General features: G+C 43.9%; 1 protein-coding gene across 5 annotated transcripts; it reads left to right on the top strand.

The window, feature by feature from the left end:
- The first annotated feature begins 698 nt into the window (after positions 1-698).
- On the top strand, positions 699-56145 carry MUSK (muscle associated receptor tyrosine kinase). Of its 5 annotated transcripts, XM_056324897.1 has the most exons (17): positions 699-777; positions 4989-5115; positions 8251-8402; positions 9789-9916; positions 10453-10594; positions 27620-27744; positions 31667-31826; positions 33303-33309; positions 36088-36354; positions 40980-41155; positions 41567-41590; positions 43987-44075; positions 44413-44572; positions 45816-46005; positions 46344-46535; positions 51924-52072; positions 54149-56145. In XM_056324897.1, exons 1-17 carry the CDS (start codon positions 699-701, stop codon positions 54823-54825), a joined length of 2844 nt encoding a protein of 947 aa, XP_056180872.1. In that variant the 3' UTR covers positions 54826-56145. The 5 variants fall into 5 exon arrangements, with proteins under 5 accessions (XP_056180872.1, XP_056180873.1, XP_056180874.1 ...); XM_056324898.1 differs by lacking the exons at positions 41567-41590; positions 43987-44075; positions 44413-44572 and adding an exon at positions 18590-18594 and having other exon boundaries at positions 10453-10598; positions 27599-27744; XM_056324899.1 differs by lacking the exons at positions 43987-44075; positions 44413-44572.
- The last annotated feature ends 15554 nt before the right edge of the window (positions 56146-71699 follow it).

The raw sequence follows: 71699 nt of genomic DNA on the forward strand, positions 1-71699 counted from the left end.
AATGTTGGTCCCACTGTGGATAATAATTTTTCTGGGGGTCTGTTTCCAGGACAAGACTCTGCTTTTTCATTGTGCTGCAGCAGTTCTCAAACACTGACAACCTCCTTGGCAAAGAAGGGCACTTCCAGCCACCAATGCCAACCGTTCTTGCTCCAGCAAATACATCTGTTAAGAAAAGAAATGCTATCAGCAGGGTAACAGGTGGCATATTGCAGCCAATCATGAAAGGTTATAATAAGACAGAGGGAATGCATGTGAGAGAGAGAGAGAGGAGAAAAAATTAAAAAGAGGGGGATTAAGCTGTCAGAAAATTCAATGGCAAGCACTTTTCCCACTACTGCACTTACACAGTGCTGAAATAAAGACCTGGTGACTTTGGAGTACTGGGGTAGGGTACTGCCTTGGAAATATATTTTCCCATTGTACTCCTCTCTGTTTGCTTAGAAGGAATTCAGAAGGGATTTGCTTTCTCTTGTTTCATGAGCCCCACGCTTTCACAGTGACCAAAGTGGATACGCACCAGCTGGCCATGTCCATCACCACAGCCGGGTGGTAGAATTCCTGATTATACTTAGATCCTGCAGACTCTGCTCTGTCATTAGCGGAGAAGCTCTGCTTGCACACCACCAGCCAAAATGCAGCCAGCCGGGAGCTCTGAACACTTCACCTGAAGGAGCCGGATGCCTTCCGGATCAAACATGAATGACCTGCTGAAGGTGCCCCTGGTGCATGTCCTCACCCTGGCAGCCCTGAGCTTGGCCGAGACACTTCTGAAAGGTTTGTTTGGAGGGGGTTTTGCCCTGCTCTGCTTCTGCCACTTGCTGAAGGAGGTTTTGCAAAGTGGAAGGCATCTCTAGTAATGGGGTGGGTGGTCTGGTGGTGTTGCCGAAAAGGACAAAAATACGCTGCTTGCAGTCATCGCTTCACTGCTTTTAGAAGGATAAAAGTGAAAATAATCTCATGCTTGTGTCTGGGCTTGAAAGTTCATTGCCTAGGAAAAGCACCTAGTCCTGTGGTAAAGGGCAGGGGAGACCTTTGGGTTCAGCCTAGGTAGGATGGACATTTCTTATGTCAAAGGGGGCCTGGAGGTTTCAATGGCTGTTAGCACCCACTGCTGCAGAGTCCAAGATTTATGGTGTTCTGCATGTCTATGTATGCTTAAAAATATGTAAAGCTCAAAGAAGAACAGCTAGAAAGTCATTACAGAGCATGTGTATATAAATACAAATATGCATGTTTTGTATTGCATATAACAAAAGTTATTATACTTTCTTCCTCTCTTGTATGCTTACACGCACACATACTTCTAGCCAATGCAAGAACTGAAAAAAATGCGTCTAGGAAAGTCTTTGAGGTACAAAGTGCAACAGTGGTCTTCTGGGCATACTGTCTGGTAAGCCTGAGGACAAAAGGTTTTTCTGTGTGGTGATTGTCAGGAGTCATTCAAAGTATACCAGAAACTTTGCAGCTTCAGGAAAATATAAAAAAAAAAACAAGGAGGATGCCAGTATTCTCCTGTTAGGCCAACATTGCTGTTTTTTCAGGGCTGTGCTCTTACGATTGTTAGTCAGGTTGGCCTCAAAATGGAAAAAGAAAGGTCTTTATAGAAACCTTTTGAAATAAAAATGTTAATTTTTACTAAAGCGAACTCCAGTCTTTTTGAAAGCTGTAGTAAGACAGGATTGGAGAAACAAGGGAAAGAAAGAGGAAGGGGATGGATTTTTTGGGATGGCACAGTGCAATGAAGAGATACGCATCCTTTCCTAAAACGTCACAGGTGGCTGAATTGCCTTGCTCCCTGAGAGAAGCTGAAACGTGACTACTAGCCAGTGGTGCCCTATAGGGGTTTTGCAGCATCAGCTGGAAACAAGATTGAGCAGCTTTTGACCAGAGGAGCTGCACTGTCTCCGGGCATCTGCAACGCTGCAGAGGACAACGCCTCTGTTTTCAGCTTTGATTTGTTTGCCTGGCTTGTCTTGTTTGAAAAGTGTGGATCTAAAACCAAAGCCAAGCAATTTTGGACTTTCTGGTGGGCCGGGGATTGAAGGGGATTTGGCTTTCGCATGGGCCCCGTGACTGGCCTTGGGTCATTTTGCTATCTCGGGAAACTACAGCTGACATCCAGTAAAATGGCACCTATGTGGCTTTAGAGATATACAAATTAATTGATTTTCAATTTATTTAAAGCCACAGGGCTACCTAAAAAAATGTCAGAGAGCCCCAGTAATGTGCACAGAAAGGCTCGGGGCCATTTCTATATGCTGGTATATGTATGTCAGTACGTTGTTTGGATTTTATTTCCTCATGTTAAAATCTGGTAATGAAGGCCTCATAAGTTTCGATTGCTTTCCTGAGAAAACGTGGACTGACACCAACATCTGAGCCTTTCAGACAGCTTTTAGAAGCAAGCACCATCTCAGCCATTTTGGGTCTCCCTCACTGCCTTATGACAAAATGGCGGCATGCTCGCCTGCTCGCTGCCCCCTGCAGACACGCAGTGTGTTCTCCGGCCTTCTGCCCTCTGCTCCCTCACCCTGGCCTCACACTGCCTTCACCTCCCCACTGGCCCAGTGCTCACTTTTAATATTAGAAAGGTAAAAAAGAGCACTCCAGAAAATGACACATCGCTGTTGTTGTCACGGTTGCTTTTCGAGGATATAGAACTTAGGGAAGCAGCTGTAAAAAACAAAGTTCCCTTTCTGCTTTTACCACAGGTGAAGTGCGGTTGGTTTGGATGGTATTTTCTGTGAGTATAGGGCTTGATTCTGCCCTAAGAGCTGTGTGTTGGCTTTCAGGAGGTGCCAGATCAGACCCAGTGTAGGCAATACTGCTAAAGATAATTCTGTCATCTGTTGAATCTAAGAGATGCTATAAAAGCACATAACTGTTGCTAGAGAATGTATTTAATATATGAAACTGGCAGCCCTTGTCTTCCCAAAGAATAAAATACTGTTGTTCTGTATACTGGCTCCTGGTACAAATCTAACTCTACTCTTCGTGAGAATGGCCACAGATCGTAACAGCTCAGTTATAAAATTGGTTGCTTTGAATTTTGCTTACTGGAAATTAATCTATATTTCTCAGGGTTAAAAAACCAACCTTCTAGAGATCAAGCCATGCAGACAACAGCAATAAAAACATACTATAGAAAATTAGATTGTAAAACTCCATTTCAGCCAGGCTTAATGCCACAAAAATATACTGAACTCTGTCACGAAATAGCAATGTCCCCTTTGAAGTAGACAGGATAGCCATCAGTGGAGGTTATTCTCCTAAGACAACCTTCAGTAGCAGGGAAATTTAGGCTATATGAAAATCTTCCATTTGGTTTCACTGGCAGGGGATTCACCTTGGGTGCAATTTGGATGATTAATTCTATCTAGTGTGACTCAAAATGACCCAGTAAATTGAGGCTTGATACAATTTGAAGCAGTGATCTTAAACAACAAGTCTGACATAGGTGTGTTTTAATTAATGTTCAGTTAATATAATTTTTAGTGCTGCCTTAGCTGTAGTTTTAAGATCTTTTTAGGTACGTATAGTCGTTACCAATTATGCAATCTAAAGTCATATAATTCATAAATATTATTGAGGCAGACTCTTTCTAATGACATTCAAAAAGCTTTAAGACTTCTACGTAAACCTGACAGTGGAAGCAAATCCTTTATTCCTCTAGCTTCATTCCAGCTGAACTCTGATGACATTAATTTTTACTCCCAAATAAAAAAAGCATTAAGTTAAAGCTTCCTATTATTCTCAGTTACGGGAATTGGAGCATCTTGTATTTTGCCTTTTTTTTTAGGAGGGAGGGGTAAAATTGGTGTAGTTTATTCTTTGCCTGTATTTAAATCTTATTGTACTGAGGACGGCCAGCAGATACAGTGTCGGCAGGATTTTCCTGTGATAAGACACAGTGTGCTGGATAGTGCTGCAGTCATCAGGGAACAGGAAGATTCCTGCATCCACTGTACATTTTCAAGGTGGTGTTTCAGGAACATGGTATGAAACTAGTTCATCTCAGCACAGCTGTTCATGAAATCCAGTCCAACAAATACTGGATGTGTGTCCCTCACAGCCATAGATTAAAACTCACTCAAGCATCTTTGGAGGCAATGGCTGCAATGCATAGCATGCACAGGGAAAGCAATTTACTAGGCATATCCTTTGATCCCTTCCAGCCATGCTTCAAGTCTTCTACAAGGGAGACGGAAAATGTTTCTAAAGATACATTCAAATAATGTATGATGACAGGTCTGCAATAATAAGCATCAAGCAGAGTTATTAGACTTCTAACCCTGGGGCTGCTTGGTTAGAAATGGTGAGAAAAAGAGAATGTGTTCTAGAATGCCACAAATCTGGAGGACCTGAAGGGCCTTTGTGAGCCTGGCTTTGAAAAATACAGTGCTATGTAGCAGTTGTTTTGTTTTTGTCTTTTTTAATAGAAGTAGTTGAGTGGAACAATTTGCTTATTAATGATGAAGAAGCCCAAATCTCATGCATTGTGCATTAATAAGGAGGCCCTGTGCCCACTCCTGGGGGAGGTCAGTTTGGCTTCAATGTGTGTACTGTTCCTTGCTCTTCCAGCTGATGCAATGCCACCCCAGTAGCAGGGAGCAGCCTCAACTGTGTCCTCACAGTTTGCCACCCAGTGTTGTGCACCCTGGGGGAGTGGAGGGTTTGAAACAAGGGACACACTGGGCTTGTTGGAGCTGCTCTATGCTGGGTCCCTCTGTTTTGCACCCTACAGAGAGAGAACAAGGGAAAATGCATAACCTGCAGCAAAACACAGAAGGCTGCAACTATGAATGCAGAGGCATCTGTGTTACAGTGAAGGTGTGGAGGGCGTGCAAAGCACCTCTGTGCTGGGGAAGAAGCCATGGAGTGACACTGCAGGAACATGGCTGCATCCTTCAAAGGGATCTGGCAGGCTTTGTGCCTCTTTCCAGGAGGCGCTGGGAAGTTTTCTCATTTTCTTTTCCTTCACACAGCTCCCTTGATCAGCACTCCTCTGGAAACTGTGGATGCACTGGTAGAAGATGTTGCCAAGTTTGTCTGTGTAGTGGAGTCGTACCCTGAGCCAGAGATTACATGGACGCGCAACAGCATTCCCATCAGGTAGGGATCAGCCCCAACCCTTTCTAGCACCTCCTGCCAAAACTGTCAGTGCTTTCCTTCATGATGAAAGAGGTATCTGGAAACATCAGAATTAGTCTGTGGCAGGGAAGAGGGTGGGTGGCTGTAATTATACAGGAATCTCTGTTCCCTAGGGAGTGATAGAATCACCAGGGGGGTTCTCTTGCAACTTCATGTGCTTGAGCATGGAGACAGTTGGTTTCTGCTGCAAGCAATGCAAGGAGTTTGCTCTCCACCTTCAGATGATGCAATCTGCTCTGTTCCTCAGTTTATGCATTTATGGAGGAGGAAGATGCTGTGTAATATTTAAAAGGATCATTGCCAGACTTGTTGCTCAAGTGTCTGCATTGTGATTGGAAACTTTGTGTGGAAGGGGTTGTGCACCATTCTTGTTTGCTTCTAGTTCTGGATCTGTCTGTAGGAAACTGGCTTCTTGTAATGTACTATCAGACATTAACCACCAGGAATCATAGTGCTGCTGAAGAAGGCAGCCTTGGAAGCACACTACGGAAGTTGCTACCATTGCTTTAGCTCTGTTGCTGTAGACAGGATCTTGCAAAGTAAACTGTATGTGATCTTCCAACTCTGAGAGCACATGGCTTCACATTAGTTTCTTATGCTAGATCACTGTTAGTGACTTCTTCTGTAAGGGAAAATCACAGAACAACTCTGTGTAACACAGTTAAGGCCCATTCTCCACAAAAGTTTTCCCTGTTAGGCAGACAGTCACCTGAAACATGGTTCCTGCTGTCGGGGTCAAGCATAAAAAAAGCCCTTGAACCGTTGGCTCAGGAGACTCCAATTAAGTAAGCAGCAGAAGAAGGTCTTACTGCTAAGAACACCGTTTTTGAAAAGGAGAAAAGCAGAATGTTGAATGTGCATACTGGCCTTCAGAAATCTTTTTTCATTACCTGCAACAGAACCTCAGAAAAACCCTGGTCCTAACCCTCTGACCCCAGCTTTGTCGTAGGGTGGAGGTCTGAACTTCCACAGATGTTATTTTCAAATCAGGTCACCTTTCTTTTAATTCCGTCTCTATCAGTGATGAAATTACTGTGCCTGAAAATCAAGGTTGGCAGAGGAGACATTTATGCAGGACCACAGAGATTAAATGCCTTTTTCTTCCCATGGTCTTTAAAATTTCACTTTTTCTATGTCCTAAGATCATAGGAAAACCAGATTGTTTCTTGCCTCAATCCCCACTTTCAGAAGCCCAGTACACCTTTCTAAAAGCCATCCCACCCTTTCTGAGACACAGTGCCTTTTTCACAACGTTGACCAAAAAGGAGAATACCAGTCAAAAAAGCTCTGCTGGTGAGGCCAGAGAGCTCAGGTGCTTTGTTCCTTTACTGGGGCTTCTGGAGCAACATTAATAGCAGCAACTATTTAACTTCCCCAAAGCTGTTTTAGCATTAATAGTCAGTGCTGCTGGATACGAAAGCTCAGACCAAAGACAGGGATATTGATAAGCTGAAATTATTTCTGTTACTTTCCAAGAACATGGACGAGAGTATTTGTACAATTGGAAAGGATTAGACCAGTGGACTTTTTCTTCTTAAAAAATCATAAATATATTTGTGTGTCTGTATCAAACATCAAAGGGGCAAGTTACTGAAAACAATAAATATCAGTTATTTTGTTTACAAAAGTTTCTTCTCTTGCCAAAGTCCCAACAGCCTGAACAGACGACTAAGCTACCCTTCAAAACATACCCATATGTAAACATTCAGCTTCAATGGGAACAGTGCCAGGACAGAGGCTTTTGTTAGCGCTAGTCTTTTGGAGTTTCCTCTCCTGGTGTCAAAACTTGTGCAAGTACTCTGGCAGGTGCCCTGTGCCAGGTGAAATGGTTACCTGCCCCATCTCCTAGGACAGGGCTGCCCGTGGTGAGCCTTCCTCAGGGAAAGAAAGGAATGCCTTTTACACAATGGATGAGTTCATTGTGCTTTTTCTTCCCAGGGTAAAAAGAGGAGGGAGATACAAGAATAAAAGGTGAAAGTCTGTTGAAAGTCTGTAACACCATAAATGGCACATTCAAATTACTTGGTGACTGCTGTGAGATTTTTAACATAAAAGACAAAATAGAACATACTTAGTTGTTAGGTATTTGTGATAGCTTGGGAGACAATCCTCAAGTCAGATCCTTTTGTTACTGTTCATCAGAATCAAAGGCCAATTGCATGAAAGTTCTTCCAAAAGACATCAATGAATGTGCAAAAATAAAACATAATTTGTGAAACATTTTGCAAATCTTGTTCCACTGAAGTTTTACTATACTTTTCCAGTTTTGCAATAAAAATCAGAGATCAGCCCTCAGTTTTCTCACCACCTTTCTTTCTGTCTCTCCCTTGCTCTTGCACATGTACAGACACACACACACACACACACACACATGCATGCATACCCCATGCTCACATATAGAATTGCTCTTCTCTCTGCAGACTTTCTTCCAATATCCCACACTTCTGTTTGCTCCAGTTTCAGGGCTTTTCTTAAGTTCTCTGAAGTCTCCAGATCTAAACCTGCTGTCATTAGACTATAGCTATCTTTGCATCCTCTAATCTTTAGATGGCTTCTTTCCTTCAGCACGTTTCTTTGTTTGTTTATTGGTTTGGTTTTTTTTTTTTCTTCTAAAAAACAGACAAAACCATTCCAGGATGCAGACACAAAAATACTTGAATTTTGGTTTGTGTCTTATTGTTCACAACAGTAAAAATCTTCCCATAACATCATGTGTTTATTGAAAACAGCATTATTGTTGTTTTTCTGAATCTGAAGAAGGCGACCAAGCTGAATAAGATTACTTGTGCTCCTGCCTGTCCTTGGCCAGACAGAAATCTAACCATGATACCTACTTTACCAACACCTGACTGGAAGAAGAATTGCCACTACACTGCTGCCAGTCAGGAGCTGCATGGTCTAGTGAGGACCAACCTGAATTTTAAGGCCCATCTCAACATTTTCAGTACCTTCCTTTCTCTTTGCAGGTTGAAAATAAAAAAAATAAAACACATTACCATTTGTAGTGCCATCAGCAGTCTGCAGATACAAATGCAATTCCCGCTCTCTGTCCCCAGCTATCCCCCTGCCCCTGACAATCTGTGCTGTGCCCTGCAGGCTGTTTGATACCCGGTACAGCATACAGAGGAACGGGCAGCTCCTGACCATTTTGAGCGTGGAGGACAGTGATGATGGGGTGTACTGCTGCACAGCGGATAACGGGGTTGGAGCAGCTGCGCAGAGCTGTGGGGCTCTCCAAGTGAAAATGCGTAAGTGGGAATGTAATTTCTTCCTGACATGGTGTAAGCGTGTCATTGAGAGCCTGAGCAGACCCCCAGGTATGGCCCCTGGGGGTCTGTGTTTGGGCAGACCCATATTCCTGTGGGGCTGGGTACAGACCCTTGAGACAGAGACATGGAATATCAGATCATATCTTAATTATAAGCAGTTGTGATTATTCACTTTGAATAATGCACAGTTGTGCTAGGATCAGAGGAACTGTTTGCATAGCAGAGGATAAAAAATGATGCTTTGTACAAAACTTGGTAAAAGCAGCACAATTTGATAGATTAGACCTCTGTAGCAATACTGCATAAATCCCTAGTGAATTTTAAACATAAGATTTCACTAATCAGGTTTATGCCTGAGGATGGCAAAAGCAAGTAAATGCTGTTCAGATGTTTTTAAATAGCAATCTTGAAAGGTCTGGACCACCACAGTGTAAATCTCATCATCCCGCATGGAGGGCAGAGGACTGGTTCTTGCAAAGGGCTATATGCGTGCTGAGCTCTGTGAAGACGAGCTCACATGGCTGCAGTTACTTCACAAACACTTAAAGGGCAGCTGAGATATATCCTGGCTAAAGCATCTGTTTGTAGGAAAGGCTTTGTTTGCACTAATGAGCATGACCTTCCAGGTCTGGTAATTCTAGGGCTCTCCAGCACTCCAGTTGCCTGCAGGTGGGGGCCTGCTTTCTGAATATCGATTTTTTGCTGCTTTGGCATTGTACAAGGGAGGCAAAGCTCCCTATCTCTCACAACACTGAGATGAAGGTATTTTTACTCCCAGCTCACAGTAAGCTAAGCCATATTTTTCTTTGCTTAAAATTAACTTAAATTTGTCACATATTAACTTTGCAGGATTTTGCTTGTTTTTTCTTTAAGGACCCTTTCTCCTTTTTGTAACAGTGATAAATCCTTCAATTAGGGACATTAATTGAATTTACATGCCCTTTTTAATGAGCTAGAGTCAGGCCTGTGTTAAAACTATTTCAAAACTGATTCACTCCTGCTCTGAGCTTTCACACAAGACACTGTTTATGCAGTGAGGAATGTCAAAACCTGGAATGCAAACATTCTTCAATATTGGAAATACTCTTATCTGGATTTGGATTTTAGCCCAGGCCCTAATTCAAATGACTGTCAAACTCCACTCTTGAAAACAAATAACCCATGCAAGCTAGCTGATTTTGTGTTCATAAACTGAAACTCTGAATGCTGTGCTTAATTTTTTTTTCTTTCCAAGGCAGCCCATGAGCTACTAAGACCCTTCTATCTTTCAGCAATATACAGAAAAAGCAGCAAAGATTTTGTTGTCATTTCTGAACTTGTTCTTATCTTCAGTTCAACTTTAATTTTTGACTTCTAAAATTTTAGGACCCAAAATAACCCGACCGCCTATAAATGTGGAAATAATAGAAGGGTTAAAGGCTGTTCTTCCATGCACTACAATGGGGAATCCAAAACCTTCTGTTTCATGGATCAAAGGAGAAACAGTCTTAAAGGTGAGCTGAGAACGAAATCTAAGTAATTCTAACTTCGCTAAAGGTAATATGTTAAAATGCTAGCAATAATTACAGCATTTGCAAGTTCTAATTTCTAGGAAGTAAGCATCTGGAAAATCCAGGGCTCATCTCATAAATGTCTGCATCTGCAATAATTCTGCCTATAAACCAGACATTCTCTGTGTATCTAGATGTTACATTTTATATATATATATATATATATACACACATATATATAATTATGAAGCATGGTCAAATGCTGCTGAATGCATGTGTGAGTATTCTTATAAATAAGAGCTTCTGAACTAAGATCCAGAGCTCTTTTGAACTTATATTCACTGATCTACAAAAGGAGGGATGGGTGAGTGTGTCATAACGATGCTGAGCAGGAATAGTTGGCCCCAAATCCTTCAGCTGTAGGACAACACAAATAATGTTGATGCATGTAAGCCCAGTCTTTTCAAGTGGATATTTGATGCTCCTTGTGTGCCCCCTGCATGTAAAACCCTCATCTTTGTTGCTCCTTCCTCCGGCAGGAGAATGCTCGCATTGCTATCCTTGATTCAGGGAATTTAAGGATCCACAACGTTCAGAGAGAGGATGCAGGACAGTATCGATGTGTAGCCAAGAACAGCTTGGGCACAGCCTATTCAAAACCTGCAACGGTGGTAGTGGAAGGTGAGTAACCCTTGCACTGGGCTTCAGCTTCATGTGCCAGCTTCTTGTGCATACCTGGTTAACTTGAATTAAATGGAAGTATCACTTTGATGTCAACAAAAACATCCTAGAGGGTGACCCAAAAGGCACAATAAGGTAAAGGAAAGGAAAGCAGAACGATAAACAGAAAGTTTGTCCACAGGTGCTCCCATTGCTGGCTGATGGTGAAGGGGACTATCTGTGGAGGGTCCTTGTTCATGGCTGCTATGGCTTTGGTGGGATATTGTCTGAGTAAGGACTCCCAAATATGTTTTTCCTTCTGAATGATGTTTTCCAAGATGCCAGCTTGTTTCTTGTTTGAAAAGTTCCACCAGACCAGTGGATTTCATTATGGCTTGTGGAGATGGACTAGAAAGCTGATGGCCCTGTAAACTTGCTGTAAAGAGCCAGCTCAGAGAGAGCTGCAGCTGCAAACAGTGAAGCATTTTGCAGCATTATGTGTATGTCCCTCCCCATTTCCTCTGATTTTCCAACTGAATTGGTTGATTCAGATTGGTAAATAGAGCTTTTCTCTTTGAGGACTTAAACATTTTCTGCCCACTAAACTGAACACTGGATTGATTTTTCAGTCTCTGCTCCTTATATGCTCAGTGTTTTCCTCCTGTTTGCAGAGGTGTTTGCTTTGGGGTATAAATCATAACCAGTTTCAGAGTGCTGAGACCAGTGGACTGCAGGGGAAACTAAATGTAGGCAATGAGACATTCAATGTTCCTGAAACCTATAAGAGAAATAAGGTTATGCAAGGTTTTGCGGAGTGGTAGGAGGGATGACTGACTCGGTAGATAAATTTTTATTTCTTATTCAAAATGACTGTACTATAGAAAGTGGAGAACAGTCTCCATTTGCCTAGTAAGCTTCACAAGATTGTTGTAGGTTACATTTGGCTCGGGACTATCATAAGTTACTTAAGGTGCAATCCTATTTCTAAGAGGACCATTGACTTTCTCATGGGAGCAAAATCAGGTATATTAGATCCAACTACCAATTACTGTAGGTCTGCTGTTTCCCTAAAAAATGCATTAATTTTTTAGGTGTTTGGTGGTGTTTCTGTGGGTTTTTTTTTGTTTTTTGTTTTTTGTTTTTTTTTTTAATATTTACATGTACAGACTTCAAGTATGTTAGAAATTCCTCAAATACCTTTAACACAGGAACACAGCTATTCCTAATGTAGATCCAGAGCCGTACTCCTCCTGAGCTAAAAGCAGTGGGGCAGACTGAAGACACTTGCATCTGATTGTGGGCAGCTTGGGTCCTGGGTTTTGGCTTGGCCCCTTCATTGAGACAGTGGACAAAGACTCATCCAGAATTAACTATGAATGACAAACACCTGGTGCCATGCATACAAACCCCTACTCCATGCTGAAGGGCCTCAGACACTGGGATTTTACTGCTCCAGATCTACCAGAGCCATTTAGGGAATCTAAAAGCAGGCTGGAACTGCACCAAAATCTGGGCTGCTAACATTCATACCAGGTTTTGTCCCTGTCTCCAGAATTATGCTGTTGCCTGTTAATTCAAGGAATGGCAAAATAATCCACAAATATCCTACTTGCAAAGGAAAGCTTGTGTGTGCGCATGTTGAAATGAGGGAGATTAGGTCTTAATTAATCAATGGGAGCTCAGTGCTCCCACACAAACTGTCCCCTCATGTTCCATTCATGTGCTGGGTGAACAAAGCAATGCTGTTCTCCAGGCTTGCATTGGTTTCTCTGGTAGGACACCCATATAATATACCTCATTTCATGCTGCCACCCAAACTAAACTGGTGCATGTTTGTTTTACTTTTTTGGCTTCCAAAATCCAAAGGTAACAATCCTGACTACAGCTTGCTGTGTATACAGGTTCCTTTTCCTCCAGTATTTTAGATTAGTTCTCATGGATATTTAGCATACATACATACGCACATACCTGCATATTCATGCAGGTATGCATGCAGGTATGCACACACACATGCATCCCCCCCATGCACTTCTTTTACTGTTATTTTTAGTATCCTTCCTCTCTTACCTCTCCTACACCCTTAGCAGCAGCTTTTTAAAGTAACTCCAAGTAAATAATAATCTAAAATTACTCAATGAAGGAAAAATCACACTTCAGTCAGCCTTCTTTGAGCATTCACTATGTTCAGAAAACTTATGAAAATATACTCTTTATTGCTTCCCTGTAATAACACTACAATGTTTTTCCTTAAACCTTGGTGCTACCATTCACTGGAGTTACCACCCTACATAGTGTGGCTTAATATTAAAATAAAATGAGTAACCGTGGCTGGTTAACTATGAATATTTAACCCTGAAGCAAATGCCCATTCAAAGAGCAGTGCAAATATTTATGCCTAGCTAAATCTAGACCGTGCAGGTCCTGGTTTCTGAAAGAGGTTTCTAATTTTCTGTTGTGAGCTTCCATTTTGACAAGTTCAGTGCTAGTGTTGCCATTAGTTTCAGGCATTGCTCAAAGTGCAGAGGTGTCTAACTTCTTGAAAGATTGAACCTCTGACTCATGCATGCAGTCAGGCTCCTTAATGCATGTATGGTCAGGCACATGGTTAAATGACTTGTTGAACCTGGGCCTAGAAACTACAGCATCTCAAATACATAAAGTTATGTATGTTGGTTCCACTTGTTTAAACTGATGATAATCTTGACTCAAGAATTTGCACCACTGAGGTGCCTTATAGTCCTACATCTTGTCTGGTTTCAGAAGTTCAGGGTAAATAAGTTTAAAAAATGCTGCTATTTTGTTTTTCCAAATATTTTTTCTACATTCCTTGTTGGCTTTACTGAACCTTTATAATACTGGTTTCTATTTATTACTTTTAAAGCACAGCGTTAGTATTTTAAAAGTTTATTATTTTTAAAGCCAAGTGAAAATAATTTGAGAAAAGATTTTAGATGAAAATTCAGGTGCTGTTCTTGTCAGGAAAAAGAAAACAATGGAGGAACTGATCAGTTCTCTTAGTGGAACGGGTTTTTCAGTTGTTCCTGATTTTTGTCAGTGAATGGAGGCAAGGAGATAAGGATCATCTGCGTGCTGTCCCCTGCACAAACCAGTCCCTAGGCAGAGAAGCCTTCTTCTTCTCCCAGGGCTTGTTTCAGGCACCAGAGTTTGGATGATGAACTCTAATCTGTTCATGAGCTGGATCAGGAATTTAATTAAAAGGGCTGAAAAAACCCTGTCCTTTTGGACTGTGTTTTTCTCCAAGTTTGGGGTGAACCCACATGAATTTCAACAAGTGATTGGTGAAACCATCACTTTCCTTTCCTTAAAAGGCAGGAAGGGTGGAAACATAATCATAACAGACCTGACTGCTGGGTCTGTGGGAAGAGCCAGGATCTTCACTGGGAGCTGTGCTGAGCTCACAGACAGCATTGACATCACTGAAGGCCTGCTTGGTGTGCCTGGAGGGCATTAGAAGGAGAAGCAGAGCATGGCAGAAGCATGACCAGGGATTGAGCACCAGAGGCAAGGGACGGGGAAGGAACACAAGAGGCAAGCATTGGCTAAGAAAGCCAAGCGAGCAACCATGCAAGGTAGGGCAGGCTTCCTGATGGAGGAGGGTTGTACACTATTTTTACGATCTTAGGGTATCCTGTAGCAATTAAATGACACACAGGGATACATTGGAGGAGCAGGATTGGTTCTTTCCAACATGTGCTGGGGTCACTGTAAAGTGGTCCTCCACCAGTGCTCTGGTTTCCAGCTGTGTGGAAGCTGCAGGGGTGTATTGAGTCAGCTTTCCCCTGTTCAGCTCCTTTGTAAAATCGGTTACAGCCCACACAACTTATGGAAAAAAGGACTAGTAGAACTACTGGTGTGAGACAGATTGCAATAAGCAGAAACAAGTCTTCATCACGCTGCTCTGCAAAGCAAAACAAATGATCAGCAATAATCAGCTTGTTGGTTCTGTTAAATTTAGCATGTGGGAATGACTTCCTGTTGCTCATGTATGTCCAGAGATGGCTACAGGAATTAATAATTGCATTGAGATAAAGGAACAATACTATAATCTTGGCTGTTTGCCAAGAAACGTGTTTTTAATTTCCTGGAGGCAACATTTCTGACCTACAGTTTTGTATTCTTTTTCTATGATCTTAAAAGTATTGCTAACTAGCTGTTTAATTGCTACATGATCAGTTTTGATAATGAACACTTCTGCTAGTCCTAGAAGAACATTTATACACTCAGTGAAGCAATACCTTGCCAAAGGATTTATACAATTTTCCTGTTAATTGCTGTACTGATACCCAAAGTGAATCTGGGGCTGAAAGGTTGCAAGATTCGGGACTACGTTAGAATAGAAGAATTTGTTTGCTTTACCTGGTCTCTATAGTTCACACAGATGTCTGAAGGCTGAAGATTGTTGACAAGATGTTGGCTGAGATGGCTAAGATGTTCCCTCTAATTTTACCTGAAGATCATTCCTTTGGAAATAAATAGAGCATCTATTGCCTTCAGCAATGTTGAGAGTTGTCCTCAAGTCCAGAAATTCCCATTGATGTCAGTGAAAATTGAGGGCAGGGTATAGAATTTTAGGCTGTGTCAAGATTGTATTTCTTGGCCCTTCTAAGCATTTGAAATCTGTAGGGCATGATAAATAGCATTAGTGAGACATTAACCTGGTTCTTCCTTCATGCACTGGACAGCTGTTTACGTAATGTAGGCTGTAGAACAGGAGGAATTTTGGTTTTCATTACTATTTGCAGTGACATTGATCTAGTCCATTAGTAGGACCAGTTTAGCAAAAGCTATGCAAGAGCTCATCAGGTTCAACTTCTTGGCCTGCTGCCTAAAACTGTACATCCCCTGTGGTCTCCATGGCTTGGTATGTGTAACAATGATCTTCTCCATACCCATTATGTACACATTGTATAACATTCAAAGAATAATTTTATAGCCCCAAGCTCTTGCCTGGTAAGAGGCATGGGAATATTCCTGTTATGAGTGCTTGTCACTCAGACACAGAGGGAAGCTGCTTGGTAGGTTTTTTTGATGTGTGCAATAAATTCTGCTGGATGGGTTTGCTTAAACTCTCACTGTCTTTTTCAGATGTGGTGCTAATAACCAATAGTCAAAGTATATACAATTCCTGCACCAAATAAGAAGTGTCTGTTGCAAAACAGCAGTAAAAGTATGTTTTGTGATGACTTTCAGACTTAATTGCCTGACTTGGGCTCTGTATTCTGGCAGACTCCTTTTCTCTGTTTTGGAGAATGTTTCTTTCTCTCCCTGGGGGAAGGAAAGTGCCACTTGGTAAACTGATAGAATGGGCTCCTGTTCTCTTATGTTCTTCATTCTTCAAAACAAAAAGGTTACAAAAGAAATTGAAAAGCTGACTGTGAATTGCTTACAGGTTAGAAGTAACAGCTGTTTATACATGAGACATAAAGCTATAAACTGTATGTTTCTTTATCAACTTAATTTTTAGCTTCAACTATGGAAAGAATGTTTTCTAGAAATGAAAAGAGTTATTAAAATGTACAAAGGGTTGTGGTGGATTAGGCACTGACACAACTGGAGGTAGACTGTTCTTCTGAGAGGTATCCTTCCATTCCAATAGCAGCACATGCATGGAAGTCATCTGCTGCAGAAAGACAGTCTGAATTGTCTGTTGTGCTTTTTACCCTTGCATACTGAGACTTTGTGTGCAGGACTTTGTCCTGAAAAAAAGATTTTTCTTCCCATGAGGATGAAGAACAACCTTCGTGTTGTGTCTTTCTAGGTGTTGCACCCAGCCAGTGAAATCTCTGATGTTCCCCAATCATACATTTTTAATGTTGAAGAAGAAAGAAAAAGGCAACTAAATACATGGACTCTAATATGAAAGAAAAGAGTATTCAGACAGTACTGTTTGTTGTGTACTGAGTTAGATGCACCTCCATCTTGTGATTTACATGAAGCAGAGCTCAGTCTCCAGCCTGTGGCACCAGAGGGTTGTGGAATTCAGGAATTCAGGAGTTTTGGCGTATACTGTGAGATAAGAGTTAGTTTTGAAGTCATTGATGTACAAATGCAGGTCTAGAAATCAGAAATCATATATCTATCAGTAAACAAACATACAAACAAATTAGCTAGGACAAGTGTCGAAAGATCCAGTGTGCTCATCAAGAAACTAGTGGGATTCTCCATGGATTTAATAAACTTTTTGGATCAAATCTCTGTAGTTTCCAGTTGGCTGAATGGGGTAATTGTTGAGGGCTACTAATCCTTTCTTTATCCAGGCAGTTTCATTTGTCAAAGTGTTGCTGCTCCACTTTCTCCTGTGCTACTGTGTGAGAGCACACAAAGCAAACAAAGCAAAACAAGGGTAGGAGCAATGCTCCTCAGGCTCCCCTGACTTAGACATTGTTTGCTTTTGCAGCCCGGGTAGACAGAAGTCTTTTCCTGCCCACAGTTTATTGCTTATTACTAGCTACTAAAATAATACCCTGCCACAGGCCACAAAAATACTTCCCTATAAGTCTCTTGTGAGAACTATCTTAGCCTTAAAAATAGGAAGGTTTTCCTTGGAGTATCATCCCTTCAGAGGGAAGGATCTGCCACGACATGGGTAGATTTGGTCTGGATTTTTAATTTTTTTTTTTTTTTTTAATTTTTTAATCATTCTGTCTAACTCTTAGAGGCAGTGAGGGACACTAGACTAGATGATAATAGAAAGCCCACAAAGTGTAAAGCACTAGCTTCTTTCAGCTGTTTTGTGGACTAACCTCTTAAGTAACCTTGGGACAAATCTGCATCACAGATAAATCAAAAGACAAGACAGCCACACCACAATTCACATAACAAGAATGAAAGTATGTATTTAGTCCAGCTGATCTATCAATTTAGATGGACCGTATTCCAGAGGTGGGTCCTATTTCAAATGAAAACTGACTCCAGATTGCCATCCAAAAATTTTTCTACATTTTTTTGTCAACACATCTGTACTTAGTGTAGACAAAAGAGGAAAGGGACATACCAAGAGACCACCAAAGCAGTCAGTCAGCACTGTTATGCTGATTCTTGCTGCCTTTCCCATAGATCAGCTATGGATATGAAATCTGAATTTTAATCTGTGCCATCCTCAGAGGTAGGATGTTTTGGGTGAGATGGATCGATAAACAGCAGACTGACAAAGAAGTCTGCAGTTTTGCATTTAAGAGCTGGGTGAAAGTTGCTCAGGGAAATTCTGATATTAATTCTGAGTTTTGGGCTTTGCCATGAGCAGAGGCAGAAACCTTGGGAAAGGATTGCCTTCCCTACACACAGTGATGGTGGTGTATGTACCTGCAGATAGTGTCCTATGGCAGTAAATGGTGATTACTGCAATTTGCTGTTAAAAATTGCAAAGGCTTTGTGGGGAGGGAGCATTACAGGGAAAGAAAATAGTACTGAGCTTGTCTGTAATTACACCAAAGTAGTTTACTGGACTCAGCAGGGTGGCATGGGCATAACTGAAAGCCCAGAATAACTCATTAAATCTCCTCCTACCCAATGTTAACATCTACCATCATCACCCTGAGGTTCTTAGATGCTGCAGATATGACCATAGCTCTAATTACAGCATAAGAGGGCAAGCTGCAGGAGAAAGAAAACAGTCCCAGACCTTCAGCAAATGAACAAAAAAAGTGTGAACTATAAATTTATTCCTGAGGCTTGCTCTGCTGTGACATAGGCATGAGGTGTGTGCTGCCTTTGAGTAATTTGCATAGGGTGGCCTCTTGCACCGAAGAGCTGCAAAGCATGTCTCCTTGGAGCATGAGGCTTCTGACAAGACATGTACCTGAAATTGTTCTTTAATGAGAATTTGAGTCCTTCTATTTTCTCTTGCAAAAACCTCTTTCCCCTAACAAAGAGTTTGGAAAGACACTTATATATGAATTTCTTACATCATTGCATGAATTGTGGTTTTAAGGAAAAAAACAGATATTGCAGACAAAAATCCCTCTGGCTTGTAAACTGTGTTGGGTAGCTAGGAAGCAGGTGTTTCCTGTCAACAGCAGAGTAGAGGATAGAGAATATCCATAGCTATCGGATACAGGGGGGCAGAGCAAACTGAGACAACCATCCTGAAATAACGGCCTTTTCACATCGAAAAACCAATATGGAGCTGGGGCTGAAGACACAGAAAGACACGATTTTGAAGGCAACCTGGAAATCTAACAGAGTCTCTTTATCAGTCCAGTTTTGGTAAGTTGTGGATCAATACCATTTTTCTAAGGCTGATGCCTTCTGTCTTCCATGGACCTCTTCCAACTTTCTCAGTCAGGTTAGCCTCAGTGGAGGTGAAAGCCCTCTCTTTCCACTGTAACTGACTCTTCCAAACTGTACATCTCAAGATTTTACTTCTAGCACTAATGCCCGTTTTAGTGTCACACAGTATTTCTAGAGTGTGTGTGCCTATACTATGGAACAGAAAGTGTCTACTGTTGTTGTGCTGCTGTGTGGAGGAATGGTCCCCTCACACCTCTGAAATTGAATGTAGCCCCAGGCAGACTGTCACAAAAAGGGAACCTCAAACTGTGAGTTGAGAACAGGGAATGAGGGTGAATCTCTTTGTTAGGAGGGACTAGCAGAGTTTTCAGTGCTGAAGACCAAGGACACATGGTGAGGTGAGCAAGGAACAGGCTACTTGTTATCACCCCAGAACAAGAAACATCCTAGCAGCTACTGCTAGCACCGCTTTAAAAGAGATGAAAGGAAGTACTTTTCACATGGCATGTAATTAAATTTATGGCACTGCTGTTACCCATTGGTGGAGACCAGATGTCAGGATGCTGCAGGGCTTATCTCAGTTTTGGGTATCCCAGTGCCTCATGTACTTGCCTGCTCCATTCCTGAGAGTGGGAGGGCAAGACTTGGTGCAGCTGTGGAGGTTTCAGTACATGCAGGCACACTGGTAGCCTCGGCAGTGGTCATAATGGGTAGTGATCATAACTGGAACAAGAAAGAGTTGCTTTTTGACTCAGGAGATGGAAGTTCTTATTCAGTTTCACATGTGATAACGGGTAATGGCAGAGTTAAGCGATGTGTCTCCATACTGCAGAAAAGCCATAGCATGGGAGGTTTAGAAGGGTCTTTCCTTCAAAGAAACCAAACACATATGTAAGACCAGTACTGACATGAAAAGAATTTCCTTGGGAAGTAATTTGAACATGTTATCCTCACTTGTCCTTGAATCTGGTGTTTGCTCTGTATATAGAAATGAACACTTGTACAGAACAGGTTTTATATAGTTACACAGGATATAAGCTATCTATTTACATTTTAGTCCTGGTTATTATAGCTTTGCATATTTGCAAGGTCTGCTTTTAGGATTCCAGAGACATGTATATGTGATGCAAATTCTTTCACAGCTGAGAAGTTACTGTGCTGGCTGGTGCATTTAACATTATATAAGTCCTTCTGCTGATGCAAATTGTCCTACCATCCATAAACCTTGGAGCTCACCCTAGAATAAGGTTACCTTGAAAAGCTATTGCCTTGCTAAGAAAAACTGGCTTTGATATTGATACCAGAGCATAGAATCTGAAGGCATATGGTTCAGGATGGAGATGATGTGGTTTCCTCCAGCACCCTTCCACACATATCTTTAGTTGTTCCTGCCATCTATCTCACAGCCTCAGGCTCTAGGTTGAGTGTCAATGTATTGCTATGCTGTCTGGCCTGTGCTGGATGAGGTGTTAGGACTACTGAAGCCCCAGATCTCACAAATCGCCTATCAGGAGACAGAAGAGCTTTGAGATTTTGAGATTTTGTACAAAATACTCATGTTTCAAATGCATTGGGGAGGTTGTCCCTGAGGATTACCATGATAACCAGGTGAGGGGCAAGGGGATGATGAAGTACTGCTTACTTACAGTGCCCCTGCAGCTTGCTTTTCCAGGGCCCACACCTAACAGTGCTGTTCCTTAATAATACAGTGGTTGTATGCATTTCCTACTGCATTTTTACCATTTTTTCTTTTGATAATCTATATACACATGGTTCTCTGGCAATAAGCATCTTTGCATAGCGATTAAATAAAAACGGATAAGCAATTTCATAGAGATAAGTGGAAGTGTCTCGTATCAGCTTTTCCTGTGGCATTTTGCTCTTCTTTGTGATTACTTGGCAGGCTTGCAAAAAGATAAATATTGCAGTTTTGGTAAGAAATACTTAAAGATCAAAGTGAAACTGACCTTGCAGTTATCATGGGATTTAATTATTAACCCAGTGGTTTTGGAAGTGTGTGGGAGGGTGGCAGCATGCCTTGAGCAGTGGCAAAGGTACAATGTGAGCCATTCCCATGTGGAGGCGTGAGGTGAGCCATGCACAGTGCTGGTTGCTGTCACTGTGAGAGGAGTTACTGTCCATGCTTATGGAATAATTCGTTTGTTCTCTGAGCTGGGATTCAGTCCCGTTGTGTCAGCTGTGGAGACTATTCCTCCTTTGCTCAGCCCTGGCTCTTGGCATGCAATTAGCTGCTGCACACAGCTTGGCGTGGCTGTCTCTGTGACTGCTGATCCAAGAGCAAGATGTGTGGCCTGGTCTTAGCCCTGGTATTTCAAAAATTGTTGGGATTTTACACGGATTAATTTGAAATGTCAGAAAACACAAATGCTGTGGCTTTCTGTGTGTTCATAAATGTATTTGTCAGACCTCCCCTTATCTCTCACCAGTGGGAAGGAAATATAGCCCCTCTGCTTCTTACCTCTCCTGTCTGCCTGGTTTAGACTGGCAAGGAAGAGTGAATGGATATGAGATGAATGAATCTGAATGGGGATTTAAACGACTGGACTTCTCACTGGCAAAGGACTGCGAACACGTTGGCAGAAGTTTGTGGTTCTTCAGAGCATATAGGTGGCAAGTGTAAGTGATTTTTTACGGATTAGTTAGCAAAGTCCAAGTCCAGAGAACTCCTCTCTAGAGAAGGAGTCATTTCAATCTGTTGTGCTTCAGATATGAAAGAGCTACGGGAACACTGGTGAACATAAACAAAAAAAAGGCAACATGTAACTTATCAATTCCCCCAGCAATGTAGACACATTGGTTCTCCACATGTCACCAGCTGTACCAGAGGAAGACGTCTTTTGCAGAAAGGTTTTGTCTTTACCAACCGTGTTTTGTAGCTTAACTGGAAAAACTTTTGGTGTAAGACCTGGCTGTAATCACCCAAAAGGCCATTTTTCATAATAAAATCAAAACAATTTAGGAAAGTGGAGCAGGCTGGGGTATCAGATCTGGCAGTGTGGACAGGCCAGGTCTAGTTCATGTGTTAGGCCAGGCTCAGACTGCTGTGGGAAGAGAGCGTGAACTCATCCTTGCCGGGCGGTTGCTAACACAAGATTAGCCTTTTCTCAGTCCGGACTCTTAGGTATGCTTTATGGTATGCCAGGGCTAGCAAGAAAGTCTGGGATGTGCATACACACAGATGTTGACAGGCTGGTTTAATTCAAGTACATTGGCAAGTGTTGCTCATGTGCTCGAAAGTCAGGGTTCACCAAAGGTAGTGGAGGCTCTGGATAAAAAAACCCACCCCACACCCGAAAACCAGTGCTTGACTGGGCCCAGCGTGTCAAAGCTAGTGTTAGGGCTCATGAAACCCTGGCTAAAAGGGGCATCTTCCTGCACTGGGGCTGCATGATGGTTTCCTGTGATGTCTGGGTATCACTTTTTGCTTTCCACTTTGTCCCAGGCCACCCAAGCTGCTGCCTGGATGTGACAGGCCCAGTTCAGCTTGCTTTAACAAAAAAACCAGGCCTTACCCAGTCAAAGGGCAGGCATCTACCAGAACTGCAGGATCAGGCCCCAAGCCCTGGAAATGAAACATAGCTCAGTCAAAGGCGACAGGAAAAATAGCCATCTGGAAAGAGTTAACCATTCAAAGCTAGGGGGAGGGGGGGTGAGGGATGCTTTAATCTTTTTATAGTATAAAAATTTTGTGACTGTATTAAAGCCCTACTGTTTGGACTGGATGATATTACCTAATTCTCAGAAACGAGAGCAGCTGGCCACAGTGCAGATACCTCCTAGCAAGCCCTGCAGTGCACATCACATCATTTAGCAGGGCTGTAAAAGAAATGACATTTATTATGGGGCTTAGGAGTGAAACAACGTGCTGGCTTGGCTTTCAGCTGGCTGAATTTCATTTCCAGCTCCTCTGTTTTCCACTTAAGATAAATGAAGCCCTCTTTGCCCACCCTTCTTAAATGCTTTTTGGCATGCATTTGGGTAAATCCTGTGCTGGCAGCCTGGGGGTCCTGATGTAAATGTTGTTAATCTTGTGGCTATATAGGTAAACAGGCAAAGGTCCTGGCAAAATCCACTTTCAGGAGGCTCTGGAAAAGGAGGGCAAGTAACATAGGTGCAAAAAATCACCTGATTATTGGGAATTTTCACTCTGAGGCAAAATGAAAACAAAATGATGTCCTGAGCCCACCAAACAATGTGGATTTTGCAAGTATTTATTGCCATTTCCTTCTTCCTGCCTTTCCCTGCATTCTCACCTGCTTCTCCCTGCCAGTTGCTTAGGTCGGTGCAATCAGGGTTGCCATTTCTTCCTCACCTTTGCCTCTCTTCTTCCTTTGTGTATTTTCATAGAATTATCACAGAATCACAGAACGGTTTGAGTTGGAAGGGACCTGAAAGATCACCTAGTTCCAACCCCTTGCCATGGGCAGGGACACGTTCCACTAGACCAGGTTGCTCAGAGCCCCATCCAGTCTGGCCTTGAACACTGCCAGGGATGGGGCATCCACAGCTGCTCTGGGCAGCCTGTGCCAGTGCCTCACCACTCACAGGAAAGAATGTCTTCCTAACACCTAATCCAAATCTACCCTCTTTCATCTTAAAACCATCCCGCTCTCTCCTATCACTACAAGACCTTGTAAAAAGTCCCTCTCCAGCTTTCTTGTAGGCCCCCTTTACGCGCTGGAAGGCTGCTATAGGATTTTCTTGGAGCCTTCTCTTCTTCATGTCGAAAAACCCCAACTCTCAGCCTGTGTTCATAGGAGAGGTCCAGCTCCCTGATCATCTTCATGGCCCTCCTCTGGACTCCCTCCAACAGGTCCATGCCCTTCTTATGCTGGCGTCCCCAGAGCTGGACACAGAACTCTAGATGGGGTCTCACAAGAGCAGAGTAGAAGGGGAGAATCACCTCCCTTGACCTGCTGGCCATGCTGCTTGTGATGCAGCCCAGGATTTGGTTGGCTTTCTGCGCTGCAAGCACACATTGTCAGGTCATGTTGAGCTTGTCCGTCAGCACCGCCAGGTCCTTCTCCTCAGGGCTGCTCTCAATCCATTCTCTGCCCAGCCTGTATTGATACTGAGGGTTGCCCCAACCCAGGTGGAGGACTTGGCACTTGGCCTTGTTAAACTTCAGGAGGTTATCATGGGTCCACTTGTCAAGCCTGTCAAAGTCCTTCTGGATAGCATCCCTTCTTTCCAGTGTGTTCACTGTACCACTCAGCTTGGTGTCACTGGCAAACTTGGCTGAGGAGGCATTCAATCCCACTGTCCATGTTGCCGACAAAGAAATTGAACAGCACCAGTCCCAGTTCGGACCCCTTAGGAACACCACTCACCACCTGTCTCCACTTGAACATTGAGCTGTTGACTGCAACTCCCTGAGTGCGACCATCCAGCCAATTCCTTATCCACTGAGTGGTTCATCCCTCAAATCCATGTCTCTCTGGTTTAAAGACAAGAATGTCATGCAGGACTGTGTCAAAAGCTTTGCATGAGTCAAGGTAGATGGCATCAGTTGCTCTTCCCTCATCTGCCAAAGATGCAACCCCATCCTAGAAAGCTACCAGATACGGGTGGGGTGGGGTGGGGGGGTGGGGAAGTGTCACAGTTTTGTGCGTTGGGTTCCTCCATTTAGCTACAGGACTGACTTCCTTGCTGATCCAGTTGCCAAAATGGAACTTGAGCTCATCCTGCTGGTCTTGCTCCACTTTGCACAGGTGGAAGATGACACTGGCTACTCTCACACAACCTGTCTTGGCTTTCCTACAGCACCCAAGTTTGCTGGCAACGGCAACGGCAGGGTGTTGATCATCCACTTATAGATGATGTAGATGATGGGGATGAGAAATAGCTTACGTTATTTTATTTGATGCTGTTTCCCAAAGTGATGAAAAGCCCTTTGGAAAATGTGTCCCTGGGTGTGCCATTAAGTGGCACTACAAAGCCTGTTGGGATCTGAGAAGTCCCAGGGAATTTCTTACTCAAAAATAAAAGAATGTAACACCACCACCCCCGCCCCCCCAGGTTATTCAATTCACAGCATCTAAGCTAAGTACTTAAGTTAAATAGCTAAACTTTGAGTAAAACACTTTTAAAAAGCATGCAAATGTGAGTACTTGAAATTAACATTTATTAACAAGTATTAAATCTGTAACTTCAGCTTTGAAACTCCTGGAAATGTATGTCGTGGCACTGGGGGTGGTAGGATCTTCCATTCTTCCACACTTAGGAAATCAGCTTATTTCTTTGTAGGCCCGCTTTTATTTAGCTGTCCCTCCTTGTGCTAGATAATACACCTGCAATACTTTCCACAAGAAACATGTGAATGCTTAGCAGCCATCAATAGATTTTTTTATCCTTGTATTTGGTGTTTTATGCTTGAATGGCCTGACCCTTTGCCTTCCCTATGCTGGCAGGCAAGCACTCACACCACCAGTGTGCTGGGGTACCAAAGCAAGTGATCAACAATGGTAGGAGGAGCTTGGGGAGCGGGATGTATTTTTCTGGCCTTCCCACAGGCACTGCACATGAGCTGGACCAGCTGCTGCTCTCAATGTGGCTTTGCTCCCTGCTTGGGCAACTGCCATAATTTTCAAAGTGTCCTTTTTTCCCTCCTAGCTGAATGATTGTTGCAGATTTTGGGAGAGCAGGCAGTACAGAGGAAGACATACATGCCTGAGTCTAGCACTGGCTAACGGGGTGCTGTTAATTCATCACTTTTATATTAATTAAGTTGGGCAGGATCTCAGCAGCAGAATCATCAGGTGGGCAGTGCCCTCACAGCACACTGAGAAACCAACAGCAGCATGAGAAAAGCACTAAGAGCTGAATTCCAGTTCTGGGAGCTAACGTGCTGCCTTCAGCAGGAGACATGGGCATGTAACTGCTGCCACAGGACTGGCCCAGAGGTTTGGGATTTCCCTGAATTAAGTATAGAAGTAATTATGAGCTTGGCCCGAGGCATTCGGGGCTGAATTCATAACCATCTGGTGTTAGTGGCCTGAAGTTTCATTTTGGTTATTATTCATCAGAAAAGTCCCTGGCTAGCAACTGCAGCTTTCCTCATTAGTGGTGTATCTTCATACCTGCTGCCTTGCTGAGGGGTAGGGGGGATGCAGCAGCCCTGACACTGCTCTGCTTTGACTTTAAGCAAGTGGCACCAAACATTGACAATGAGGGACTGCTTGGAGACTGTAGAGGAACTAAGAAGCTGAATGTAATATATATGCTCCTGCCCTTTTCACTTAGCTATCATGAAATTTAATCCTCCTAAAAACCCCTGCCCAAAAGTCTATTGAATAGCTGTGCTTCTAAGAGAAAAACGTTTTTACACTGAAATGTAGTCTTAGTGTCACCTGTCCATGAGCAGAAGCTGGATTTAGGCTCAACACCTTCTCAGGCCAGGACTGGGTGGAAGGACTATGTGGAAAGCATGTACTTTTTTATTTTTTTATTCCAACTGAACTGTTGCAGATGAAGCCTTCCCATCCAAATGGCAGGGGCAGATGTTCAGTTTCTGAAGGGTCACTGTGTTGATCTTCTAATTGTTTTGCGTTGGAGGTCTCCATCTGGAAGCAACCAGTGGCCAGTGCCAAGAGGTGCATTGGGCAGAGACACAGAAGACTGTGACATGGTCAGATATGTTGGTAAGAGTAGCCATACAGATAGGAAAAGTGGCAAACAAGGCATCAGGCTTGTCTGAGAACTCCAAGAGAAACTCCCCTGCTTACTAGAATTTCTGATGGAGACTTTTCATCATTGTTGTGCAGCCCAGAAGGAGAGGGCAAGCCTTACTCACTAAGCATAAGAAACTGGAATAAGAAATGGCACAGAACTATTCAGCCTGCTTCTGCACAGAGATTCAGGCATCTCAATTAAAAATTTTTGGTCCAAACTACAATGTTCCATATGGGAAATGTCTTTCTTCTCTGCTTTCCCCTATGTGGTCCAAGTACAGCAGATGAAATACAGCTTGTGAAGGCCATCAGAGTTGTGTTTCTGGATAGAAATAAGTTTTCAGAAAAAAATTTCAGTTCTTCTTTTCACACACACACACAAAATAAATAAAAAAAAGTCTTGGAGCAGGGAGGCACTTGCTTATCTTCAAACTGCCCAGTAACTGTATTACCACAAAAGAAGCAAGTGCAGTAGAGATGAAAAGTCCCTTTAAAACCTGCTTTCCCCCACAACCTCATCTTCCTGAAATCTTTGCCAGGCATTCCCCCATATGTTAGACTCTCACCTCTTAGGGCAGGCTGTCATGATATGGAAAATACTGGGGTTTGAGACGCTCCATGGTAAGTTCTAATCACTGTGATCACACTAGAGGATGTGATCTGACCCTTAACCTTCATGGTATGTGACTGTGCTGATGGTCCTTCTTGATGGTTTTGAACAAGCTTTGCATGAAGACACCTTTGGCAGGGCAGCATGGTAACTTGCTGTGTATTTGCTGTAAGCTATCCCATTTGCACACTACCAACGAATTTGCCCTTGGTTCTTTGCACATTACCTCCTCTGAGACATCAAACTCAGGTGATGTAGAAATTTCCAGAGGTAAAATTTTGGTCTGTAAGGTGCGGAACATAATCACACTGATCACCTTTCTTTTCCTTGTCCCTCTCCCAAGACTGTTGCTCCCTGGGAAGCCTGTGCTACACTCTGTTCTTATTCATAGGGCTATGGCTTATTTCAAGACCTGTTAGGGAGGGAGCATCCCCATGCCTCCCCAGCCTCAGCATTACATTGATGTTCAGCTAGCACCTTTGTCTTCTCCTGCAGTTTTTGCCAGAATCCTGAATGCTCCCGAATCCCAAAATATCACCTTTGGGTCTGTGGTGACATTGCGGTGCACAGCGACCGGCCTTCCAGTTCCCACCATCACCTGGCTGGAAAACGGGAAAGCTGTAAGTACCTCTTTTTTCATTCTTTTGGCCCCAGAGGGCTGTTAGCATCTGGAAGCTCAGCCCAGGGATTAAAATATGGGCTGCCAACCAGCACCCATGGTTTCTATTCCTGTCTTAGTGCTCTGCTGTGTGATCAGGTTCCTTCTGCCCCACCTCCCTGCTGCAGTATTGTCCTCTGCAAAACACTCTCCCCCTTCTCCCAGGTGTTGTGGGTTCATTTGTTAGGGTCTGGAAAGCCTGAGATGAAGGGTGCTTTAGATGTTTACAACTTTCCTCTGAGCCAGGATTTCTAGGGCTTCATCACAGGTTTAGGTATTTCTGCAACCACTTTTCCTCTACCTTTTCCTAATGTGTTAGCAATAACATGGCAAAATTGCTTATTTGACAAAATAAACCAAACTGAGGTAGTTAGGTAGAGCATACTGTCTTGAGGCAAAATACCTGTGGGACAGCATGTATACACAGTATATTTGCAGATGAATAGATCTGAATTTTTCTAGACTGACCTAAGTGATGCACTGAAGTATGTCACCAATTTATTTCTGGCTAGAAGCATGTCCTCAGGAAAGGCATACCCTCTCCAGTGGCAGGCACCAAGAGATGCAAGTAAACTGCTTCTCACAGGAAATTGTTCCATGGTTTAATTATCTCCACCATTTAAAATAGGTGCCTGCTTTAAATTCAGCTGGTTTTCATGTCTCGGTATAGGCAATAGCAATACCTTATTTTCAGCTGAACTGAGCTTGACATCTGATATTGCCTCCCTGGGAGCAAGCTGTGCACCACAGTCATAGCAGCTCTGCAAGGGTTTCCTCTAGCATTCATTCAGTTATGGTGGACATATATACTCTGCATGGATATATATGGGCATCTATATACTCCATATATATACCTCATATATGGGGCATATATATGGACATATATATACTCTCTGTGGTCTTTCAAAAGCTTTTTTAAGGATATGAGCCCCAGGGAGTGATGCTGTGGAGACAGGTGGAGCAGCTGCTGTTTGCAGGCCAGCAATCTGCCTCTGCTCTTTCTCGCTGAACCTGTCACCGTCAAATCCTTCTGGTTACTGGCTGACCATAGCCATTCCTGTGGACTTGCTTGTCCAACAGGACCAATAAATGCTCTTGCTCAAGCTTCAGGAGGCTACCTCCGTCCTGGTCTGTATCCCCTCTTCCCATGTATTAAGATACGTTATTAAGGAGCCTGGACTACTCTGCAGGCTGTCTTGCCTTCCTTATCTCCTCTAAATCTGATTGTGTCCTCCAGTCTCATTAGGGCTGATTTTCTATATTCCCTCAAGGTTGCCAGGCAGAACAGCAAATGGATCAGATCTGCCTCTGCAGAGCCCTGTGAGTCCTTGGTAGTTTCTGGTGATAATTATTCTGAGACAATTGCAGGTGCTTATTGAAGACTTCTTCCCCATTGAGGAATGTTCTGGTCTGGGATCCCTGGCAATGGCAGAGTATTTCTGGAGCACAGACCTCTACTCTGCCAAGACACTCTGGTGTGTCACTCCCACACAGAGCTGTCTGTGAGACAATGCTTAGCCCCCTCAGGGCCATCTGCTCTGCCCACTCTTGTCTGCAAGGCAAAGCCCAGTCCCAGGAGAGGTGCTTTAGACTGCCTCATTTTAAATATGGCAAGGAGATCTTAAAGAAAGCCTGTCTCTGGGAAAGTCAGGCCAAGAAGTGGGTGGACTGGAGCACGTGCATTTGAGGGCTGGCTCACAAGCAAGCAATGGTGAGTCATTAGAAGATGCAATATGACTGTGGCCATACAGTCTCTGAACACCAGCTTGTAGTTGTCCTGAGATCTAAAGAGTAGGAACCTACTGAAGGTTGTTGAGCTGCCTTTGAAGAGGAGGATGGAAACTCCTCTGCTCAGCAGCTGCCTTGCCTACCTAAACAGAAACACAATTCCTTTTCCTCCTGCTATGCACCACTGGGTATCATGGACCTTAAACTGTAGTTTTCCACACCACAAAGAGTAATTGATCCAGGTGTGAAGATATGAAAAGATCTCTGCTTCAGTGATGGCTGAGGCAATGTTTTAAAGGCTAAAAAAAAAGACCGGTTGGAAACAAAATCTCAGGGAACATATTTGAAAAGGGAAGGGAATCAATTAACAGAAGAAAACAGCCTGAGGTTCCCAATAGAGAAAACAACAGCTGGCCAGTGTGGAACTTCGAGGCACAACTACGTGACACTCACCTGAGATTGCCCACAGTGCATGTGAGCACACATACTGCTTGTACTGCTTGCAGTTACCTGAGCACCCTTTTCCTCCCACGGCAAAGGCCAGGATGAGCAATCCTAGCTCTCTGTGCTCGTCAGACACAAGTCTAGTTCTGCTGGGAGTGGAGCTAGGAGGATGGGATATGCCCCAGGCCTGAGACTAGGGAGTGAGAGAAGATTGGATCAGTGCAAGTGGCTTGAGGTCAGCAGCCACTTCTCCTGGGTGGTTACTGAGAGGCAGGGGCAGCCTGTAAAGAAATTCCTCCTTTCCACTAGGAAGATCCCAGAAATGTCTTTGTGCTGAGGAGCTTAGTTTCTGAGGAGAAAAACATTCTAAAAATCAATCTGACCAACACTGTATTAAAAGAGAAAGTTGTGAAAAAAGCCTCCTGAGCTCCCATCCACCTGAACTGACTTCACAGCATAAGGCCAAAAAATATCTCTGGTCCCTGCATTTGCAAAGTGACTGGCATACCACCCATCCCTGATACAATATTTACAAACTGTGTTGGTCTAGTTATTCAGTGATTTCGTCCCATGCATGTTCCCTCACCACAACTCTAAGTTGAGCTTGAGTGAGGCAAAACAAGTATATTATTTTCAGCATTTTCTTTTCAGAGAAAAACCAATCTGCTTAATAAAGTCATGATACAGCACTGATGCTTCCCTTCTTGATTCAATGATTACTGTTAATACTTTGGGAACAGACACAGAACCCATTGAAATAACGTTTCTACTAATCTCCAGGGAAGTCAGATAGATCCCTCCAACCTCTCAGATAGATGCATAGGTAAAATGTTTTGCTGGGACTGATCCAGGGAGACAACTCTCACTGTCCTTAGGGCCACACTGGTGGGACCCACTGGCAACCACATCTTGCTTGGATTACACTTGATGATTCCTACTAGTATGAAGCATAGAGCAGACAATGCTGCTCCTTCCCACTGCCTTTGCCAAGGTAGATTCTTGCTGGACCTCTTACTTTAATGAATTCCATATAAGCAGGAAAGATTTGAGGATAAAATCAAGACCAATTGGCCAAAATTAGCAGGCTCCAAGCTCATTTACCTGGAAATTTCTGATCTGGGAAAAGAGCTGGCCAAAATCACCACAGCTACAGCCCTTTCCGTATTTCCAGGTGTGAGATAAGAAAATCTATGAGATTTCTGCCAAAGTGTTGGAGTCATAGCACTTGCTTTGCTCATGACTGCTTTGGAAGTGTGGCAGTGGTTATATTAATCCAGAATCAACAACTTCCCAACTATTTATTTTCTCCGTCTGTAACTCCAGGATCTACAAAGCCACCTGATGCGTTTCCTTGCTAAGGCATGAACAGGCAAAAAGTCTACTAGTAGAGGTCCTGGAGTAATTAGCCAACTCAATGACATGAGCAAAGCTGAGACTGAAGCCCTCTGGAACAGAAAATTAATTGCAAAAGTATTGCTGAAATGTGAAATACGAGAGGTCTTTAACATTTGTTTTTGTCTGCAAAGTCAGCTGCTATGAAAGCACCAAAATAACACCAGCACCTTTAGTTCTCTGCCACTTCTACCTACTTGCTACATCTTCCTCTGCCAGTTTAAATGTTTGAGGCTGATGCTTTTAGATTTTTCCTTTTGTTTGTCGGTTTGTTTGCCTTTTTTGGAAATAGCACTCCATTGGACTTTTTGCTGTCTTAGGTTTCTGCAGGGTCTATAGTCGAAAGTGTCAAGGACAGAGTGGTTGACTCCAGACTGCAGGTGTATGTCACCCGACCTGGCCTATTCACTTGTCTTGCCATGAACAAACACAGCAAAACTTTTGGAGCTGCAAAAGCCGCAGCAACCATCAGCATTTCAGGTATGCTGGGAAAGAAGGGGTCATTAATTTTTTACCCTTGCAATTGCAGTTCTAGCTTCCCTGTGGTGGGAGAGGGAAGGGGTATTAAGTACTCTACAGGAGGAGGGAAAACCTTGGAGACCTGACATTGTGCAGGGGGCTAAATTTGAGTAGAAGTGTACCCTCCACCAGGCTATTTCCTCATATATTCTTGCAATTCGGAGACTGGCACAACTGTCACTTCCTGAATGTTTGATGCCATCTTGTACTTTGTGTCCCAGAAGCACACTTGGTAAGTTCATCCATACAGAGGAAGTTGTGGCCATGACCCAGTGCTGGTATCACCTAACAGCAAGGTGAAAATAGCTTTTGTGAGCAGTTTGGCTTCTCAGGGTGTTCATCCAGAAAGCAGAGAGGTTGTTGTAAGAGCAGTAGCCCGCCGTGCCTGGGGTAACCTCTGCTCCCAGGGACATCTCCAAATGGGGAAAGGATGGTCCAAAAGAGGAGAAATACCAATGGCCTAAGCTAGCTGACAGCATTTGTCACACCAAGAGAAAGGTGTGGGTGCTTAGTTAGAGGAAAGAGGAATCATCTGGGACTCCAGACATAAGGTGATACTGCTATTAAGCAGGCACCCACCTGCCCCTCTCTCTGTGCCTCAGCTTCTGTTGGGAAAATAACCATGCCCTTTCTTACACTGGGCATTGAAACCTAGCAGCAAGCTCTGCCCTCTAAAAGACTCAGCACCTGGTACTGTATTTTACATCCTCACTTCTGCTTTTAGCCCAGGCAAGGCTCTGCCCCATGAAACAGAGGTACAGGTGCAGTAGGGAGGGCAGATGCTTTAGGCTGGTGGGAAAAGGTGCATTGCTCCCTTCTAGGCTGTGTGTGCTCAGCAAGAGGGCAGCAGCTCCCCAGACCTGAGCAGGAGCCTGCCTTGGCCTCATCCCAGCTCCCAAGGGTCCCAGGGCAGAGGTGTCCTCGTCCCTGGCTAATGTTCAGCACTTCCTCCCCATGCCAGCACAGCCCAACTCCCCACAGCACTGCAAGTGGGGGGCATGGCCATCTGCCTGTGCTGATCCTCCACCCCTGGTTTCTCCCATCTGCTGCCTGCAGTAATTGGTGCATGGGTAACTTAAATAGAGGATGCTATTTGCTAGTTATGTAGGATCCAAAGGATATGGGTAAAAGTGTTTGGGGTGCAATGGTCCACCTCAGCAAGAACTGCATCCAACAGTCCACTTCCTCCTCCTCATTTCATTTCCCCATACATCATCCTGTGCTGCTCAACTCTTCTTCCCCACAAGAAGGTGCAAAATTAAGGACAGAATTTAGCTGCATCCTTTTCAGACAGCTTACAGGTCTCACACAGATTTCCTAGCATGACAATCTTAACACCCCATATCTCAGAGGGGGCAGTGAAGTGTTACTAATGTCTTTTTCATTTCTTTTTTCTCCTGGTTCATCACAATTCCTGTTTCTGGTGCCTGTCAGCAGAGTGGAGGTAAGAATGACTTTCTGTGGCTGCCTTAGAGTTTTCTCTGGGCCAGGGAGAAGAAGAATGATGAACAAAGGAGATTTGGTTAACTGGGCTTATATGAAGGGAGTGGGTTTCTGGGTGCTAGGCATGCAGATGACGTTCAACTTTATACAGGTGTGATTGGAGACTGGGCCCAGATAGATAAGGATGCCTCTGTATAAAGCAAGCAGTGGATTGCACAGGAGTAAGGGTGTTTAAAACATGGTAGTCAGCAGAATGTTCTGGAATAAATTCTGTTCACAGTTACACATCTGCAACTGCACTGACCTTATAAATTTACAGGTAAAAGTTTAACTGCAAGTTAAATAATAATAAATATATTTTGGTTAGGTGATCACCAGGTTTGGGCAAGAGAAGTTTAGATATCGGTTCCAAGCAGAGTTATGGATGGCTAAAGCCACACATGCAGTTGTGATGTGATGTAATCATACATGCAGTCTTGCTTGGTATTTTTTGGAATACTGAACAGTTTGGTTGGCTTTTTCTTTTAGAGTTCTAGCGTATTTCTACATGCTGCACTAGCAGCTGAGTCTGGAAGGAAAATGAGAGGATTAACCTGGAAGGAGGGCTGCGAGCTACTGGCCTTCAAAGAGCAGAGCCTGAGAAAGTCTGAGCAAATGACTTTGCCACTCTGCTGACACAGGTTCCCTGCAAAGGCCCTTGCCTCCCTCACAGGGGATTGCAAGATTGATTCAGGAAGTCTGTAAGTGATTTAGTGACTAGCCGATAACAATGGTAGACTTATGCCTTACACCTGCACTTGTAGGTGTGACAGGCGTGGGAACAGTGATCAAATGCTCAGCCCTTTTGTCCTACAGTTGTTCTCAACATCTGCTGCACGGAATTCCCTTTCTGTGACAAGGTGTTGTGAGAATCATGTCTGCTACTCCATTGCAGCCTGGTCCATGTTTCCCTGCAGGTTTTAAAAAAGCAAGGAAACAAATATTAGCACTGATGGCTCATCAGACTGCTTCTGCAGCCCATTGAAGTCAGCAGCACAGGTGCCCCACGCACACTTGTGCCCTCTTTTGCCCCTTGGGGCTCAGGAAGGACATACTTTTCAGATTAAGCACAACGAGCATCATCAGGAAAATGTGAATAATGTGACCTCTGCCATGCCAAGGACAGCTCTAGCAGTGTGCTGGGAGCAGCTCAGTGCTGTGGGGAAACCTGCTCTGTGCCAGGGAGATGCCACGGGCTGTGGGCTGTAGGACTGGTGCAGGATGCTGGAGGGTGCCTGTGTCACATGAAGGGGTGTCCATGAAGCCTTGGGTGATGCAGGGTGTCACAGCATCGCTGCTGTTTTGGTACTACCTCAAGGAATTGGTGCCTTCCTGTATATTTTAGCCAATGTGACATATATGAAAAAATAATTGAAAAAAATTTGATACGGAGCCCAAAGTAGTGCAGATAAACCAGGACCACAGAATGTCATCTGGAGTGAGCAGGATCTGAGAAGCAGACATTTGAGCATCCTATATAATCTTTTGTCCATGTACCTCCAGCTTTCTATAGAAAAACAGCAAGCACCCCCAGGGTTGACAATGGGTGACTATTTGGACAAGGGAAAAAAACAAAAGTCAAAGATACAAATAACTCTGCTGGCTGCTCCAAATGGTTGGCGTGTTGTGAATTGAACTCCCTGACCCCAGCTACACTGACCGAATGAGCAGTGGGGACAGCTGCACCCAGCCCTCCTCCTTCCTCGATTCAGCTGTCTCCTGCACACAGGGGAGGAGGTTTTCCCAAGTTTCCCCCTGCACTGAGGGCACTGCATCCCACAGGCTGCCTGAGCAGAGGACGCATCCTCACCCGCAGACCTTGCTGCCGTGGGGTGGCCATGGGAGCTGACCTGTGCATGCCCTCGCCCTACTGCTCTCTTCTGATGGCTGTGGGGAAGAAGGCGAGGGAGGGATGACATCTGTCTCCTGCTAGAGGCAAAAAATGCAGGCAAGATAAATAAACAGCCCAGAAAGGAGCTGACCCTGCTGTGCTTTTTATTGCTCCAGCATAGCTCTGGCCCCATGCTTTGCGGCAGGAGTTTTCGAAGTGGGAGATATGGCAAACAGAGGAGAAGCTGGACCTTGCAGGGAAGCATCAAAAGGAAAACTGCAGTCTTGTGCCTCTACCTCTCTGTTCTCCCACCCAAATGCATGTAGAAGAGAAGCAGGGTTGGGAGGGGTGTAGGAGCTGAGGAGGGGCAGGTAGGATCTTGGCTGGTCTGATCTTGGGAAGAATTTCCTGGCACATGTCGGGTGGAACTCTCCTGGCTCCTGCTTATTGAATCCATCCAAAATCAAACTGTTGCTAGTTAGCACAGCAAAATATCCTGAGTTATCACAGGTCTGCAGCAGGCAGCACCACTGATCTCTACTGCAGGGAAGCATGAAAACAAAACGTTTTCCCATTAGGACCTAGGGGCAGGGTGAGCGGCCATGCTAGGTCACAGTTGTGCATGATCATTCAGTCTTTTTGCCCACTTATAATGCTAGCAACTCTTGGCCAGAGCCTTAGCTCTGGAGCTTTCCAGAAGGGTGCTGAGATCACACTGGGGTTCCTTGCAGAAGTTTCATTCATGGATGGTATTAGGTATTTTTAGTAGTCATAACTATCTACCCTCTCCTCTGCCCTCTGTTAGCTTTACAGATGCCATTTTATTCAGAAACAGAGCCTAGACATCCTGCTCCTGCAACTGTTTAGGGTTGGGAACTTACCGTGTGTATATGCTATTGTCCTTGACAGCAAGCTGTACAAGGGTGATGCAGGCTACTGCAGCACGTACAGAGGTGAGGTCTGTAATGCTATCTTGGCGAAGAATGCTCTTGTTTTCTTCAACTCCTCCTATGCTGACCCAGAGGAGACCCAAGAGCTGCTTGTGCACACTGTCTGGACTGAACTGAAAATGGTGAGTTCATTCTGCCAACCGGCTGCTGAGTCTCTGCTGTGTAACTACATCTTCCAGGAGTGCAATCCCTCAGGAGCTGGGCCAGCTCCAAAACCAGTGTGCAGGTAAATGAAAAAAAAAAAAAATGCTCATCTTTCACTTTAATTTAATGGGAATGTGTAGGCAGCAGGGAAGTGGTGAGGGTCTGCCCAGACTTGCAGTAACGCAGAGCGAAAATGGGCCCTCTGGGTTTGCATGGGTTTTCTCTTTGCTCTCTCCTCTGTATGCACAAAGATGACATGATCCAGCTCCCTCTGTGCTCATTGCATAGACTGACTTTCAGACCCAGGCATCTGTGTTATGTTGGACTTTTAGCAGTCAGTGTTGAAAAGAAATATCCATTTGAATGACATAATAGATTTAAATAATTAACATATTGTTATCAGTTAAATCTTACTAGGTCAGTATGTACTCCTTATTACTGTCAAATGTAATTGCTTCTTTGGAATTTTGACTAAATATGGTTACAGTGTGTGCAAAAGATCTGACCAAGGCAATACACTAAACATTCAGCTCTTCCTGTCATGACAGAGATGAAACAAAAAAAGGTGACACCAAAGACACTGCCAGTGTAATTATACCTAGCAAAACAAACCTCCCTCCCATCTGGCTCTTGTGTCCTCCTGTATGAAGAGAAATGTGCATAGAAACAGGGCTGGCAGGGACCCTGAGAAGTCCAAAGCATCTCCCACTACAGCTAATCCACTGCTGACAGGTGTCTGTGCAACACATCCCAGTGACAGGGACACTGTTCCCTCCCTGTGCAATCTTCTGAGCAGCCCTTCCCTCATTGCTCTCTGTCCTTCCACTGTGGCCATGGAGATGTATTTCTTCCCTTCCTTTTTGCAGTGAGATTTTACATCTTCCCCAACTTCCCAGACTAGAATAAAGACGTTTTTTTCTGAGCTCTGATCATAGCTCTTGCTTTTCTGGCCTCTGAAGCCTCTGCTCTTCATCTTTCCTTAAGCACTAAGTATGTATGTACAGCCTCCAGCCCATGTTCTGTTAATGTTAACTATAATGGAATGATGATTGCTTGGTGTGCCTTGCAGAAGACAGCCCCACATAGATGTCTCAGGGTGAAGCTTTCTTTTTTCCTAACACAACTGCTGGCCACAACTGATTCATATCCCTTTTCAGCCCTGGAGGGACTGTTGTCTGGTCACTACCCATCTCACGTTTAGGCAGCTGACATCCCTGCCTAAGTGCAGGACTTTGCTCTTGTCCTCCTTGAACCACATCTTAAAACAGATTATTCAGATTTGTGTTTATCAGGAGAGCAGTCCCAAGTCTAGTGTCTCAACTAAAATACAAGTCTTCTCTGCAGACATGGCAAGCATGCTTCCAGCTGGACTTGGGCCGGATGTAGTTTACTGGCAATTATTTTTCCAGTTATGTAGGGACTTTTTTAGGACAATCAGAAACATGTTGTCTTCACAATCTGGACCTTTCTCATTGGTCCTCCTTCAGTATCTCTAAAATGAAGGGACAGAGGAAAATCCCAGTATGAAGCTTGACAATACATTATGTTCTCTGTTTGGTGTCTATGCTAGCATAGTAGCTGCATATATCGTATGAAAGAAGTATTATGTGCAAGTATCCACAGATAATTGTGCGGCCAAGTACTGAAACTTGCTTTTTGCTGGCAAACTCCTCCCTGCTGCCTTGTTGTTCTGCTCTTTGTCATTGCACCCTTCAGTACATGATCTCTCTGCCTTTTCTCAAGATGTGTGACAGTATTTATATCTGAGCCACACATGCACAGCACATTTGTCAGCTAAGGATTTTGCACAGCACTCCATGAGGCATTTTAGGGGGATCTGGGTCTTGCTTCATTTACCTCTGCTCATGAGTGACTCTGCAGGACCAGAGCTCATGGTGATTTGTCTGAAGGCCTGCACTTCATGGGCACTTCTGAAGTCAGAGTGACATAAATCAGCATAAATCTGCACTTGATCTGGAGCTAACAGGCATATCATTTGCAAATATGTCTAAATCTTAATGGACTTGCCTGGCATCATCTTTCTTCAAATCCACAAGCCAGCATTATGTTTTTTTCCCTGTAATGATTTTCCCCTGTAGTTTTAATGCAGATTTAAATTCAGCTTTCTTCATGACAAGAGCCCTGGCATGGCATCCTTCCCGTTTCCTGTTCCCAGAAGACTTCAGCTGGACAAGAGCTCTTGCAAAGCCCTAACCCAATACTCCTTGTGATAAGTCAGACATTTAATATGTACTTCTGAACAGCTGAGACCTTTTGGGGTTCTTGAACACATTTCACATGGCCTTGGTTACTTTCTATTTATCTTATTTGTTTTTAACTGACAACTTCATACCTCTCTGCAGAAACTGGCTAGACTACGCCAGTTTTCAGCTGAAATACTTAATCTATCTCAGAGGCCAGAGAATTCTCCCAGTTTTTGAGGGACGTATTTCCCTTGACATATTTCCATGTGGTTTTGTCTTGTTATTTATTCTCTGCACCACTTTTTCTCTCCCCATGTCATTTTTTATGTTAATTTTGGATTGGAAGCTAGCTAGCAAGAATAACAACTGACAAGCAGACTGAATAAAGCTTTTATAAAAATAATTAGGAGGTTAAACAAGATGAAGTGAAACAGAAGAAAGCAACATGGGGAAAAAATCCACTTAAAGTGAATTAGGATGCAATTTGATTAAAATTAGAGTTTTTCTGATTTTAATGGGAAAGTGATATCTCATCCCAGAATTCTTGATGACATCTGCCTTTTACCACTGGCTGCTTCTGTGATGGCAAAAGAAATCCCCTCAATTTCTGTTTCAACCACTGCTGATATGAAGTGACCAGGCTGCAGTGGGCACTCGTGTTGGGAAATTTCTCACTTTGGTCAGGTCTGTGTGTCTCCATTTCCTCTTAAACAATTCTTTGTGGTGCCTAAAATGCTACTGGCCCACTTGTTCTCTTTTGCTACTACTATTCTTTGTCCATCTGTCATTTACATGACATAAGATTTCTAATAATAATCTGAAGCAATCTTTGCATATGATCTCATCAAGCTCTTGCTGGTCAGGATTAAGTGTTATAATGATGGTATGAACCCAGCTCAAGGAGACTAATCATCCCTCCCTCTGGCTGCCTTGCCACACTCCTGGGATGGGTTCGTGGGTGAAGATAACCTGCCTTTAATGCTGGAGCGGACAGGATTGCAGAGGAACAATCTCCATTTTGCAATTGCACACTGAATAAGGAGCTTGTTTAAGGGTGCTCAGGCTTCAGGACTGAAGGCAGCTAATGTAATCCAGATCTCCCAAGTGTCAATCAGTGTTTCAAATGCAAGATTTTCTCATTTTTCTAGCTAAACATTTCTTTACTTCAGAAGGTCATTCCTATTCCACATGTTGTTTAACATAAAAAAGATAAATTACACCATCTGGCTGCATCCTGGCTTTTATGGAAGTGAGGAAGGAATAAAGCAGCAGTGGCTAAAACCAAGCATGGGGCAGCTGGGCTTTAATGGCTTCAGCCTGCAGACTTGAAGGGCATCCATTGCAGTTGCAGAAAAGCTGCTGCCTTGGTAGAATTCCCAATGGCTTCCATCCTTCAGGCACGCTGGAGGGTTTGCGGTGTTGGTAGTCATTACCAAAACTCATGGCCATATGCTCTTGCCAAAGCTGTTGTATAAGTAGAGACTTCATCAACACAGGAGGTGTTGAATTTGGCTGAAACCTTCACCATAGACCCCAGCAGTACCTTTCTGCATCACTGACACTTGGGAAGGATGTGGATCTGCAAAGGACTTCAGCTGAGCTCAGCAAAAGTAATCTCTGCACATGACCTCAAAGATGGTTTTGCGACTCATCCTCTCACGAACGAGTACATAAATAAGCAAATCACTGATAAATTGACTCACTCATGCAACAAATCTTCATTCTCAAACTTTTCTCAAACTTTCCGGTATGGTACAGTGTCTTCCTCCCCCAGAGCAGGTATTTCTGCTCTGTCCTTCTTCATGAACAGTTTCTGACCTAAGTAACATTCAAACATCCGAAGCACTTCTTGTCAGTGAATGTTTCACATTGTTATGGAGGTAAATGGAGGTAATACACTAGGTAGGAGATAGTTAGGTATCTTGTTTTACCAGGCACTGTAAGAATTTTGCTGCACACAGCTGAGAGATAAAAAGGAACTGAATACTTTTTGTGGATAAAAGAATAGAATTGGATGGGTGATTCTGTGAGGTTAAAAATACAGGCAAATATTTAGTTTTAAAAGGTTAAGAATTGCAGCTCACCTCCTGTCTTTTGTAGATGACATGTTAATGTGCAATTTGCAGAAGACGGGTGAGATTTTTAGAATGTACTGGAAAAAAGCTAAGATAACTCCAAGACATAATGTTTATTAATAGAAGATGGCAATAAATCTGTAGGAAAAGATACGAATGAACTCCTCACAGACTGTGGTGTGTGTTATGTTTTGAGCATAACCCTGCTTCATTAAAAGTGCAGCTTTGTGGGTTTCCTAAAGGAACCTGTTACATTTTATACAGAGTTTCCTTTATGGTACATGAGCCAGACAGTCTGACTCAAAGAAGTGTAGCCTGGTAATGGATTTCTGTCAGCCTGCGTAACCCCTGCACACCATTGCGAAGTGCAGCCATTGTTAACAAGCCATTGACTGCTGTATTTCACTGTTTTTTGCGAAATAATGTAGAGAGAATTGCCTTGCTGTAAAGGATCTCTACTGCTTTAAGGAATGGCTCTCAATGGAGGAAAACTCTCAGAAGGGGATTTACAAGCCAGGACTGATGCTTCTCAATCTTCCTGAATGCAATAGGCTGCCCAGCCTGCACCAGGACCCCAGCACCTGCACCCACATCCCTTTCTTTGGTAAGGTGGCACACGATGCCTGTTGTCTGGAGAGCTGTGTTCTTAGTAAAGGAAGTGGGAGGAAGGATGTAATCCATAATTTACAACTAAAGTCTGGTGGTGGGTACCATCCTGTCAGTGCCTGTGCACAGAACTATGACAGCCGCATCAGCCTGTCTTGTTCAGCTGAGCTGCAGGAAAAATCCCCTATGTAAATAAGGCCTGACTCCTTATTGAGAGGGTCATAACAATCTCATTGCCAAAATCAGTCTTAATGATGTCAAAATTGCCATTCAGGTGCCATTGCAAAGGAACAAGCTGCTTAAGCACCACTGGGAGGGAACTTTTTCCCATAGCACACTCATAAACAAGCATCCAGATATATTACATCCTGGAAAACCCCTCCTTACATTGTGTCTTGTCTTTTTACAGATTTTAAGAAGGAGAATATAACCAGTAAGTAGACTGCTCCAGACTCTGTGTTTCTAGAGGTGGGCATGATATTCTTTTTTGAGAATGCATCTTGCACAGTATTTTTGTGGTTTGCTCTGGTCCTGGCTGGCTGGATTAATGTTATATTACCAGGGAATGCCTGACCTTTCACATCCAAGGCATGGGGAAACTGCTATCAAGGTAATTCCAGCCCTATATGCTGTTAATGATGTGCTTACCTATGTCAGGTTGGTCTTGAAAGACCTTAATACCCAAAATGCCACAACACTCTTCTCCCAATCATCTCTGAAGCCTGGCTGTTTCTCACATGTCCCCACCATGACAAATGGTGAGACCTAGCTGTCCCTCACAGTGCTGCTTTGATGTGTGTCAGCCTCATGCCCTGCTGCTGGTCATGGCTGAAACATACACACGCAGGTCTTCCAGCTGACATACAAAAAGTTTAAAGCTCAGCCACTGAACTTGGCCCATTGGAAAAAGGCAGAACCTCCCTCCTGCCATGCTTCTGAGCAGGTTAAGTCTCCAGATCTGGCAGTGCTGCACGGAGAGAGAAAGCGAAGAAAGTGTAAACAAGAATTTTGGGGAATTTTCTTTTATGGGAAGGCCTTGGCTCCTCCAGGCCACCCAAGCCCCAGGTGCTTGGTGCTACACACCTGGAAGACAGGCACTTCAGCAATCCATGGGCACTCCAGCATTGCTGCCCAATGCTTACAGACCACAGCTGCAGCTATCTTCTCCCTAGGGAAAGAAGCACAAGAGAGGAATGCCAGCAAATGAGTGGTGTATTCACAGAATGGTTTCAGCCACCTCTTGGGTGTTTGCAAGTTCAGGACATGGCCCGTATCTGCTGTGTAAATGTGTGACCTTTTTGTTCAGCTTTCATAGTATTTTCCCAGGGTGGCGTTGCACAGATGTGCACTATTCAGTCATGAATCAGGGAGACATAACCGTAACATTTTAGCAGTGTTGCCCCTCTTTTTTCCCACTGTTATGTGCACAAAGGTTTGGGAAGCACGAACCAAAATGTTTTCTAGCTTGCCCATCAAAATTAGTCATTAAAGACCACTTGGCCACCTTTTTTATTCCCTCTGTCCTCATTGTAGTAAGATCATGTATGAGAGCATCTACATTTCCCAGGCCACTATGGAATCAGGTTGCTTCCTCAGTGTTGCTGTTGCCCCTAAAGTTCTCAACATGGTTCCTCTAAGATTTCACACTAATGTTTATTTCAGATGTGTGCAAAATTTTGTTCATGTTGGTTAGTACTCAATCATTGCTTTCCTTGCCTCTGATTGTGAGACATTTAAAATGCTGAGCTCAGACACACAACTAAGTTCCAGGGCAGCTTAACAAGTTTTCACCTCTACAGAACTACAAGTTCTTGTCATGTGGGGGCTGCTAGCTTGTTGTGGATGTGAGACATAACATGGTAGCTTTACATATCAATCAAAGAAGTACAAGTTAGAGCATTTTACTTTGCATTTGTGGTGGATTAAATGGCTTGTGACATCCATGGCCATTCCTATACTGAGGTGTTTGGGTACCTTGGACTACAAGAACTTGTTCTTATGTTTGAGTTCACTCACCTGGAGCAAATGTTGTTATGGGTTTCTAGTCACCCATGTGTACTTCCTGGTGCCTGGTGAAAGTTCAGAAAGCTAAGCTCTTTTAAAGACTCATAACTGCCATCCTGAGCACAGAGGGTGATGCAAGAAAATAAGAGCAGATAGCCATCACGATGCATTTACTATGTTCCTCCTACCGGAGAAACAGGACAATCTGTGAACATAAGTTAAAACATGTAGCATGCATGCATGCTGGAAAACATAAGCTGGTTCCAAACATTCAGTCTAAGAGGACAAGCACTGCACAGAGGCAGGGAGGAGAGATACCACCATAGGACTTTATGAATCCCAGCCCTCTGCTACCTACCCCAGGAATGTGGGTGTCTTCCTGTTAGCACCTCTGTAACAGTGCAGGCTGAGAATCATGCAACCAGTGCTGCAGTTTGCTTTCTGCCTTGGTTTGGCATGGGTGGCTTCACTGTGGTTCTATTCTGCACTTTCTGTGTGGAAGTGTTGTGGACTGGGTAAGTGCAACACAACCATTGCAGGTGCACGGCCTGTTTTCTCAGTCTGAAAGAGCTCTAGTTCCCTCTTTGGAACGGATGTGATCATTTTACCGGATTTGATCTTATGTATTGAGGTCAAAATCCATTAAGTATGTGCAGGAGGCTAAGCAGTTCCTTGCCTGCCGTTGTCTGGTTCTTCTATGCATTTCAGATCTGTTGCTAATTGCCTCATGATCTCATGTAATGACATGAAGTTTATTGTGAGTTCTTGCTGCAGGGCATGGTCTGTAGATGCCTTGACACCCATGCTGGTGTTTTTTTCCTCCAGGAACTTGCTACAGAGGCAATGGCCAGTTTTACCAGGGCTGGGCCAACGTCACAGCCTCTGGTATTCCCTGCCAGAAGTGGAGTGATCAGGTACGAATCAGTGTGAGTCCCGCCAAATGGAGAGCCATGCTTGAGGTCTCCTTTTCCAAAGAGTTTCCCAGAGCTGAGCAGCCCACTCCCAGTGGAAGGGCTAAGCAGGGGACAGGTTACCATCATTCTTGAGTTCACTGGTGTTTCACACTCTGTTCCTGTTTCAATCTGCAAGTTTCCCTTCCTGTAGCAAGACATGTTCTCTGTCATTCTGACAGACTACTGAAAGGCTGTTTTACCTCTGCCCTTCTTTGCTGCTTGGTTTTGTTTTGTTTTATTGACACCCGCAGGAAAAAATTACACCAAAACGCTAATCCAGTTTGCTTCCTCTCCCAAGGCTCCCCACTTGCACAGGAGGACTCCTCAGGTTTTCCCTGAGCTGTCTGATGCTGAGAACTACTGCCGCAACCCAGGAGGTGAGAACGAACGTCCCTGGTGCTACACAAGAGACCCATCTGTGATCTGGGAATACTGCAGCGTGTCTCCTTGTGGAGATGGTAGGCAATTGCAATTTATGGTTACTGACACAGTGGTTGTTCTGGGGCCGTGCAAGGTGTTTGCATCCTGAGTGCTCAAGGCCTCACCAATCTGTTCTGTCTTCTGGATTCAGCCAGTCCTGGTTCTTCTCACGGGTTCACTCAGCATCTTTTATCAGAAGGTATAACATGTGCCTTAAAGATGGAAAAATGAAGACAGGCAAATTGAGCACCTTGCCCCAGATTATAAGGCCAAAGGATGAAATAAAATTTCCTGTTTTATTATGAATAATGGATTTGCCACACTGCGTTTTGAGGGGAAAGTAGGGTTTTGGGCTATTTTCCAAAGCTGTTTTGCTTCTGGCAGGTTTTTTTCAATAATAAAAAACTATTCTAACTAAAAACAAATCTGAAAAAGATGGAAACATCTTTGCTCTGTGATGCTGAAACTAAGTCTTTCTGTTATTTCTTGTTCAAAAAACAGAACAATTTTTGAAACATTTTTCATTCAAGATGAACAGTTTCTGAATCTCAGTGTTTGGAAATAAGAATGCTTGCACAGAACACAGGGGTACCGTGAACTTAAGGGAACACAAGTCAGTACTAGTTTAGCTGGCCTTAAAAAGAACAGTTTAAATTTCTTTTTGTTCTTGATCATTGCATGTACAGATTAGTATTTTCTAGAATGTCACAGAAAGTACTCAGCAGGTAGGTACCTGAATATTATATTTTTTTCTAATGATACAGCCAAATGTATTTTACACTAGTTTACCATATTTGCCCCATAAAGACACAGATGCAAATTGTTGAGGCAAGGGGATATTTCAGGAAAGTATCACTGTGTACTTACTTGGTCTTACTCTCCTTCCTGCAGATTCCTTTTAGGACACATGATAACACACTGTGCTCTATATTGTAGACCATTGATCTTTCTCTCTGCAGACATTACTATATTTGAATACTGTTGAGATCATCAGATGTGAACTCTCATCTGTAACTCTTGCAAACATTCCTTACCAGAACTGTGTTTGCAGCACATTGGGGACTCGGTCTTCACCAGATCCTGGGTTTTTGCATTTGGCACCAGAATGGGTTTTGCTTCCTACAAACCAGGCTTCCCTACTATAGTCCTCTCATGCAGTCATACGGCTGTATCTGTAATGTCAGTAATTTCCAGGACATCAGTCTGACTCTGTAAATACTTGTTAGAGAAAGCCCTATAAACTAGCAGAGGCATAACATTCTGATTTGTTTTGCATTACAGCTTCATTATCACTAGGAACAAGAAAACCAAATGGAAAGACTCCAAATCTTCCCCCTCTTCCTACCTTTTCCCCTACATACTCCATGACTGTTGTCATCTCAATCATCTCCAGCTTTGCCCTGGTTGTGATTTTCGGCATTGTCACACTGGTTTGCTGCCGTCGGAGAAAGCAGTGGAAAACCAAAAAAAGGTAAGGCTTGGGCCTTAAGGCAGCAAATTCTGCTTTGAAAGAGGACTTGCCTGTTTCTGAGAGCACAGTCCTGCAAATGCCTGGTAGGGTGTGAGCAGCCCTCCCTTTGCCTGTGGCAGCTCAGTGCAAGCTCTGGCAAGTCCTTGTGGCAGACTAGATGCTGGTCTGGTGACTGTTTTGGGGACATGGCATGACACCTTGTTGCAAGGCTCTTTCAACAGCTCGGCTGCACCTCCCTTTTCCATCCTTGAAGAAACTAGTCTTGGAGGAAATGCAGATCGTTATCTCCCAGTTAAAGGCTGTGCACACACTGACTGAAAACTGCTCTGTCATTTCAGAGATTCAGAGACACCAACGCTCACCACTCTGCCCTCCGAACTCCTGCTGGACCGGCTGCATCCCAACCCGATGTACCAGCGGATGCCCCTTCTCCTCAATCCAAAATTGCTCAGCTTGGAGTATCCCAGGAACAACATTGAATATGTGAGAGATATTGGGGAAGGAGCATTTGGGAGAGTCTTCCAAGCAAGGTAAGCAGCCTGTATGAGTCCTTTTTAACTGGAGGTACCTGGGAAAAATTGGCAGTTGGACAACAACTTATCTGGGCACTGGAAATCATTTATTCATTTACTCAGATCAAGATCAAATGCATGTGTACCAAACAGTACACTCAAGCTTGAATAATTGTTCCTGTTGTCCACTGCTTCCTGTTGATATTAAACTTTTGTCACAAATGGCTTTCCTATTCTTCTCTCTAGTATATGTAATGTCTTACTGACATACCGAAGTCTGGTGTAAAAGCTTACCTAAATTTATCATCACTGGTTTTGCCAAGAGTATTGCCTGTGACATATGACCTATTGTGAAATTCCTGCATTTCCCAGTACTTGCAAATTGTCTGTGTGTGGTATCCTCCATTATAATGACAACACGGGTCAGTAATTACCACAGAGGGCAATGTTACGTTATAAATGTCATGCTACAGTTAGGTTCTGACCCGGTTTCCATTTGATTCAGTGGCAAAACCAAACCAAACCAAAAATCTCCTAAATACCCAACCTACTTAGGCCAACATTATTTTTTTGTGTGTCCCCCCTTTAGTTACTCATTTTTTATTCTTAGAGTTTGCAGCCATCGTTGCCTGTTTTAAATTTAAGATATTAGGTGAGATCCCAGTTCTGTTAAATCTCATGGGATGTGAGACCATACACTTCTTCATATGTGAAAAATGTTTCGTTGAAAATCCCAGAGATGAACCCAGTGCTGCCTAGACTGAAGTGGATGGAGAGTGTCTAGTTAGCCTTGACAGAGCATGTAATTTCTTCAGGACAGTCTTTGGCCAGTACTTTACTCCTCAGAAAGTCTCACCCCCAAGTTCTTGAAGGAAAGTGGACAGACTGTCCAGTTTCATGTTTACTCAAGATAGTTTTCTTTGTCCTTTACAGTTAACAAGTCTTGGATGTGGGTGATTTTGTAGCTCTATCTGGAGTAGTGTATGATGACCTCAGAAAACCCAGGGGAGTATCAAAGTCCCACTGGGCCAAGACCTGCCTGGTGGAACCAGTCCCATGGACTTCAAAGACAAAGGACCCTAAGGACTGTCCTGCAAAATGCAGTCATAATTTCAGATACTTTTAATGTTTATAGTTATGCTGTTGATGTATCTGCTAAGAAATGAGTTATGCACAGGTTAAATGTGTTAGAGCAGGGAAACAGTTTCAATAGCTCTGATGGATTTTTTTTCTAATGAAGGGATGCATTTTTTCTAATGGAAGAAATGAAGGCATACTTTTCATTAATACAGAGAGGGCTAAAAATAACAAAGTTTGAAGGGCACGCAGTGGGAAAATTGCAGACACTTAGCCTGTGATTGATTGTTAGCCTGGATGGCAAAGTCGAATGCATCCGAGCTTGAAACGAGAACAAAGCTGCAGGAACTGTGCCGCAGCTGCGCTCGGGGCGCTGCACACTAACCAATGCAGGAACACAGTGCAGCCCTCATCCCAACCTCAGCACAACTCTTGGGATGCCACCCTGCAGAGTGTCACCTTCCTGCTTGCACAGCAGGCGTCTTCACCACACCGTGGGTGCACAAGCAGGGCAGGCAGTCTTTGACTCTGTACTGCGATCTTCATTATAATTTAAGTGCTGCACAGACCCTTCTGGGCTGGAAATGACTCTCACCCACATCAAGCAGGAACTCTCAAAGGGCATTCAAGTGTTACTAAAAGCACTGGGTTAAGCAAGTGCTAAAGTGGTGTAAAGACCTTTCATGTGGATTTCATCCCTCCCAGTGCTGCAATTTCTTTTAATTAAACCTTTTTGCTATTTTTAGTGGAAACCAGGAGAAAAAGGACAGGGGGGAGAAGCAACACATCTTCTTAGCCAGCATTTGCAAAGTGAAGAGTACCATACCCTGAGAAATGTCCGCTGTCTGTGGCTCAGGGAAGGAGCCCCAGAAATATTGCTTCTAAAGGGCTTCCTTATTTTTATTAATATCTCTGTCAAAGTCCCTTCAAGGCCTTATATTTCCAAGAAACATTTAAGGCACGGCATTTCTGTGCACCGCTGGCAGATCAGCGCAGACTGCTGATCCAGTAGTGCCAGCTGTGTATCCCTCCAGTTTGCAACAATCACAACTATTGTTGCCTTCCCATCTCAGATGGATAATATGTACTTGTCTACATGTGTTAAATGGACATCTCAAGCTAAGTTTAGCAACATTCTTACTTCTACTGGTCTCATGTTTCTCCCTCTCCTGTAAACACAGCTATGCACATGGTGCCAGTGATGCCTTTGCCAATTGGCTTGCTGTGAGTCCTGATTCAGTGTTTACTCACTCCTGGGTCAAGCAACATGTTAGGACAGGAAGTGTCTGGCTATCATTTACTAGCTTCTCCTGAGAGGCTGCCATCTTCACTGGGGGCAGCTTCACAGTGGAAAGGATGAGGAAGTAACCAGTTATCCTAAGATGTTCTTAAAGCAAGACTCAAGACCTTGTTCGGGTCTGTCCCAACTGGGTTGTGCCAGCTGACTTAGGGTCTTCTGCCTGTGGGAAGACCATGCTGGCCCCACGTGCCACCAGTGGAGCACCAGCCCTGTACAGTTCAACACAGACCAGCATGCAAGTTTTTTCTCAGAGCTGGAGCTGTATGGTCCAGGCTAAGCCCGAGGCCCCGGACTGCCTAAAATCCTGGGTATGGGGGTCTTTTTTAGCAGTCTGCTAGGTCCCCACTGCAAAGGCACACCTCATCATCTCTGCGTGTGACAAGCTGTTCCTAAGGTCAGAATTTCTCAGACAGAAGTCTCATATTGTTTCCAAATGCAAAGCATGTTTCTCCAAACCACAACACAACAAGCCGCTAGCAATTCAGAGCACTCTCCTGCCCACATACGATTTTTTTTCGAAGGACAGGGTAAAGGTTGGTCTCCACCAGCCTCAGTAGGTATTAATTGCATCATTTAATGTCTAATATGGAAGCTATGTGATGCTAAGGAAAATGTGGGACAGGACACAGACTCTCTGTTGGTAGGCTTGGGGTGAAATCCCTAACTGCACCGCTGGTTAGTTCTCTGAACGGCAGGTACCTAAAAGCCAAATGCTGCCAGTGTTGTACAAATCCATTGGTGGTGAAGAAGGCAAGGACAGCTGCTGTCCATCCTGTGCACCGTGGACATTTCTCGTAAGCATTTAGATAATAATGAGAGAGAATACCCAAGGTAATTTCTGTTGATGCATCCCAGTTCTAGAAGACATTTACCTGTTTTCTAGAAAGGACGCCACGTGCTGATCTGCTGCCTGAATTTTCCTGGTTAATTTCAAAAGCAGCAGCTTCCCACTGCTCCTGCGTAGATGTGCCCCCTAGCCCTTTGTGCAAAGACTGTCTTCTAGACACCAAAGGGGTCAACTTCAACAGCTCTCTGCCAAGACTGCAGAGTCTGCCTCTGTTGTGGGTCAGTGTGGTTTTCCCAGGTCTGCTAAGAACTGGGCTGAATTAACACATGAGTTACCAAGGATGAAATTATTTGCTGTTGCCTGAAGGCCCATTATAAGGCTTTGTGCATCTTAATCTCACCTAAATTACATTTAGGTTAATTTACATTACAGAATTTCAGTGACGACTAGATGGATGGTGAGTAGAGGGATGGATGTACTTCAGGCGTTAGCCTGGGGTGAGTTTCTTTCTTCCAAGAATGTGAAACAGGGCTGTGCCTGCCCCTGCTTTGGCACTGCACTAGGTCTGCACTAGGTTTGCTAGCCAGTGATGAGTGGTAATCTACGATGAGGCTGTTTGGAAGAGATAAAGACTTTCCTCATTTTACTTTTAAATGCTCTACCGGTTTCTGCAGACAGTTGCTGCTGACTTGCTCATGGACTGAGATTAGGCAGAAGCTGGTAGATGCCACTATTTCTCCCCTCCTACTAGATTGGAACCTCATTGCCAGCACAGGGGGAAAAAAAGGAAGACATTTTGCTGTAAATGAAGGCAGTAGTAGACAAGTGTGGAGTCTGCTTCTCTGTTCTGGCTTGCCAGACCGCCTCACCCAAGTGTCTCAGCTGTGATCTGGCCACCTGTGAGATTCCTTTCTTGATGGGCACCCTGCCATCTTCTGACATTTGACATTTACAGCATCCAAGTGCAACTGTTGTGACAGCCATATGTCTGGAGTAGATGACAAGGAAACTGGAAGTTTGCTTTGGAAATCGGAACCTCCTCTTGGAGCTACAGAGCAGTAAAATAACCTGGTATTTGAGCAATGGTGGGCAGTTGGGCTAGCGTAGTAACATGACACGTAAATGCACGTCACTCTCCATGGGCTCTGGCTGGCTACCTGTAAGGAGTGCGTTTTAACTGCAGGACCCCTGGGAAGAATTTGCGTGGGCAACAAAATGGACATCTGAGGTTTGACACATCTTTGAAGAGTGGAAAGTTACTCTTCTTTGGCAATAGCTACCTCTAAATCTTTGGCAAGCCCATGTAATTAAACTTGTTGAGGGCACAGTGACCTGCGGATAAGAAAACAAAGTGAGCCTGTAATCGCTTTAAGTCAGGAGGCTTTGTTTCTGATAGATTTGTGTCCCTAAGCTCCAGATGAAGATTCACCAGTGTCTTAACATGGGTGTATTCACACGTTACATTGCTCTTCAGACAGGACACATGTATACTTTGTCCCCTCTGTCCTGTCATCTGCTTCCACTTGCAGGAGCATAGCTGTTTCCTAGACCTCAGCTCCAGCACATTAAATTCAGCTGGAATTAGCTCACGGGTTTATAATAACTTGTTGAATTACAGGCACACACATATGCCAACAGTGGCAAAAGGGTATTTTCCTTACAAAACCAGGGAAACATGCTTACTATAATGGTTACTTTCACTCTAATAGTAGCCACATGTACCAATACCATCATTGTGCCAGGCATGGGACAAAACACAGTGAAAAGAGGTTCTTTCAACATTCTAATATATAATAGGTTTGTTTTTAAGTCTGGTAAGCTCAGCCATGACACCTCAAAAGCAACTTGTTTGGACTGAAGAGTCCATCCTGACCTCCATGAAGTTTCTGATGTGACACCAACCCAGGTAGATGCTATTGCTCACCACCCTGTTATTTGTTTATCTCTTTACCAATCATGGTGAACAGTCTGTATGCAGAAAGAGCAGTGGCCAAAAAAAAAGCTATATTGGGTTTAGCCTCCTTCAATTAAATTAAATGTCTCTGTACTTTGCAATGCAGACATGCCCAAGAGGTGAAGATGGTCTTTCATGTTCCTTCATTCGATGCTGGGGCCTTCCACTTTTTCATTTTTGTTTTCTTTTTTTTCTGTCAGCCTGTCCATTTGCACCAGAAACAGAGCCTACATTTAGTGTGCATATGCATCCATCACTGATGCTTCCTTTTCTCCTCTCTTCCTGCAGGGCCCCAGGGCTGCTGCCATATGAGCCTTTTACAATGGTGGCAGTGAAAATGCTGAAGGAAGAAGCATCTGCAGACATGCAGGCTGACTTTCAGAGGGAGGCAGCCCTCATGGCAGAGTTTGACAATCCGAATATTGTCAAACTTTTAGGTATCTGAATGCCCACGTACAGGGTACCACCTTCTGCAAATCCGCTGTGGGGTTGTTGGGGGTGCAGGTGCAAACGCACATGCTTGACTGGCTTGGTGCTTAATGCAAATGGCAGTGCTGGTCTCTTTTGTGAGAGAAGATGCCTCTTGCAAAAGAGGTGAGCTTTTCGATGTGCTAGTGCATGCTCTGCTGAAATGTCTGTCACAAGTGTCAAAATGTAGGTCTGATACTGTTGTGTGAATGAAAAGGATCTTGCATTGTAATGGAGTCTCCTTGTCCTGCACTGAGTACGTTGTTGACCATCTTGCTGCCTAGCTCTGCTTCCAGTTTAATAACATTGGCACAGATATCTTCAGGGAAGGCACGAGCTTCCTGGAGCTGTGATTTATTTTTCAGATACTTAAAAAAAGACGAGGAACAAGTCTTGTTACTTTTATGGGTCCCCACTTAAAACTGTGATGTCTGAACACGCACTAGCATTAAAAAACCAAAATGAAACAAACAGAAAAAGGCAACTGCAAAAATTATCCCTTCCTTCCTTTCCCAGGGAAAGGAAACCCCAGTTTATTGGGTATTTCAGAAAGTCTTAATGATGTAGCTTGGCTAATAGGGTGTTCTTCTGTGAAGAAAGCTGCTAACCAAATTTTAATTCAGTCAGTTTTCAGTTTTTGACTGAAGTGGATGTTGCTAGCCACCTTCACATAGCAATTCTGATTTAAGTTGTTGTGTGCAGATTGGAACCCTGTGAACAGGCAGCTGAGATCATCATTCATTGCAATAGGAGGTTCCACAAAATTTGGAAATAGATAAATCCCATTTTTGGGAAAGCTGGGTTGCTACAAGTACTTTGGCTACAGAAAAGAAAAGCAGGAAATGCCCCAAACTCAAATAAACATTGTGTTTATTGTCAACACATTTTAGGTCCGGAAAGGGCAAAGGTACAGGAACAAACTGGTTTCATATTGTGGGAGTGTGGAGAAAACAGCCATGTTGTTGAAGACAGCTTAGATGATAAAACTTTCACATACACTCCTCATGCTTGTCAGATCCTGATTTTATCACACTGGGAACAGTTATCTGTTTTTCCTCAAAGATTCAAGTATTAGGTCATTGACAAGAATTTCAGATTTCACAATAAGTTGGATGAACCATTGCTAAATGATGGCCCTAAGAAAGCAAAACACATACATTTTAAATGCTGGCTTTTGATCGTTGGCAATTTAATAATAAGCAGACAAATATTTTTTGCCATATCACTGTATGCTCTGTAAAACTGATGGGAGCGGGGTCCTGTACTGATTCTGGCCCCAGGTAAAGCTGATGTAGGGTCAGGCATGTGTCCTTCACTGGGACTAGGTTCTGCATCTATTAGATGTGGTAAATGTCTCCTTCCTGATGTCTGTTTTTAATTTGTCTTTCTTTAATTTTTTAGTATCTGTCATGCCAAAAGTAATTTCTGCAACAAACATTTTTTTGCATGATATGTTAAAAAAAAAAAGAAAAATCCAGAAGAAGTTGTAGTGGGAATGTCTTTGCGTTTCAGATAACCCACTGAAGCCTTGAACATGCCCCTTGTGATTACTCCTGAAGTCTTCCTGCATATGTGTAGTCCCTACATCCATATCATTATAAGTATAATTGCAACAAACAAAAGAATTAAGAAGCGCAGGGATCAGAATGATAAAGGTTACTTTCTTAAAGTTTGTCCTTCCAGTTGCACCCGGGGAGAGGTAATACTTACATTAATGCCAGCTTAAGCAGGATTGGGGTCTTAACTAATCATAGGTCCAAATGTATATCTTTTTCCTGGGATGTCCAGACAAATCAGGCAACTGCATGATTTATTGGCATCTCCCACAGAGCTCAGCATTAGATCCCTGGTGAAGGAGCTTCAAAGACACAAAGGGATGCATGCAAACTTGGTGGCACTTGCATGCTTCACCTTTCTTTCCGTCCCATCATGCATTGTTGAAAGTCTCCCCTTTGTGTAAGTGTTTTTGGATTTTTTTTGGTTTTGCACAGCAGAGCCCACTTTGCTACCCAAATGACCGGTGTGTTGTGTCTATCTTCTTCCAGGTGTGTGTGCTGTTGGGAAACCAATGTGCCTGCTCTTTGAATACATGGCATATGGGGATCTAAATGAGTACTTGCGTGACCGCTCACCCCGCAACCTCTGCAGCCTGGTGCATGGTAGCCTGGATGCACGGATCAGCCTCTCCAACCCCCTGGCGCTGTGCTGCACCAGCCAGCTCTGCATTGCCAAGCAGGTGGCTGCAGGCATGGCGTACCTCTCTGAGCGCAAGTTTGTCCACCGGGATTTGGCTACCAGGAACTGCCTGGTGGGGGAGAACATGGTAGTCAAAATAGCCGACTTTGGTCTCTCAAGGAACATGTATTCGGCTGACTATTACAAAGCAAATGAGAACGATGCCATCCCCATCCGCTGGATGCCCCCTGAGTCCATTTTCTACAACCGCTACACCACAGAGTCTGATGTATGGGCCTATGGGGTGGTGCTGTGGGAGATCTTCTCCTATGGCATGCAGCCCTACTATGGGATGGCTCATGAAGAGGTCATCTACTACGTGAGAGATGGGAACGTACTCTCCTGCCCAGACAATTGTCCTCTGGAGCTCTACAACCTGATGCGCCTCTGCTGGAGCAAGCTGCCTGCTGACCGGCCAGGCTTTGCCAGCATCCACCGCATCTTGGAGCGCATGTACGAGAGGGCTGTGGCCACCCCGTCAGTCTGAGGGGTGCACCTGGGGACGTCCCTGGGTTCACCCATCCAGGCTGACTCGGACCAGCCTGTGGGGTCCTGAGCAGCAGCTCTATGCAAAGCCCTGCTTTAGGGGGAGGAGAAACAACTTCTTCTTTGCCAAGCAAGAAGTGTGGACTGCACCCCACTACAGTGGGCTATACCTCCCTGAGTGGAACTGTACCTCCAAAATGACAGTGCTGTCCCCTGGCCACCAAACCCAGACAACTGGGTTTGGTGAGGGTGGTGGCTGTGCCAACTCATTACCTACGTTAGGCATTTCCAGGAGCAGAGTTCCCCAGGGAAAGCAAACCAACATTTTGCTGGTGTCACTTCCCTTCCTCACAGGTCCCTCCATATCCTTCTGCATTTATGGTCCTGGCGTTCACCTTTTCCCTCCCTTCCTTAAATGTTTTCAAGTATTATTTGAAAAAAAACCAAACAAATGATTGCAGAAATCAGTCTTTTTGGGGATATTGTTATTATTTTATTTTTCGTACTTACTTCCTTTTGTAGAAAAAGGATGTTTCTGAAGCCATAGGGCACTTTCTTTTTCCTTTTAACTTCCATTTCCTCTTTGACACTCATGAACATAACATTGACAGAGTAAAAAGAGGAGCCTGCAGGACCACTGGCAGCTGCCTGCATCTCATGTTACATGGACAGGCAAACTCCTGTCAAGCATGGAGCCTTAACGTTTTCAAAAGTGGAAAATCCGCAGCGAGGTTCATTTAATGTTTGCTAAGATCTCATCCAAAAACTTGCCTCAGTGAATTGCAGCCCCGAGGCTACAATTCACTGCCTTCCCCTGCAACAAAGCCAATTGGTGTTAAGGGAGAAATTCAGGCCAAAGGCCTGGTCCCGCACCTGGTAGATCTCTGAGTTGTATCTGTTTGCCTTTGCCTGCCTGCAGTATGGTCCTCACTGCATCCAAAGCAGGAAGAAATGCAGCCCCTCTTGCAGAAATGTGGCAGGTTATGCTACTTACTTCTTTCCTTTTCCTTTCCAGTCTTTGCCTCCTGTTTCTGGTTTTCCTTTCCTGACAGTAGCTCCTAACCCCTGTGAGCTCCTACTACAACGTTTGCTGGCCACCTTTCCTTGTGCTGCAGTTTACAGGTGCAGAAGTAAAGAAGGTGGAAGCCTGCCATCAGCTGCCTTCAGAGACAACCTGCCAGTTAGGAGAAGGTGGAAAAGGGTGTGTTCACACTCTACACGAGAAATGTTGTAGACTGTTCATCTGTGGGGCAAAGATGAGACTGCCTTCATTACACATGGTCCGCAGCCCATCCCCAAACACCAAATGTTGTTTCTCTGCTAAAAGTTCTCCTAATATGATGGATGCTTCAGTACCAGAGAAAATTATATTCCTCTGAGGACAGGTTGTGCTGGTTAGTTCCTTTGGCTGTGAGAAGCAGTTGTCCCAGAGCCTCATCACTGATACGAAATATAGCCAGAGGCAGGGATGTGCATTATCCTGGCAGAACAGGAGTGCTAGTGAGTGAGCGGTGAGTGTGGCTTCCATAACTGGGACACACTGGTTAAGTCTATTCAAGAAACAGCAGTTAAGAGCAGCCTTCTGTAGGGCTTCTGTAGGATACAAGGAGTATCCTTGTTTTCTGGAAGGTAGGCTTGAAAAGCTCTGCCAAACGTGAAGAACAAAACTGGAAAGCATGCACCTTCCTCTGCTGTTTTACTGTAATGTGAGCTAGTTGTCTGCTACATCATAAGGTTATTTTCTTCTTTTTTCTTTTTAAATAAGCATAGTTCATTCTGGTTGTGGCCACAAGAGCATAGTTCAGTGTTTTCAAACCACTGGTGTCAATTTCACTTGAAGCAAAGAACTCACAACTACCCAAGACTGTGGGAAGAAAGAGGAAGCTCTGTTTGGCCTGCAAAATGTTGAAACGCTAAAAATGCTTGGATATCTGCACAGTGAGCACAAAATGACCTGTGCTATCTTTCTCATTTAGCAGTTCTACCATCATGCCACTATGACAGAAGAGCTTACTGAGGTTTAGATACTAAAAAAATATCCCCCTGAGAACCCCAAAGCCCTCTGTTTAAATAAAATAGTGACCGGAGATCCTTACATAGCTCCTGTTACCACATTATGACCGCCTCACAGTCCTCAGTGTTGAATTCTGTTAGGTTTTGTCAGTTACCTGGCTGTCCTCCCTGTGCTGCAGCAGCAGGGTTGAGGAGGCAAGTCTGAATGGATGCGGGGTGAGCTGTATCCCCAGCTGAGCAGAGGTGCCTGCAGCCTCTGCCAAGCTGAGCCCCACTGCACAGTCCAGCAGCTGCTCCATCTCCATAATGGAAGGTGTAAATTCAAGAGCCTTGCAGTGCTTGTGGAAGCAGGGGTTTTGCCACTCTTTTAGAGAGGGCATGGCCAGACCTTGTATGTGGGTAGTGGTGTGAGTCCAGGTACTCGGCACCTCCTCTGAATCAGCCAAGTCTCTTAAACCAAGGAAAGGGCGCAAGAACAGGTGGCAAAACCTGCAGCATATGCTAATGTGAACATACTCATTTACAGTCTGAAGAACAGTCTGCTTTTCTTCCTTCTAGGATCCCAGTGCTTTCCTCAGTTGCTTGCTCTCCATCTCCCCCAGCTAGACTGCTTTGAAACCACAATCATGGTTTTCTTCTTGTTTTCATGTGGGATGAAGTTATGTGCCTGTAATGTCACATGCTGTGAAGTTTCCCTCACTTTGTGGAAGAAGGACTTCCACTAACTCAGAAGGGTAGCCCTTTTCATTGCACTTTCCTAGCCCAAATTCTTATCTCAGTGACCCCATGTTCAGGTCAACGTGGGCCTGCAGTTACGAGTGGAAAATTCAGTTTTTCTTGTCCAGTATTGCAGCCTTTGCACTATAAACATGCACCGCAATGTGTGGTAGTAAGTGACTGCAGGTTGGGTTGGAAAATGCTTCCTGCATTGTAAGAGGAAAGACATAATTTCAAGATCAACTCACGGAGAAGCTCTCTGCAGCATGTTCTCCAGGGATGATAATCGCTCCTGCATCATAATCCAGGTCCCTAAATCATGATGTTCTTTGAGTATTGAATGGTAGACAGACCTGCTGCTGCCTTGGTGTATTAGCTGGATTTTAGCCTCAGTTTCTTCCTGTTACACACTTCTCAGCCTGTTAAAAGCTGGAGGTTGAATTGCTTTCATAATTTGCCTTCTTTCACAGCTTTCTTTTCTCATCCTTTTGTTTGAGACTTCTGCTTTCTTCAGTGTATGTTATATGGTGTGCTACTCCAGAAACTTACACACTTTCTGTTTAACTACAGCATAATTCAAATTTTGGATTGGAATAAAGCCAGGGATTGTGAGACAGTAGAAGAGAAAGGAAAATTTGTTACTCACAAATTTGTTTGGAAACAAAAACTATTTTGCAGTCTCTAATTTGGCTTTAAAATTCATATAGAGAAAGACCATGAACCAGAAATGAATATTTTTGGTGCTTCGGTTCCCATTCCCACAGATGGCAGAGGAAGCCTTGCAGTCAGTGGCACTGCATGAGAACCCTGAGGAGAAGAAGAGATTTGTAGCACATTTGATGTACCCATTCCCTCTGCAAGTGCCCTGACTAGATCATTTGCAGCATGTATACAGCTTTGTCCTGGATGACATAATGTGAAATTTGATCAACTAAACAGTGCAGAAATCCTCTCAGTTTCCCATGACCATTTAACAGTTGCATTTAACATACGTGTTAAATTCGACTCGTATTCGATTAGACATTGCCTGCAATGTGATCAGATTTGGTTTAGAGGGATTGCCTCTCAAACACACTGTGGAAAAAATTTAACTGTCTGGTCTCATTTCTCCAAGGGTATCTCATAATTATTATTCTGTGATATTTTGTTATGCATTTCATGAATGATGGCTTTGAAAGACAACCCAGAGATGTACATTTCTTATTATCCCAAACTGTGTAATTCATGCATGCAATATTTTATAAAATAAAGGGATATCAGAAAGGGGTAATACTAAGTCTTATCTCTCTGTTCTCTTCTTGCTCCAGCACTGGATTTGTTTCTGAAAACGGATGCATTTCATTATATTGAAACAGCTTTATTACAGCTTTAATATCACAGTGGTTATACCATATGCAATTGCCCTTGTAAGGTAGCCTATTATGTGTGCTCAAAGGCATGTGGTTTTGATGGGTTAAACTGTGTGCTATAGGAACACACTGAGAGACTATAGACTGAATGAGACAACTCAAGATTGGAATGACATCTGTCTCACTCCTGATTTCTGCTGGTGTTTGTGCCTGGATTGTGCCTGTGAATGAAGTGCAGTATAAAGTCAAAAGGGAATTGAGTCTGGTGTCTGTAGAACCCCACACAGAAAAGTTTGTCACTGATGGGTTTACCTAAAAAGTCAGAACTCCTTTTTCTGCACATGATTCTTGAACATGAACTCATTCAGTAAGTCTATGAGAATTTTAACTATTTTAAAATTAATTGCAAATATTTGACAATCAGAACTGGAAAGTAAAACTGAACTTCCTGACTACTATTAGCTAGGCAAAGCATGAAGTATATAGTATATTCTTTCTCTCTGTGTTTTTTTTTGGTCCAAATATGATGTGAAATGTTTTCTGCTAATAGTCTAGCTTGAAATCTTAGGGAAAAAAAAAAGTGTTTTGTAAATGCAGTCCTCACTGAGAAAGTCAATAATGAACTAGGAAAAGCTACTATTTAGTCCTTTCCGTTGGGGTGAATCCTAATGAAAAGGTTGGCTCTTACACACCAACTTTTTTCAAGGTGTGAGGAGAAGCGGGATCTTCATTTCCCATCACAAAACCAAGTGGTCTTTGAATCTTTAGAAACACATTTTTGTAGCCTGGGCTAAAAGGTTAACCTTATGACAGAATCTGTCATCTCCAGCAGTGTGATCACTTCCAGGCTCTCCTCCCTCCAAATCTCTCTGAGATCACCTGAACTGGTCAGCACAAGCAGATGTCCCCAATGTCATGAGTCACCCTGAGTATTTTGGATAGTACAGCAGTAACGTTGGCCCTCCTGAATGAAGCAATGAGAGTAACATGTGGTTGGGAATGTAATGGATTATTTAATTTTCCTTGGCTTTTATTTGTGTTCTCATGAATGCATATGCTTGTGTTTGTGTGTGTATAGGAACGGACAGGGTGAGGAAGCACGCTTTGTGTGGAGGGAGAAAGAGGTTTCAGTCAGCCTTCCGTGCAAATTTCTCATTGTGTCTTTCAAAACATTCACTTCACCCATTTCCACTCTGTTTAAAACTTCTAATCTTCAGCTGGATGTAATGACATCTTGCTGTCATCAAAGGAATCTTGAGGTCTTAACAGGCCTTTGCCAAGTCCCCGACATTACAGCGATGTGGGAGCTGCTACCCCCTCTGCTGCCAGTGTGGAGCTCTGAAGTAAATATGAAACTGCCTTTCGTATTTCATAAAGAAATCAGAGTCCAACACTGGTTGTCAAATGCAGAATTAGGATCTTTTACGTATCAGCAAGAAGGGAAAAAAAGGGGAAAAAAGAGAAGTCCTGCCAATTTACCACCTCCAACAAAGACATAGAACCTGCTATAATAACATAATGGATGTTTTTCAAGTTTCTCAACCTTAGGAGAGAAAATATGCACTCATTCACTGGAAAATATTTAGAAAATCACTTTTTTATATAGTCTTGCTGTATTTAGCCAAGAACCTTCCCTAGAGGTAGCGCTCCATACTGGTGGCACAGTGGCCAGCTGTAAACTTAAAATGGGTAGTATCTGAGGAGCTCAAAGCTGCCCTTAAAGCCAGTACCTACAATTTTCTCAGTGCAGGAGGTGGTAGCCTGGAGTGAAGGTTGCGCTCTATACCACTGACATATTTCTGTGCTAGCACAGCATCTTCTAGTGTCCTGCAAATTTAAGATTAAGTAAGGGTTTCATTAGCAGCTGATCGACAGGATGTTTTATGATGAATTTGGACTAACACGCATCAATTAAATAATTGATTATTAAAGATATTTTTTTTTTCTGTTTGCTGTGATGCTTTAAATCTCATGCCATTTATAGGCCAATGTGTTTACTTTGAGATAACCATGCTATACTGGGCATGAGTGAACACGTTGAGGCACTTGTATGTTTACCTGCCCTCCCCCATGGCTGTTATGTAAAAGAGATATTACAGCTTGGGAGTTTATATAGGCTAGCAAAATTTTATGTAAACAAACAACTTAATGGAAGAGGGGACCTGTGCAGAAATGAGAAGTGCCATATGAATGAATGGGGGTAATTCACCCTCTGAACGGTGAGCTCATGCTGTGCTATATTTAACTACTTATTTAAAGCGGTGCTAACTTCACAGCAGTGACACTGGAGAACAGGAGGGCTTTGGTTATGGTGAAAATGGGGAACTTCCCGTGGGTGGCTGGGAGCAGGCAGGATGACATAGGACCTGTGCATGTAAAGGGCAGCAGGGAACGGCGTGTTCCTCACCGGAGGAACATGCCATTTTCCTGAGAGATGCGATACCCCAGGCATGCTCATTTCTGTGCAGAATTCACTTAAATTTGGTTGGGATTTGCTCCCAGTGCCGTTGCTATCGTTCCTCTTGTTCTGGAGCACAGTGAGCTGTCTTGGTGGTCCAAGACCCTGAACTCCCCACACCTTGAGCTCCTTTCAATGGAAGCAGCAGGACAGCCCTGCTCCCCTCTCCACTCCCTTCCTCCTGTCGTGACCCGGCAGACTCCCCACCTGCTGCTCAGAGCAGGGAATCCGCTTCACTGGTTATGGGTCTGGGCAGTGCAAACAAACACTAGGACTCACAGTGTGATTAATATGATTGCTTTCTTGAATGCTATAAATAAATGCCCACAGGCAAATCACTATCCCTAGTAATATAATGGAGGCAGTGATCATATGTTGATCACCCTGGATAGTATTAAAATAAACAACACACAGGAAGGTAAAGAAATAGACTACAGCTTTGACCAAAACATTATAGTAAGCTACAAGCGAAAGAAAGTAAATACACATATGACCTGCTCAGAGGGAAAGCACAGCGTGACAGTGGTAGGGAATCTCAGGCTGGCTGAGAGGCAGCTTCATCGAGTGGTCTCTGAAGCCAAGATTTTATACCCTAGAAGTCACATAGGTTTTTTGTATGGAGAACTTAGATAAGCAAGCCTTTTTTATCAGTTTATGCACAACACGAAGGTGTTACAACACTGGATATGTGCTCCTCCTTAGTTGATAGGTGGTTTTGTCTTTTGGGTTTTGTTCCGTTTGAGTTGGATAGTGTGAGCGAGGCATCACACACCCACAGTAGGGATCAAGGGCCTCAGAAAGTAGAAACTACTCGCCCTGTGCCTGGTCCTGCTCTTTTCTTACAGCTTCAATGGCAGTTTCCCTTCTTCAGCACACTTCTTTGTTGTTTTTTCCAACCAACAGCCTGAACCTCACACCTCCCCATGCTGCACTGCTTTCATCGGACTGCAGGGTCCAGGCAGGTGCATGTCCATGGGGTGGGCAGCACTGACAAACAAGGTGCATGTCTCCACTACTCCTTTGGTGGGATGTTGGCTGCCTCTGCTCAGACCAGCGCTACTCTGCCCCAGGTGGGAGCTAGACGTGTGATACGGCTGCAAGTCTCCATGGGGCTGGGAGGCTCTGCCTTGTTTAGAAAGAGCTCCTGGCGAGGACTGTACAAAATGTTCAGATCAAAACCTCCAGCAATGCAAAGCCACTTGCTTCTGGGTGTCATTACTTGTCCTGATGAGGTTTGCTAAGAGGATCCGCAAGCTGCTAGGCTGCTGCTCGGCTCCATTTCAAGAGAAACTGGCCTGATTTATTGCCTGGTGTCGGTAGCACATTGCAGTCCGACAGTCGTGGACTGGCAGGGGAACGGACAAGATGACTTGGTATCTGTATGTCTTGCATGTGAGATCTTCAAGTCAACAGCAAAGCATGCTAATGATCTGTCCTCTCATTAATCTGGGATGTGAAAAATTTTGAAATACTGTCTGGGAACCAGGTGGCACCTGTCTAGACAAAACAATAAAGTTTTTGGCCAATCTATTTTATGTGTAACACACTGCATGCAGACATGGCACTGACACTTGTACGCTGTGCTGAACAGCACTGTTGTCTCTTTTGCAAACAAGGTGCATTATTTCCCTGGGTGTTCAGGGCAGCAGAGTACTGGATTTGTCTTGCATGAGATAAATCCTGTCAATGAAAGGGACACACTGCCTATTTGGAAACATATCCTGACTCAGCAAGACTTGCACAAATATTTTCCTTGGACAGCTACCATACAGTCAAGTAGCTGCTACTACACTTTTGCCCTTTTGTGCCACTCCAGACAAAGGATTATCTGTTAGCAAGAAGATTTTTAAAATAACTTGAGATAAAATGTTAGATTAGAATCTTACACATGAGATAAAAGTATCTCTCTCTATGATAAAAAATATGCATAGTTCATACTTTTGGGACTGTGGGATCCTCTTTGGCTTCACTGGCAACCCTTCTAACTTTACTCAGAGTTTAGTGGGGCTGATAATTATTCACTGCTTCTGCCAACACAGGAATGAAGGGGCCCCCAATGAACTTAACAACAAGGAAGCAAAAAATCTTACACAAGGCACCACTACATGTGCAGGAGGCTACAGATGTCAAAAGCACGAAAAAATTTAAAGAAAAAGAAAAAAGGATCCCACAAATTCACACAGGGGAGGCCCACCTACTTTCATTACATTTTATGGTTTCAGTGCCTTACAGTTCTGTTTTCTCAAAGCTTTTAGAGGAACACTGGACAAAAGACTTACTTTATGGATGTAGGTGTGACCTGATCTGGTACTTTTCTTAAAATATCTGCTGATGACGGTTGGAGCCAGGATACCAAATGTCTGACCTTCTGATGCCTGATTTACTACTTCTATTGTGAGACTCATTTGCTAAAGGGCCCGGGTTGTAAAATCTGGGCTCAGATCACGGATCTCTACTACCTGAAGGACATTTGGTTGGTCTGAGCTTGACATAAAGCATGTAACTGGACAAAAAGAAATTAACTTTCTGTTTCCCTTTGTAGTGCTTTATTGTCTCTTGGATAATGTTATAATACTTGCTGAACAAATATCTGTGCACCCTTCAATGGGTCAATGCCTTGTGTGCTTCTGCAGGGTCAAGGGGATCAGAAAAACTCTTCTTGGTGTAACTCAAAGTCTTGCTACCCACTGACTTGTGTCAACAGCTTTTGAAGCCTTCACCATGTTTCCAGCTGACAAAGATGCACCAGTATTAAAAATTGAAGGGAAATAACTGGGAGGTATAATGAAAAACTGACCAGAGGATACAGAGCAAGGAGCCAAGCTCATCTGCACAGTCAGCTGCTAGAGGCCAGCACTGAAGCTGTACAGCTGCCCATGCTAGTACCTGCACTGCAAAGGGAGTCCAGCCCTGTGGTCCCACTGTGCTGACTGGGATTGCACACAGTCGCTTTCCAAGTTAAAATCAAGAAAACATGCGTTAGGAACCTCTGTCTCTGAGCCAGCCATAGGGAAACTTGCTGAAAGCTGAATGCACACACCACTGGTTTCCAGAGTCTGGTCATGTCTCTAAGGCTACCCCTGCACTGCACTCATTTGGTGCACCAACATTTCAGGGCCAAGTAATTTTCTTCCTGCAGACTTGGCAACGCCATTACTTGTAAACATTGACACAGCATCATCAGCGGCATTTCTTAGCAGGTGCTCTTTCCATTCAGTCACTACCAGCTATCAGTCCTCTGGCTTCAAATGATGGCGGCCAAATGTGATTCTTTCAGTTCCAAACACTGGAACTGTTGATCTAAGCAGCTGGCTGCCTCTTCTCCCCTGGGCAGGCCTTTTTCCAAGGGAATCCGTGATTCATCTGCAGATGGCTCCCTGGTTCGGCAGGCAGCTCCACCCACAGCCAAGAAAACGGGCAATCCCAGCGCTAGCTGCCCCAGCAAGGATGTGAGCCCCGCTGCTGGCACAGGTGTACCTGCATTTCCAGAAGCTTCTTCCCATTTCTTTTGGGCTCAACACTTGGCTGAACGGTAGGAAAGAAAATGGCTTGCAGGCACACCATCCTGCTGCAAATATGCCTTCCAGCAACACTGTGATACTGCAGGATGACACCTGCAAGGCACCCCAGGATGGATGTGACTGCTTCTGAGATGGTCTGAGATGGCTTTTCTGTCATCCTGAGGAATGCAATTTGTCCTGGCAAAGCAGCAGCAAGTGTGTTGATGCTATTACCAAGTAACAGGCATGGTGGTGTACAGCAGGGATCATTTCCTTATCCGCTCAATTTCCTGGGGAAGGAAAAGTGAGGCAGAAGTATGAGACTCGTCCTTCACCCTTCCCTAGCATAGTTAGTGCTGCTTACTGGCCCTTGAAGTCAAACTTCTTTTAATTCTGGTGCCAGCAGGAGAATTTGGCTTGCTCAGAGCATGCTTGAAAATGCCACACTCACTGTTGACAGCAGGGTTTTCATAGTGCCAATGGTTATGCAAGGCAAAGATTTATAACATCTATGCTGATGTGAATCCAAACAGTTTTGACCACGTAATACAGCTTTTTGAGTTGCTGCATATTCATGCTGGAGTTATATAATACAAGTGACCCGCACCTGACCTCCCCTGGCAGCTTCCTGCATGTAATTAGAGATCTCTTGGTGACAAATTTATGCTTGGATCCAAACAGTTTGGCAAATTCCAGATACAGAAATTTCTGGCAAGCTGGGAATCCAAATAGCCCAATGCTGCCCCTGGAGCATCTTCCCAGGGACACACACTTTTGGTAGCAGATGGACAAAGAAAATTTCCTCTCTCCCTCTTTCCTCTTTCCCCTTTCCCCTTGCCTTGGAGGTACTTTCATAAGGAATAGCCTCCTGGTGCCTGCTGCCTGGCTGAATTAATAGGTTACATCGAGCTCCGGTGAAGTGCCTTTTCTATAAGGTTTGTCTTCTTTAAAATCAAATGTATGTCTTGATACAGTCAAAACACTGCCGCCTGCCACCTACACCAGAGCAAATCCGTGCTGTGAGGCTCCCAAGTCAAAATGACAGGAGGGTACTGGATGTCTGCTGCCTCTTTAGTGCTTGTGACACAGCGCTCATCACTGCAGCAGGAGAGCAAGTGTGAAAAACAAGGAGACAAGAACTACCTTGCTAGGTCTGGTAGTTGTCACCTAAACCTGTGGTGGGAAGGCGGAGCTGTAACCCACAGCTCTGATCAGGCAAAACATCAGCCCCAAGATTAACTGAAGGCCAGTCCCAGGACAGCTGGAGTATAGTGCTGGCCCCATGGGAGACCCAGTGGATGAAGGGTGTGTGGGACACTAAGATACATTACTCTTAGTTTTACCTAGCATAGCTCTAGCCTGAACAAGCAAATGGGTGGCCTTAGGGCCATGGTGAGTTGCCCAGCAATGTTCAGTGAAGCATGGACTTGTTTAAAAAACATTTTCCTATTTCTGTCTAAACAGAGGCTTCAAACCTACACCCACAGTAGCATAATGGAAATTTTGCAAGACCCACCAGAGCCAACTCATTATAAAATGAGGCTCATACAAAATGGGATAGCCTGTCTGTGGGTGAGCAAAGTGAAACTCTCTACTGCTATCATGAATGGGTCTGGATCAAGCTAGTGTATTTTGTATAAGCTGCTGAGAGTACTCCTGTGGAGCCAGTAGGTGAGAATACTTAACAGAGCTTGCCATAGGGGTGTGTGCAGTTTATACCTTTCTGAGCACAAAAGTTCGGTGTTTTGACACAGAGACTTGCCCATAAATATCTGACAAGGAATCAAAAACCTATTACCAAACAAACAGGATAGCTTTCTGAAACATGCTCAGCCATGTTCTCCACCCTGCTCCTGGTTTTGTTTGTTTTGGGGTTTTTTTTGTTGGGGTTTTTTTTTTTTTGTCTTCTCACAATCCTGGGTAAAATGCAAAAAAAAAAAAAAAAAAAATAGGGTACATTTCAATCTATTATATGTAGCGTAATGGGGTCTGATCCAGCTTTCATTTGTCAGTTGAAAAGTCCCATTACACTTACTTGGGAGACAGCTACAGTACACAGTGAACTGTAGTTAAGTTAAACACAAACCCAACCACTGAGAAAGCAATGAGAAGTGCCATGATGGATGTTTTCCCCTGGTGTTAGAATCCTTGGGGATGCAAGGTGATAGGTGTGCCTGAACCTTTCTGGGAGAAGTTATTTCACAAAGAAACAGGCCCTTTCATGGGCTCCTTCATCTAGGAATGAACCAACTTATTCCACAGAGGTACTATACTAAATCGGTTAGACTGAACCTGTGATAAAATAGTATTTGGGAAACTGTCTTGGAGGCAGAGGGTTAGGATCTCTGTTGCTTTCTTTCATTCTTAGGTATATCACTTTACAGGCTGTTGGGACTGACTGTTCCCTGGCTTTCTCTGACAAAGCAGTGACAAATTTCTGCAGGTGTCCTGGGGCACAAAGCATTGCTGTTTGATGAATAGTGGTCAAAATTAATAGTGCTGCAGACTTGGAAGGGCCTTGGACCACACAGGTTGCATCCTCACTAACAGACAGTGCTTCTGGCTGGGCACTTCTGTGCTATCTCTCATTTAGAGTTATTTGTTTGAAGGAAAGAGAACAGGGGTGGGGGGAATCAACTCATCAGCTCTCACACTGCTTGCCCAAAATTTTCAGTCCTTACTAACAGAGACCTTCTCGCCTCTCCTCCCTTCAGATCCTGAGAAAACAAAACAATAACTCTCATGACTCAATACCTCTTTGGGTCAGGCTGCTTTGCTCTCCTCCCTCCTCTTATTGCAACAGCAGCTTGAGGACAAGATAAGGTTAAGCATTGCACTCGGTAGCATCAAGGTTTGTTGAGGCTGACACGCAAGTAGTCACTAGCTCTTGGTTGCATATAAAGCTACAAGCTGCATCTTTATCAGCTGGAAGCACAGAAAGTTAGAAACTCACAAAGGGAAAAAAAATAATATAAACAGAAATCATCTGTGGCCCTCCATATGGGATTAAGAAATGCCAGGAAGAAATAAGTTTCTCCATCAAACCCCCCCAAAAAAATCCAAACAAGAGGAGCTGTAACTGCTGAGGTCCATGGCTTTTGCAACGGAGTGAGCAGTTTCACACAAGAGCAAGCTGCGCAGGTGTAAAGAGTGCAGGGCTGGGAAAGCAACAACAGGTTTGTGGAGGTCGGATTTCTTGGCAGGGGTGTGTGTCTATCCTTTAGGGGATGATGGTCTGCCAAAATATGCTGCACACTCAAATCACAGCCACTGACTATGCTGCCACAAGGGAAAAGACAGCACAGCATATTTTTCTGGGAGAAGAATGAAATCAGAGGAGCCAGAAAAGCAAAAGTCGTGAGGTAGAAGCTGACTGAAGGTCATTTACCAGCTCCTACAGTTCAGTTCTACTTGTACATCTTGTAAGGGAGACAAAACTCACTCTTGGCTAGCCAACACTGCTTCCAGGAGGGGATCTGTAAAGGTTTACAGCTTTCATTTCATGCTTTGTTTCTGCACCACAGTTTGCTTTGCCAGCACATTTCATGTGTCTGTGTGTGTGCTCGCAAGTTGGAAGCAACGTCTGCCAACTCAAGCAGGCTCAGGCCACATGCAGCATCTGTGGGGCTCTTAGAAGTAACAGCCGTTGCTTTTCGGGGCAACGAATTAGCTTATAAATATTTACAAGACTGTCAGTTACTGGGATGCAGAGCCGTTAGCAAGACAGTTCTGATCAAAATATGGGAGGTGGGGCTTCAGCATGCCTGACTAATTATAGTCTAGCAATTGCCCAGCAAAATCATTTATGAGCCCAAGGAAAGCAGTGTCCTGCTCTCTGCTTCACAAATAAAGCAACAGCGTACTTTGGAGGAGAGCTGCAAAATCCAGCACTGCTCAAAACATGACCCTTGAGACTGCATTTTTTGATCTATATTTAAGCACACCTCTGTTTCAGAGGGGCTAAAGAACTTCTTCCCACACCCTTACGTGTTGTAGGAAATCAAGCCTGAATACACCCAGAGCCCCAGGTCACACAGCCCCAGCCTCAATGAGACCTGTGCCAATGGTAGAGGCCCAAAGGTCACTCCAGTGTTTCGACTACCTTCCATGCTTCCTCACGAGGAGACGTAGCCACGTCTAACATCTCCTGCAGGGACAAATGCTGCTCTCCCCCTCTTGGTAGGGCAGTCCAGGGACTTAACAGCAAGGTGCTTACTGTCTCTGGGAAGGGCTTGCTCCTTATCTCCCTTGGAGCAATCTGTGTCTGGGTCACATCTGCAGGCACTAAATCAAGCCTCTGGAGGCTACGCTGGCCTTTGCAGAACCAGAAATTTGCTGCTGCAAGCTGGATGCCGTCCTTGTCTGAAAGAGCCAACTTTGCATACCTGGAGGACAGGTCCTTGGAAAAAGTAACGCCTTCCTCAAAATTTAAATGGATGGGTTTTTTCTAAGAGGTCATGGATTTTTTAGTACAAGTTTAGTCTTAAAAATTAGGAAGTTGTTTTTTATTTTTTTTAATGACCACGTGGTAAAAGAACTCAAGGCTTGGCACACTGGTTTTGAACATGGGTACTCCACACCAGTAATCCAAGGGATAGAAAGGAAAAGATGAGCTACAGTGACTAGGTGAAAGACTCCAGCACATGAGGAAGTTAGAAGCTTGATACAGATCACCTCATTTTCCCTGATCCAATCCACATGAGACACCAGCAGAGCCCAAAAGTCTGAGCCTATGGTCTGCACTGGTCTGCAGGAAGCTCAGTGGCAGGGATCAAGAGGGGCATAGAGTTCCTGGTTTGGTCAGATGTCCACAGCTTTGTCAGACTTGGAAAAACCTGATGCCTGTGGATAATGCAGGAGCTAAGATCTGTTGCTCCCTTTCCAGTTGTTGCTCTTCTCTTGCTACTTCCTTAACATGCCTTTTGGCCCAGCGTGTGGCATTGGCTTAGGTCTTGTTCTGACTGACCTATTTTGGGTCACCTTCCCTTATGCAATGCTCCAGCTATAATCTGGGGGCACACAAGCCTCTATCCACACAGATTTAATTGTGGGATCAGGTCTTGAAGACAAGATTTCTTGGAGAGAGGCTGACTCTTACTCTGTGTTTTTCCAGCACTCAGCTTAATGGAGCTGTGATCCCAGTCAAGCCTGGGCTTGGGAGTCACACAGCCACGGCACGAGAGCAGCAGCCTCTTGCTGTGCGTTATCCACTAGGCACTCTTTGCGGAGTAACTACGTGTCTTAAGCCATGGCTCATGTTCAGGAAGTATTTTGGTCAGTGCTGCTTCTGCACATTTTCAGGTCTATGTGGAAAGACTCTTTAGTCCTACTTTTTTAGCTGGTTGTTTTGGCTCTCAGCTCTCAGCTACATTAAAAAAAAAAATAATATGGGAATAGAAGCAGCTTTGTTAAGTTTCCTTGTGACTCTTGCAAGGAACAGAAACTCAAGGTGTTGGAGACCTTTTAACGTGTTTAGGAACAAAGGGACCCTGCCATCAGACACTGAAAATCCTGAGTTCTGCTTAATTTATACTGCCACATCCACCCTGGGGAATTTGTGAAGCTTCACTACGCTTTCTCTCCCCAGCCTGTTGTGAGCGAAGAGCGATGCACACACTCGTTGCACTAGGGATCACATGAGACTCTGATGTCCAGCAAGATGAGATGAGTGATTCCCAGTGTCTCTACGATGTCTGATGCAACAAGAATGGAGGCAGCAGGTACATGAGATTTTTTCACATGCCAATAATGTACCTGATCCTGCTCATGCTCTCCACACCTGAGGCGATGCATAAAAAGCCTGGCACCAGCAGCTGTGCCGTCCTACCGCATGCTGCAGAGGTGAGCACCTGTACGGCCAAATCTATACAGATGGAGTGACCGCTCACACTTCCCTGTCTCGCATGGCATCAATTCCTTCATCCTGGACATGAGTCCTGAGGGTGTGTCAGCCCCTCACTTCCCCACCCGTATCTTCCTGTCAAAATCTGTGTGCCCACTCTGCTTGCTCTGATCTGGCAGTAAATTATAGAGACTGCTGATGACTCTTCTGTGGGAGGTCAGGAGTCTCCAGGAGGGAAGGAGAGAATGCTGAATGTTGAGGCAGACTCCAACATGTTCCTTTCGAAGCTCTTGATTTGCCTTATACTATAAAATGCGAATGCTGTGGGGCTAATGAACTACTAATTTCATAACTGATTTTGGAGACAAATGTTAAAGTGGAAAAAATAATGGAAAATAATTAAGTTATATTTAAAATGCTGAAGATGTTTTACAAAAATCAATGCCACAATATGCAAGGACTCACTACAATGTTACTTTTTCTTCGCTGAGGGACAGAGGAAAAAATACCACTGTTTTTGGTGGGGACTCAGTCTTTTGAAGTGTAGAAGAACAGGTCTCTTTCCAGTGTATTCTTCTTTTCCAGTGTTCTTGCAGAGGCAGAGAAAGATAAAATGGTATGTATGAATGATAAAACTAGATGTCTGACAAAAATTCTGAAGAGCCATGGTGAACACAACAGATATTTTGCAAAACTAAGACATATCTGTAAGCAAGATATGCACTTTCTTGAAGAGACACAGATTAATTTCACTACTGTGTCAGGAACTACAACAAAATGAGCAGGGCAAAACTGCATTTATTGAAGGGCTCTGGGGCTAGAGGCTTTTCAAATGCATGCTCATGTTTGTCTCTATCACATGTAAATACAAGTGCTTTTCTGAAAGGAAGAAAAAGCTGTGTAACTCAATGACTTAAACTGACCTTTATATTATACTTCAAAATACCACCTTTTCCTTATCAATTCTTGGCCCCAATTTTACTGCCATTCCCTACC

The sequence above is a fragment of the Falco biarmicus genome, chromosome Z (genome assembly GCF_023638135.1).
Source record: "Falco biarmicus isolate bFalBia1 chromosome Z, bFalBia1.pri, whole genome shotgun sequence".
In the NCBI taxonomy this organism is placed as follows: Eukaryota; Metazoa; Chordata; class Aves; order Falconiformes; family Falconidae; genus Falco; species Falco biarmicus.

What these genes read in the sequence shown, in the direction of transcription:
- MUSK (XM_056324897.1), top strand. Translation starts at nt 699, where the DNA reads ATGAATGACCTGCTGAAGGTGCCCCTGGTGCATGTCCTCACCCTGGCA. An exon ending in CACCCACATCCCTTTCTTTG is followed by an intron (nt 41,156 to 41,566) that starts GTAAGGTGGCAC and finishes GTCTTTTTACAG; the next exon opens with ATTTTAAGAAGGAGAATATA. An exon ending in TAAGAAGGAGAATATAACCA is followed by an intron (nt 41,591 to 43,986) that starts GTAAGTAGACTG and finishes TTTTTCCTCCAG; the next exon opens with GAACTTGCTACAGAGGCAAT.